The sequence below is a fragment of the Taudactylus pleione genome, unplaced genomic scaffold (genome assembly GCF_031769625.1).
Source record: "Taudactylus pleione unplaced genomic scaffold, aTauple2 ptg000066l, whole genome shotgun sequence".
In the NCBI taxonomy this organism is placed as follows: Eukaryota; Metazoa; Chordata; class Amphibia; order Anura; family Myobatrachidae; genus Taudactylus; species Taudactylus pleione.
In genome coordinates, this window is record NW_028284468.1 from 8,836,823 (window position 1) to 8,908,911 (window position 72,089).

Genomic DNA, 72,089 nt, shown 5'->3' on the forward strand with positions numbered 1-72,089 from the left:
TACAAGTCAAAGGTGCCTTGTTCATTCCAGCATTGCTGAGATTTCCCTCAGGTTGATAGGACTTTGTATTTTGCTCCCTAGAATGTTTTTTTTTTTTTTTCCCTTTTGACATTCATTGTTTTGATTTCACTCTCTCGGTTCCAGCATTTCTCTCTTCTCCCAATTGTTTGAAAAGTGGGTGGAGAGAGAGAGAAGGAATCTGTCATAATGGAAAAGTTATAAATCCTCCCCTTTCACTTAAACCTCTGCAGACACCTGAGAGGAAAGGAGAATGCAGGAAAGACCCTGAAGCTGAACTAGACTCCCAGACATTAGCTGGTAGAGAGCGTACTACTGTATCTCTCAGGCTCTTTCTCCCTAGGCAAGGCTACTGACTGGCACTGGAGGATTTTCAGGCATCTCATCTGTACTCTTCAGTATTACAATGGGAGTGAAACTCGGAGATAACAAGTCACAAACTAGGTCTGTAGCTGGCTGCTACAAGGGAGTCTTCAACAACATTAAGGTAAGATGCTTGACTTGCATCACCTAGCTGTTGTGTTAGCAATACTGTATAAGCTTCAATAACTTTATGCATTAGATACTACAGGTAACTTTAAATCAACTTATGTTTGGAGACAGTTCTGTATTGGACTAAAGAAGAAATAGAAATTAGTATTTATTTCATACAACGCATTTCGTCAACTGATTTTTTTTTTATTTTTGTGCTCAGGATAAAAATATCTCGAGGTTTTCAAACTTCTCACTTTGATTATTAAGATATGCAATTTGTGGAAGTGAATCTATGACATATGCTTTTCTGTAATAGACCGGTAATGAGTTGCAATAGGAGGACTGTATAATGTTTCATTAAATATTGTACCTACTGTTTTATTTTAACTAAAAAATGTGTTTGTTATTACCCAGTCTTGTTTCATTACAGTTTTGTTCCCAATTGTAAAGCGCAACGGAATATCCTGGTGCTGTATTGGTAAATGTTAATAAATATAAGCTGGCACCATGAGATAGACTACTGGTTGATCAGTTTGGTCACTACTGGTTCATTAATTTGTCAGTTTTGACAAAACTTGCTGACTGTTATACCAAGTACGTGCTTCTAAATCATTACATATGATTAAAATTCGGATAGGATGGAAAAATAGTTTGAATGATGATGTCCATCACAACCACTTGTGGTGTCATTGATAAACCAGGCAGAGCAATGCATTCTGGGAGATGTGCCTGGCTCCAAAGCTAAAAAAAAAAAAAAAAACACGAGCAAAACAATTCACGTGATTTGGACAAATTGTTCATTAATCTGGTCATTCACCATTTGTATCAAATCACAGCAAATGTAACCAACACAAGTCTTGTTCCTTTGGCACCCTACCTACATTGTAAATGCTGTCTAATGCAAACATCCTCTGGGTACACTCCTACATAATATCACAGTATTATCTGTTTACTTTAACAAAGCTGATAATACAATGTGCATTAGTGACAGTCACTGGCTCTTAATGACACTTGGCTGTTGGAACTTCCCGACTGCGTTTCTTGGTTCGGTGTTCTACTTGTGACCAAAGTCTTGCTACACACCTGTGTATTTACAAGTAGGTGCTTCTGTGACATCATATCTAGTTAGAGGAATGACAAACTGGCACGCCAGGCAAGCTAAGTGTAACTTCCTTATCTGTTAAGATGTGGATAAAGAAATAAGCTAGAGAAAAATGTCATTAGACTTGCTTTGAACACTATGAATAAGTGACATGTGGAATTAAATCTGACATATTCGGAAACTATTAAGCAAGGCATTGGCTGCCGAACCACACAGGTGCAATGACATAGCACCTTGTGATGTACTGATTTCCAATAGTGCATTGCCACCCTATTCTGCTGATCATTGGGATAATGTAAGAGTCATTTTGGCTGATGGATTCTAGATGGCGCAGAATTTGATTGCTACTAAGATTCCAGAAATACAGGATCCCTTCAGGAATATATATCAGTTAGCATGCATCTAAATGAAAGTGGAAGTATTAGGCTTTACATAACATAAATGCCACTCCTATCACATATACAGTACATGGTGTTGTTTTTTTGTTTTTTTTTAATAATATAGTAGATGACAGGTTATTCTTAATCTGGATTAATGAGGTTCTCTAGTCAAAATTAATATTTAATATTAACCCCTTCCCTGCCAGCCAGTATAACCTTAGCAATAAAATATCTAGGATTCTAGCAGTATAGATGAAAGCCCCCCAATCTCCCCCGAGACCCCATCCTTCCAAGTGAAAGCACCACTGATATAATGCCCTACAGAATATGGAAAACAAAAAGCAATATTCAACAAGGCATTGCACTAACAGCATGCTTACTAGCCTGATAATGTCTGAATGATATAACAGCAAATTACATCTGAATACTGCACTAATATAGATGAACTCTGCCTGCAGATGTTATATTGGTATGTGATCCCTAATAGGTATAAAATGCTAATCACACCTATGTGTTTTGTCTGCATTGCTCTGGTTTGTGCTTCTCCCGGACTGGGTAAATAAGCAATATATTCAACAAAGCCGAAAAAGGATTTTAATATTTTCCATTCTGAGATATGCGTGCCAGCAAATTATCACTGCTTCTATCTAGCTACTGGAAGTTACTGTAAATACGCTTTAGCTGGTCTCCTTCTTATGTGTTTGCAAATCCATTAATACTCCAGTAAATATAGTGTATGAAGGTTTGACAGTGAGCATGGTTAATGTAGAGGGTAGTAGCATGTTCTAAAATGTTAGCTACAAAGAAGTTAGAGGTTTTACTTAAAGTGATAGACAAATTTTCCAGTGGAATACCATAATTTAAACAAATTATAATTTTAAATTGAAAACTAAATTCATAGTATTACAAGCATCCCCGGGCCTGTATTGAGGCGAGATTCATCAAATTTAACACATTAGATTGCACCTTCTCTTTGTACTAATACAGTATAGCTGTATTTGTAGTACATCTGGTCAGTAAGTGTTGCAGTGACATAAATAGAAGTTTGGGTGACCCTGGTAAAGTGAATGACTTGCCCCCTTTCCCTCCCCCCCAGAAAAAAAACACACTTTCTTCTAGCTGTAATTGAGGCAAAGGGCCTGATTGAGAGATGCACGTAATGTGGATAACGCACGCAAGCGACCAATGTTTTCAGTCTGTGCAATGCGTGCACCGAGAGATGCAGAGTGAATTTGGACACAGAGAGAAGCAGCTTCAGTAGGCATTTCTGGGTGGTAACAGTGGGGTGGATGATCAGATGCCTGACCAGACGCGGCTGAAGCGGTTTGCAAATCTTTTTTATTAAGGATTTTTCTAAACATTTGCACTGACACCGGTGGCCAGGTTCATACATTTTGTGCCTCCATAGGACCCGTGCAATCTTCGATGGTTCTTCTTCTTAATACGCACATTAGCAGATTAGTGCCACAGCCAGTGGGCGCCTCAGTACAAAACCCATCGGCTGCCGCATTATCATGAAGACGCAGTCATGCTGTGGCAACAGCCGCAGTCGCGGCTACAATAGCGTGCACCTGATTATGTCCTCCAAATGTATATTCTACACCACCTTTTGCTCTAATTTGAAATGATGGCAGGATCCGCAGTCTGACCTCTCCCCTCCAATCTGTCACCTGGTGCTGTTGCTCTTCACCATTACCTGACTCAACCTGCAATTAAAGAGCTGACACCAGGCGACAGATTGCCCAATCATCCGATCGAATACGGTGATCCGCCAGTCGGAAAAGGCCATCGATGGTCACTGATCCGTCGGAGAATTGGTGAAATTCTACAAATCAAAAGTCACCAATTTGCAAAACACAATCATATTTTGATCGTGATTGGCAAATCAGTGAAATCCAACATGTTGGATTTCACCGATCGTCGCCCACTTGCAAGGGTGCCTCAGGTTGGTGGTCCAGCACCAAATACAATTCTTTATGGTCAATGTAATGTAAATATGTGGACAAACAGAAGCGCAAACCTGTCCAACACCACACAACTTGAACCTATGAATGACAGGTAAGCGCCGTGATTCAAAAAAGTTTGGGAACCACTGTACAAGTCTGTTACTTCCTATGAATCATATTAAGTTATTTAAGTATTTAGGCATTCACTGGAATGATACATAAAAATTGTTCCAATATTCTCCAGCTTTTCACTTGACTTTGGCTTATATATGCAAAGAGCTCTGGCGGTGGGTGTACCCCTCTGTGCATCTTGCACTCACCCACACTTTAAAAAAAAATTAAAAAATGTAAGCTCTTCTACAGATGTACAGTAAAGTAATTAATAACTCTATTTATAGATAACTTATTGACAGCTCATGACTCTGGCCACCTAAGCTCTACTTCTTTATTCCTCAGGCTGCTTTGTGCGTTCCTCTCCTATAGCATGAGACACTTTCCGGCTTCCTATAAGATATCTTGATCTGTTTACGCAAAGCATATGTTCTCATACTGTGAACTCCCTAATCTGTTTAACTTCCTAAAACATTAGCTGCCGGCCATGCCACAGTAAACCAGTTACAGGTTTGATACAGTGTTCCAAATCTCAAACTTTTTTTTTTAAGCTTCTATTATACAAGAGAGCGAATTAGACATTGCACATCCCTCCCTTTCTCATGTGTACTGTAAATATATCTTCCTGCTAATTATATTCTAACATTTCTAGCGGAGTTACACCTCGCCTTTGCTGATTAGTATTTATTAGTCCTTAACATTTATTTATATAACACCAGCATAATCAGTTGCAGCTTACAACCAAAACAAAAAATGTGCAAGTGAGACCTAAACAAAGATCAGCAATAAATAGCATATGCAGTACGTACGCGGTCAATCTGTCCGTACGCGGTCAATCTGTCCGTACGCGGTCAATCTGTCGCATTTAGGTCAAAAGGGCTCGAAATATTGTTGAGTTCCACTGTCTCTAATTGGCAATTCCATTAGCAGTGCACAACACTGTTTATTACAGCATCTAATTTAGCAGATCTTCCTATGCACCTCTATGGCTGTGAAGATGAACCTGAAGTTGTTGCCCCCTAAGGGCTGTATTCAATTAGGAGCGAAAAGTCCGTAATTTTTGCCATTTTCACTTATCCCCATATTCAATTTCAAAGACTTTTCGCAGGGGCGAAAAGTCTTTGTCAAAAACGGGGATAAGTTTTCACCATAGAATGACTGGCGAAAAAAAATGCAGAATTGAGGTTTTGGGGTGCAGACTTTAAAAAAGTACCCTGCAGCCCTTGGAATGTCCCCTAAAAATTATCTGTGTCAATTTTTTTTAAAATAGGACCATAGGACACCCCCAAAAAAGTGCTTTTGTTTTGGGGCGGCAAAAAAAAAGTTGGGGGACAAACTTAAAAACTAGCGAAATAGACTCAGGGGGATCCCCAAGTATGCGGCAGGTGTTTTCTAGAATGCAGTTGTTTGCGGCAGGTGGATTTTTGAAGAATTTGAAAAGTTCACTAGGAACTTCAAAATATGCTTCCACCCATTTTCATGTACCCCAAATTTGATGGGACTAGTTGTTTTTAAAAAAAAAATTGCTAAATGCTATTCTTCACCACCTTTACAAATACGCATAAAAGCACCTGCCGACACCGATTAAAAAGCCCAAATACATTTGGCTAGACAATTCGGGGGTACCCATAGTAATCCCGCATGTCAGACCATTTTTTGGGGGGGGGTGACAGACTGATTTCCCCAAAAGTGACAGGACATTTCGATACTTACCTTTCCGCCAGGTCCCGTTTTCTCCGATTCCTAATTGAATACGGGAATACACGGGCACGCACCCAATACTTTATCCCCAGGAAAAACGGCGATGATGGCGAAAAGTCCGACCTCTGACTTTTTGCCTCTAATTGAATATGGCCCTAAGAATGATAAACAACTGACCACAGTGGCAGAAAAAGCATGGATCTCTCTGGACTAAGGGCCTGATGCCAAGTTGGAAGGATCTCTATGCGTGGGCACAAACAGCAAGTTGTTACACACAGCGCTTGCGCAAATGCAAATTGACACATCTTTGCGTATGTTCATCCTAATCAGTCAGACATAACTTGGCCGGATCTGTCTTTCCATGAAATGTGGCGGTTCGGGTGGCAACTGGGCGACAACAATGCAAAAACACAGAACAGCCCTGACTTCTGGGAGTGTCATGGGTGTGTATGAAAAGTGCAGTGCGATTCTGAGTCCTGCGTACGGGGTATGGAAGCCGGTTTCTGATGGATCTCTTAGCACCTCGCATGGGGCTGGGGTAAGTGCCGATACTAATGATGACGGTTGCGGCAGTAGGCGTAAAATTTAATGGGGCAACACAGTTTCTCATTTGCATGAGCACAAATCCCTGCATTAGACCTATGGATTACATAGACAGGTAGCACATCAAGCTTCCACTATGACAGACACTTTTCATGCAACTCACATTCAGCCCCTAAGTGAACTAATGGCTCAGATAGGTCTCAGTGACACTCGCTCACTTTGAGATTATATTATCCTGGACAGCTACTATAGTATCAGGAAATTAACTATTGACTGATTCAGATGCCTTTGGGCTCCATGTACTTATAGTACTAAAATGACATCATGATATGGTTAGTAAATGACACATACAGCCCACTAATAAAAAACAACCAATAGTTATATGATCATTCTAAATAAAACAATGCGTTTTGCCTTTTCTATCACACTAATCTGTCAGAGGAATGCTGGGTACACACTGACAGATATACTGGCCGATCAGTTGATCGGCCAGTATATCTGCTGCACGTCGGCCAGTGTGTACCCGCGATATGTCTATGAACGGCGTCGTACACAGACATATCGCATTGGCTGCGCTGCACAGCCCATGGACAGATATGTCTGCAGACCGCTCGTACGCACACAGCGGCAGATACCAGGAGGGGGCCGGGACTCGTACCTGACCCGCCCCCCGGCCGCCGGGACACGCTGCAGCATGCAGATGATGGTTGTTCAGTGTGTATGAACGAACATCATCTGCTGATATATCCCTTAGGTGTGTACCCACTTATGTCATGTTGGTGAGGACTGATTATTATCTACATCTGCAGGACTGAAAGCTTGGTGAGTGCACTACTGCTTTACTTCAGTAATAAAACCTAATAAAATAATAAAATAAAAATAAATAGCAAAGTCTGAACATCAACAGGTCTATTTATCAAAGGAAGAAAGGCCCACAGTCTGGGGATAGCATGTGTTTTTGATGGGGATAATAAGGATACGGTCGTAGCAAGCTCCACGCAAAGAACGGTGAGGCCTATTAAACAAAGATTATGTTGATACATTTTCCACTTTTATTATCGTCAATATGGCATTAGATGGAAATATTAGTTGAAAAAAACACACAAACTTTATTTTTATTTTATATTTTTTTAATATCACTTTTTACCAAGTGGAACTGGAAACCCAGAAGTAGCAAGACGTGTCTTACTGCAGCCAGCCCCAGTATCTGATAACTGAATTGTGACAATAGCAGATTTTGTGTTGCTGCAGTATAGTAAATAGGATGGCAAATCACACCATAATCAATGCTCAAGAAACATTGTGACACAGTGCTGAGACAGTAACCAGCCAACTGTTTAGATCTATTTCCAATTTATTTATTTCCAATTTGTAAATAGCATCCTTAGAGTAATGCGTTACATAATTCACAGTATTTATTGGTGCTCAGCAAATCAATAGAGGGTGGAAAAGGAGGAGTAGACTACAACCCAATGAAAGCTTTATATTGTACTGAATTTCTATACTTGTTAGAGGTCATTTTTAAATAAGAAGTGTGGTTTCAGTCACACCATAAATGCCATTATGTGACATCAGCATCTGTATGGATACAAAATATAACACCTTCTGAAGGGAGGAGCTGGGAGGCCTGGGACCTTCATTACTCAACTACGACTCGGTGGAGTTCTATGGATGGTATTGAGCCCACATGCAAAAACCAATTACATTGTAGCGGGATGGGATATTTAAATTAGATTTGAGCAGTGGGGAGAGTGGGAGAGAGTGGGGTCTTCCCTAGTTAGAGAGTACCACAGAGCCTTCCAGCCTGGAAAAGGACCATTACATATTCTTGGAAGTGGCTTATTTTTTCAATGAGATCATTTACGATTTTCCTACTCAGAAAATGTGCATTTATAAACACAATGCTGCCAATAAAATGTAAAGAAAACTTATACTGTACTTTAGACCAGTGTTTCCCAAACGCATTCTTCAGGGAGCACTAACAGTGCATGGTTTCCATTTTTACTAGTTGGTGCACAGGTGGTGCTAATTATTTCACCTGTGATTCTTTGAGGAGACCTGGAAAACATGCACTGTTAATGGTCCCTGGGGAATGAGTTTGGGGAACAATACTTTAGACACTTGCAATAAAACAGTCCCAATGTCCCATCACTCTCATGATTCTTTTAAAACAGAGTAGTATTTTAGGAGAAAAGAGGAAAAACTGAAATGAATGAACGGTTGTCCTGACGTTATAGTACGCGGAACTCTGTAGTGACATTTTTACTCTTTCAAACATCTGCAGCTGGGCTGTTCCTGAGAGCAGAGTGTGGTCATTTACCTATGTATGTGCTAGGTAGACAAACAGACGCATTTGTGTTGCATTATTTTCTGGTTCCTAAATGACTCTCGTTGTGTTACATTAACTTACAGATAGCAAATTAATGTAAACATGTGACTGACCATGCACACTTGTCATCCACGTGATAGCACAACCAGCAGTACTGGTATAGAAAAGCATCATGCGTGAGGCTCCAGCCTACACCTGTACAAGAAATACTCTGTAAAACATGCTCATAAAGGCATTTTGTCATAAAAATAAATGCAGTATGCAGGAAAACCTGTTTATATGTATTTTGCACTGTATTCCACTTTATTGCTGTTTTAAAAGCTCAAGTAAAAATGTGATTTGCCCTGAAACCTCCTTTAAATGAAATGATGAAGAATACTTGACAGCTGCTGAATACTGTGAATAACATGTGCAAATAATTCCCCACAAGGGAATCGTTCCTGGAAAATCTGCTAACCAAATATCGAGCAATTGATGCCAGGGACAATTCCTTGAATTGGAAAGAACTGATTGCAAAACTCTTCATACCGGCTTTGCTGGAAATCTTTTGATAGTGCTATTTGACCTTAACTTCCCCTCTCTGTTAAAGGAAGTAAAAATCTTATTGCAACTATGGTGATCTTTTGTTATATCCCGGCTGCAGAAGACAGCCACAGATGTAGTGATGATCTTACCTGACATTTTATACTTATTTAGATCCATTCCTACATCCCCCAAGTGTGGCCTATGGTCTAAGGGCCTGATTCACTGCCGATCGCAACTGCGATTATGCACGCAAGTGCAAACTGGCCACTGCGATTGGGACTGCGATTGCAGAGACTACGCAGCCCCATCACAGAGTGATTGACAGGAAGTGCCGTTCATGGGAGTGTACTCATAGTGTGCAATGAAGGTGGCAATACCTGAGTAAGGTCAGAGCTTATGCAAGTGTACGTGAGGCTACGATGGTAGTCGATGTTACCGATGGTTTCGCAGTCCTTACGGATGTGTGTAAGGTATAGTGGATTAGTAATTTATTGCAGTTGAACTGCGTGCGTAATCACTATTGTAATCGCAGCTGTGATCCGTAGTGAATCAGGCCCTAAATGTGTAGGACAAAACAATCTCCCAGATATATATTTAGAGCTAATAAAGGTCATGTAATCAATCATTACAGATCTACCACTGGATAGGGGCGCACACATATTAACATCCTCAATTAAACCCCCCCTACAAATAACTCCACTCCCCTGCGCTTATAGACATTACTCTCCAACATGCCATGCAGTGGCACATACTCAGAATGATATACTGATCTGAGTAATCCATCTGAATACATTAAACTTCCATGTCTGAATTGAGAATCACACTGAGATTTGGTAATCACTATTTAACACTCAGGGGGTCATTCAGACCTGGTCACAAGCGCTGAGTGCTCGCAACCGGGTCGATGTTCCTCCACTGGGCATGCGCATGTCGGAGCTGGCTCCGACGTGCGCATGCGCGAGACCTGGCTAGCGATGGGTGCTCCGTCGCTAAGGGTCTCGCACCAAAGGGGGCGAGCTGTCGGTGGTGAGTGACAGCTCGCCCCATTTAGGAGGCGGGCAGGAGGCGTGGCCGGCCAAACGGAGGCGTTCCCGAATGAACGTTTGCCGTTTGGGGGCAGCCCTACTGACATCAGCAGTGATGTCAGTGGGGAGCTTCCTGCTCGATCAGAGCAGGAAGCTCCCTGGGGCTTGCGAGTGCCGAGAGCCAACCTTAGGGTCTCGTCGCAAGCCCCGATGGTCGCGATGGTCTTGACCATCGCGACCATCACCCTGGCCGGTTGCTAGAGCTGTGGGTGGTAACGCACAACTTAGCGATCGACCAAGAGGCGGCACTACAAGATGCAAGCGGCCGCCCTCATTCAGAGCGACCGCTTGCATCTAACGACCGCCTCTGAATGAGGTCCTCAATCCCTTTTTGGCTTCTCTAATCATTTGGAAGCTGAAAACAAATACTTATTTGTGGCAGTGGCCACGGAAAAGGGTTGCCGCTGATCCTGACTCCCTGTAAATTAGGATCTACATATAATTGGGATTATGACTAAAGTGATGGGTAATAATTTACCCTGGGGCACCCACAGGGATGTAGTCGATATCCTCATGGTCAGGAAGCCGGTGGTCAGAATTCCGACAGCAGTCTGAATCCCGGCTCCCGACTGCTGACATCCCGGTGGTGAGTGTTAGAGTTAGGCACTAGGGGGAGGGTTGTGGTTAAATTGCGGTAGGGTTAGGCCCTGGTGGTGGGAAGGGTAAGGGTGAGGCTGGCGGAAAGGTGGGTTAGGGGGAGGCTTAGGGTAAGGGTTTGTATACTTACAAAAATCTGTCGGGATTCTGACTGTCGGGATACCGCTGTCAGTATTATGACCGCTGGCATCCTCACAGCTGGGATCCCGTACCAAACCCCTCCCACACAGCATAATTGTAACCTGGCAGTACACACTAGAAGTGAAGTGGGCATATCCAGCATGCATCAACATCTATAACAAGTACAGTATCTTTGTGTGGGACAGGTAAGTGCATACTGGGAAATGGGAATTGTAGTTCCACTACAGCTACACAGCTTCAATCTGCAGACTTTCTCTGTACTACAACTGTCTCTAAGCTGAAACTGACAAGTAACCATAAACACAGCTGAACTTGAATGCCCATTAGTTAAACATTTTCATGCTTAGAGTTCATTCAACTAAAAAGCTTGGGGAATGGGGTGGGGGTAAATAGTAGTGTCCTGACTGAACATTTTGTTCAATGGACACTGTTTTCCTTAGATTTGTTTGCTCAGTGAGTCTATGACTTGGACAAGCTGTACACTAGGGAAGTCTCTCGCCAGCTTTGCAGGACGGATTGTCTGCCAGCTGCTGTGTAGCGGGAGCATGACTGGGGGACCGGGTCTGATTGGCTACATGTGATCTGATTGTTCTGCCAGATTAGTTCTGTGTTGCAGGGATTGTGTAGGAAAACAATGTTCTCCTGTGGTTTGCCATTTTACCCTACGATTCTATATCTTTTTATAGATTTCAGTCTATTTTGGAACATGCTTTTGTGAAATTCAAAGACACATTTGTATTTCTAGAGTTGCTCTATTATTATTGCTCTGGAGTTGGGAGTGAGTAAGACTTATATGACATATCATTATTACCTCACTCACTACAGCTTGCTGATGCAAAGTGCTTCATCACACCACGATGGGTGTTATATGAAGTTAGGAATGACCATCTGTGTGGCCTTCATCGATGGTTGTCAACTGCTGGCTGACAACCTAGCAACTCTGTGCAGCAGCAGCAGCATTCTCTAAACGGCAAATCACATCGGGCCCAAGGCTACCATTGATGGCGGAAAATCATCTGGTGCTCCACCATTGATGGTAAAAGTATTCAACATTGGCCATGAATCATCGATGGGCGATGGTCATCCCCAATATGATGGCGAAATTCAAGTAATCACACTGGGTTCCGCACTGCTTCTCTGTCTCTCTTGGGAGTTGGAGAGATCAACACGATGTTTCTGCACTGCACACAGCTGTATCTATACCAGGCTTGCCTACCCTCCCGATTTGGCCGGGAGCCTCCCGATTATCGGGTGCCGCTCCCGGCCCCCTCAAAGCAGCCAGCAACCCTTCCGACCTCCCCCCAGAATAAACTAGATACCCCCGCAGCGGGGGGGGGTGACATGATTAGCGCTGAATTGCATCATCGTGGCGCCGCCCCTGCTTCACAATGCCGAAAATACGGCATTGTCAAGAGGGGGGCGGGGCCACGATGACGCGATCGTGCGGCCTCGCCCCCAATGTGACATCAATGACCGGGCACGCCCCCCGCTGCTAGCAGACAATCAGCTCCCTCCCGGAGGAGGGAGCTGATTGTCTGCAAGTATGATCTATACTACACACTACAGTGTGAAAAAGGAATTGTATTATTGTATCTCACATGACACTCTCAGAATAAGACTAATGCTGGGCATACACTATACAATTATCTGTCAGATATCTGTCCAATCTGGCTGGTTGGAATGGGAGCAAATGACATTCAACCATTTGCTCCCAAACACTGGAAAACAGACCAAAATGGTTGTTCAGACAATTGGTTAAACTTAAAACACACGAATTTAACCAATTTGAACAATAATTTTTGTCTGTTTTCCAGTGTTTGGACCAAATGGTTGAATGTCATTTGCTCCCATACATTACCAGGTTTTTAGTCCAACCAGCCATATTGGAGAGTAGTCTGACAGATAATTGTATAGTGTATGCCCAGCATAAGACAGCATTGCAGTCATCAGGATATTTGTGTCTGTGTGTGTGTGTATATACACACACATCTATTGGTAGTACTGATGCATATATGGTCTGTAGACCAGGTAGGTATGTGAACAGCCATAGTTGGGTTGATGTGCATAGTTTTACCAGCTGAATTACTGTTGCTGTATCAATGCCTATATATATATATATATATATATATATATAAATAACTCATTTACCTTCATATAGATATTACAAGAGAATAATAAGGTACCTACCCCTCTGGGATCACACTGAGAGGTGCCAATCAGCCCATTTGAATTTCCCAAAGATACGCTAATGCCGCCGATGCCTCCTTATACACAGCTGTGATGCGCAAATATACAAATGTCGACACAGCCATCGGGCAATGTATTGAGATGCCCACCTGCGGCTTTGCAAATTGCAAAGTGTCTACATAAAATTTTGCAGCATCTGTGTAGAAAGACGCAGCACTGATCGCAGATAATTTGATTGTTGCAATCCTGAGTGAGTCTATGGTCCCGCAGAATGGCCGAGGGAACTGAGATGCCGGAATCATATTCTTTGCATACAGGATAACAGTCGCAGACCCCTGAAACAGCTGAGACTCGCCTACATTCCTTGTGCCTGTCAATCACACTGCGTATAAATAGTCGCTGCAAGCGACTGACTGGTTTTATTTAAGGGGAGAGGTGGGTGTAGCGTGGTGGAAGGCTGGACTTTCCTATGACATTTACACTTTTGTACAATGTGAACTGTTACATTTCTTGCATAACTCAGTGCACTTCTAGAATGTACACTCTCTGTAGTGACTGAGCAGACAATCTATATACAGTGGTACACACAGGTGACAATCCATCACCAGGCAGCTCCAACTACCTCCCATTGTCCCTAGCAATCCAAACACAACCCTGGCTCATCACACAGACCTTCCATCCGCTCCTGTACAGCCACTTATAACTCCACTGCCTACATTACTTCAAAGGACAAAGAATCAATCTACACCATACCCACCATCTCTTCCATTCTGCTATCCATCCACATTTCTGTCTCTCCTATTACTGAGGTCTTTGCACTACTCTCTTGCTCAACCTGTCCCTCTGACTCCATTCCCTTCCAGCTCCTTTGTGCTCACAAAGCTTACATCTAACGCACTTCTTCCAGATCACTTTCCTCTCTGTCTCTCAGCTCCTCTCTGATTATCAGCTCTGACTCCCGCTTACCACGGCCTTCTCTTACCTCTTTCACACATTTATTTATTATAAGTTACTTATATAGTGCCGCTATATTCCGTTGCGCTTTAAAATTGGGAACAAACAGTAATAAAAGAAGACTGGGTAATAACAGACAGACATAGAGGGAAGAGGGCCCTGCTTGCAAGCTTACAAGCTATAGCACAGCTACAACTTTTTGTCAGACCTTGCAGTTGCTTATTCTGTTTTATGTAAAATTCGTTTTCTGAGTTGCTGCTGAGTTTTTGATTCCTTATAAATAAATGATATATATAAGACTGCAGTGTAAAAACAGATTACATTCTCTGTTCTTCAGTTTGTACTCTCAGGCTGGATATTAATGTATCTCTACACTCACTTCTCACGTAACACAATTACTTCTATATAGAGAGAGCTGGACAAGACCTGGAGCCAAGTAGCCACACCATTCAAAAATATAACACTAATGCCTCTTTTGGCAGTCACTCCTATAGCTCTCAATGGGTGAATCTTTACCTTGGCTTCTTAGTGTGAATCCTATATTAAAGTGGTTCCGGAATTCTATTATTCATTTGCCAGTCCCTGTCTATACAACACACACCAAGCAGGTTCTTTTATATCCTATATACACATTTTGTTCTCTGGACAATCATCTATTAGTATAATAATTATAATCGCCTGCACACCAACAATGCAATTAGTTCCCAGAAGTGAGAACATAACTGAATGTGCATGTTATGGCAACTGTGTGTACCCAGTATAATGACACTAGGCTCCAGAGACAGGCATCAATAAGTGAGGCCCTTTCATAACTTCCTCTGTGCCAAGACATTACCAGTGTTTATTGTAATATTTTTGCTTCTTGCCAATTTGAACAAGTTCTCAAACATAATATTAGTGTATAACCAAATGTATATGTGAATTATGCATATTTATTTCCTTTTTGATTTATATCCATATTTTTAATTATTAATATAACTGGTCAGGTTGGGGTCAGATGAATACTGTGGTTTTCTTGAAATATGTGGCTTTCCAAAGGTGGATCACTTTGATTATAGCTCTGTGAACAATTTTAAAATACAATTAACCTTGGTCTGAGTAGAGGAGTCTTCTTCACTTCCTGTACGTCCATGTGTTCCCTGCTCTGAAGTGGGTGGAGATAGAACAACCTGTAGCCAATCAGAAAGTGAGAATGCTCTCAGCTATGGGTTTAATACTCCATCTCCAGACCACATTGCAGTAATGTGGGGGGAGCCTGTGATGCCAGTCCATCTGCTCGAGGATTCCACTTTGCTTAGCTATTTTGAGTAGGTGCTGGTGCATACATAGCATAGTCCAGTATGGGCTTTCAGACCCGTGGATAAGAGCTGAAATGGATCTTCAAAGTGCATGTTGAGGAAAGCATAGGCTCTCTTCAGGAGCAGATGTTTTGCAATCATTAAATGAGTAAATTAACTGGTCACATATGTAATTCAAAATACCTGAGTAATGCACTGGGTACTGACCTAAGTATAATGTCCCACACTCCTAGTGAAAACAATCACTGTCACAGCAAATCATAAATGGACACTGACTGGGTCAATGGCTGTTATCTTGAGACACAGACTCTTTCTATCTGAAACTGCATTTCCTATATTTTTCCTGATGCTACTCCGCTCCTGCCTTATTGTAATTTGCTTGTGATTTCACTCCTGCTCCCTGAGATCTCCTACAGACCCCAGAATAGATAAAACATCCGTGTCCGGAGCTGTATAAGTGACATCAAACACCCCCTGATGTGACAGGGAAACAGGTCTCCGCAGCTCGCTGCCTTCCTGACTTACTTCCTTATACACCAGGATGGCTGGAGAATTTATAGTCCTCCCCGCGCACTGCTTTCAGTACACCACTCTAATAAACATAACTGCTCACCAAACACACTTTGTAACCTCTGCAGTTTCAGTAAATGTCCTTCATCCTTCAATATGACTTTAGTTTTTTATGAAACTATATGAAGATCAGTTTCAGAAGATACAAAGTTCTGGGATCTATTATCTGCAACATTTGATTTTAGGGACAAGGATTTTTCTTACTGTACTTTGGAGCAGCATGTCTAAAATATGCTAAATTACATTTAAACGTCTAGTAATAGGCAAACGGTGATCATATCTGTGTGTGTGTGATATCCTCAACAGGCAGCAATGAATTACTTTTTTGTCTTTCTGATTGATTATCTGCCCTAGCATTAGCAAAACATGATGACCTTGAAAAGCTCACAGCATTCTCAGGACTTCTGCTGGATCTAGCATTGTCGCCTATCGCTAAAGCCATCCACACACAGTATGATCTTTGATGCTCGGGCTAAACACCAAGTGACAAGCTCAGAATTAAGATGTGCCCACATTGGATGAAATCTCTTGCAGGATAACTGAGGCCTGCTATGTGCAGTTTGAATTCGATACTTACAAAACAACAGGAGAAATATGTGGTCTCACAGACACATTTACTAAAATCCATTAGTGATCTGGTTGATTTTGGTGGATTTATTATCTGACATGAGGGGATGTAGCCAGGATCCTGACGGTCGGGATGCCAACAGCAGCATCCCGGGTGAGGGTTAGGCTGCGGGAGAGGTGGGTTAGGGTTAGATTGTGGGAGTAGTGGGTTAGACGTGCTCCCCAAAGAGAAAAAAGCACCAGCTATCACAGTCAGGCATGCTATGGGATGAACAGCACAATGGTCCGTACACACGGGACGATCAGACAACAATCAGATATCGTTGTCTGATCGTCCTGCATGTTCTGGATGTTCAATATCGAACATCCAGCACATGCACCAACCTCCAAACTACTATAACGACCCTATAGTAAACAGGCTAACCTGGTCGATATCAACCAGGTTGGCCTGCATGCACGGGTGATGGTCGATATCGACCATCCGTGCCCGTGCATCGATGGTCTTTTTAGGGGACTAAAAAGGACTATATATATGATCAAACGATATCGTTATAGCTTATATCGTCCTTTTTATCTGACCATGTGTTTGCACCATAAGGCCCTCTGCAAAAGCCGCATCTAGAACAGGTTATGAAAGGTTGGGTAGTATGTATGGTTAGTGTGTGGCAGCTATTAACTTGCTTGCGTCTGTAGAACTACAAGTGCCAACATACCCATTTTCCCGTACTGACCATGGGATCTGGCAACAAGTGGGAAATATCCTGACCACAGAGAAATGACGCCTCACACTCTTCTCATCCTCAGGTCTTTGTACTGTGCCATGCGCTCCTGCAGCTCTCCCAGCTTCTGTACAGTGCTTACTTCAAGAGCAGTCTGACCAGCATTGAGAAACGGTTCGGCCTGTCCAGCTCCTCCTCTGGTCTCCTCTCCAGCATTCATGAGGTAGGTAGAAGCTTTAATTAATGTAGAAATGTACAATAAGAGCCACAACTTCATACAGACTGATGTATAACTTTTCTCTGCTCAGACCAGCACAGATTCTGCCTGTGCTGGTCTGAGCATCACATATTACTCAGACAGTTGTTGACCTTTTTCTTGTCTTTGTATTTTAGATCAGCAATGCCGTGCTCATAATTTTTATCAGCTATTTCGGATGTCGGGTACACAGACCTCGTATCATTGGTATTGGTGGCCTGTTGCTAGCCCTTGGGACATTCCTACTGACAGTACCACACTTCCTTTCTGAGAAATATGAGTACACGGCTATTGAAAATGGTATGTTTGCCTTTATAAGACTGTTAAACTGAACATACTAAACCTTTTAATTTTAGAAACTCTTTATTTACTATTATTATTCTTACTATTGCAAACTAGTTTACGTAGTGTTTTATAGGACTGTTTAGACCCCGTAGATAATATTGAAAACACCAATAGAGGATTCTGTTACCACCAGTATATGATACTATTAATATTAGTAACACCAGTATATAATACTCATATCACCAGAGGATATTCATTTTCAAATTAGGTTATTCAACGAGTCTCTCACTATCATTCAATCAGTGTAGACACTTTTATCAGATTAAAGAAAATGGAGATTAGCTCCATCCCAGTATCTTTACCTAAGATACACTAATGAAGTTGCAGGGGCAGTTTTGGCCTCACTGTAAAGAATACCCTGGCATGATAAATGGTTTACATTGGCTTGCTAGGGGGGGCATGTAAATATATTTCCAAGCACTCTACACAGTGACGTAAGAAAAAAGCCACAAGTCTATCCAGTTCAACGTTTTCTAAAATCTAGCTTTGCTAATCCTAATTTAACCTCGCTAATGAAGCGCCATTAGTCTTATTGTGCGATCCTTTTGACATTGGAAGAGACGTATCAAACTTTCTGAAGAGGACAAGTGAAGAAGTTTCTCCATCACATCCAATCTGCTTCAGGCTATCATTTATCTAGTACATTCTATAAAATGATAGCTAGAAGCTGACTGATTAGATGCAGTGGGCAACTTCTTCACCTGTCCTGGTGGTGTAGAGATAATTGTCAGCTTAGTAAATCCCCAGCCTAAGCGTGACACTTGCTGATGATTACAGTAATGCAACAACATTTTTGTTTTAATTTGCATTATGATTTTATCTGGGCAGGAAATAAATCTCATAATGAGTTGTGCACAGCAGAAAACAGGACGTCACATTGCACAAGGTCACATGGTCAGCACACGCCTCAGACAACAAACACGGAAGCCACCAGCATGTGGGCAATAATGGTTGTGGGACAGCTGTTGGCTGGCATTGGTACTGTCCCCATACAGCCTTTTGGCATCTCCTACATAGACGATTTTGCAGAGCCAAACAATTCACCTTTGTACATTGGTAGGTAATTAAAAATACATAAAGAAGTATGATCTTACTCAATTATACTCGACCTAAGTCCTTTTACCTTGTCTGTCTACAGCCATTTTGTTTGCTGTGTCTGTGTTTGGCCCAGCATTTGGTTATCTCCTGGGTTCAGTGGTCTTGGGAATGTTCGTTGACATCGGAAGAATAAACCCTGGTGAGTTAAGATTTAAAAACATAATCAAGTACTGGAATTAGGCACATTTGTGTTTCCATGGGTAATTAAAAGAGCATACAGTATATTAGTAGATAATTGTGAAAAGTGGGCCAAGGCTATAAAATTGTGCTGTTTTATAAAGTTTTTTTTTATACAATAGATTTATTGGGAATTAATGTTTTTGTTTTTTTTCCTCATTTTAGAGGAAGTGGAAATTGGCCAACGGGACCCCCGATGGATAGGAGCCTGGTGGCTAGGCCTCCTCATTGCGTCTGGTTGTCTGGTGGTTACCTCCATCCCTTATTTTTTCTTTCCAAGGAACATGACAACAAATGAGGTAAGAATGACGTGACTTACTATGCCATTCCACCAAACAGCTTTATTTTCAAGATCATTTACAAAAATTATAACTTTTATTATTATAATCTGTTGTGTATGTAATGTGTATGTGATGTGTAGTGAATAATGATGGTGATATATTGCAGCAAGTAAAATGAAGTGAACATACACAACACTCCTAAATAACTCCTGGTAGCATTGGAGACACCAAGGTGCTAGCACTTCAGCTATCGTTTACTATTGATTCTAATTCTGTAAATACAAGAACATAGTGATAGGGAATTGTACAGAAATAAGCAGGGACAATGGGGATTACTGTCCATGCTGCACAATACAAACTGTCCAGCAACTCCGAGAGAGCACAACTAATATATTGTTATAAAATTTGCATGTTTTAAATGTTTTTATTTAAAAAAAATGTATTTACCCATCTGTTGTACTGCAGACAAAATGATTCTTAAAACACCAAAAAGCATGTATTAGAGCATGCTTAGCAACCTGTAGAACCTGCTGAAAGAACTCATATTTTTCATTCAGTACTGTCCATAACATAAAAAAAGATTGACCATGTAGACAAGCACTAAGAAACCCCAACTGGCAGTCAACTATTGGGACCCCACCAAACGCCAGCTCTGTATTACACGGAGGCCTATCTACGAACTACCGGTAATCAAAAACAAATCCCAATCGGCCAACCATCTGCCAATCATCAATTTTATTAGTAAATAAGCTTGGCTTATTTATCTCGGCTTATACTATTATGCGTACAAGCGGTTCAGCTTATATCATAGGTTCTTCTTATTACATTTCAGAAGACAATTGTCCAAAAAGTAAACTAATCTATTTTGAAACAGCTTTTGCAATACTTCCAGCACAAGCAAAACATTGTTAATTATTTGTGTGTTGTGTTCCCTCTGTGTTTCCCTCTCTCTCTTTTTGTCTGTTTGCGGCTCTCCCTTGTACTCATTTTTCTGTGCCAGAATTCGGCAACAGAGGAGAACATCCTGAGAAAGAAGCCGGATGCCACCAGTGAGGAAAGTTCTCTGTCCGGCTTTATTAAAAGTAAGGAGACAGCACCACAGGGACACCACGGCCAGCCATATCACAGGAAGGGCTGAGCACAATTCATTCCTCTAGTGCAGAAAAATAATCCTGTCATTTGCATATACTGTACATTTTATTCCTGAAGTACACTTTATTCCCTACCTTATTATAACAGACGGCCCCTGACAGTCAATGTGACTATAATCACAAAGCCACGTGTCGGGTGATGCCCGAGTTTACAGATTGTGCTATAACTCTTTAAAAGTAGTATGTGATTTGGGGATGTGTTTTCACACCCTTTTCACAATATTTTAGTATCACCTAAAGTTACTGAAGGGCAATTGGAGTAGAATTCATAAAATTCTACTCCAAGCCCTAATTATCACTTATTTTTAGTAAGCAGATCGCATTTCCCATAATTGTAATGGGAAATGTGATCCGACCAGAGTTACTAAAAATGAATTGTGAAAAAATACAGGAGAAAGCCCTGTGATAATTATCCAGGGTCCTCCCCGGTTACTGGACTCCTGCTCTGTTCTAACAGGCAGAGCAGAGCCCGCAGCCGGCCCCAGTGATCAGCTGTGTGGTCTAAACAGGCCACATGCTGATCGCTGCCAAAAAAAAGAAAAAAAAATTAGTAAAAAAAAAAAACTTACCTCCAGGGAGGGTAGTCCAGGGACCGATGATCGGGGCTCCGGTGATGTCCTGCCTTGTTCGCCCATCTTGCACTGGGGCCCGGTCATCACCTGACCGGGTCCCAGTGCAGGATGGGATGTCAGCTGACTGGAGCCACGGAGGACATCACCAGAGCACTGATCACTGATATGTGTGCGGAGGGGATTCATAGGGACAGAGCTCTATTGCAAGCTATGTCCCTGCAGGGGAGTTTTATTAAATCCCTGTGATATTGGCTGAATTTGCAATGTGAATTCAGTCGGTAATATCGTACTACAATCTGCATTCCCTAGTAAATAGAGCCCAAAAAGAGATCCAATTGGATATGCAGCCATGAACAGCAGGGGCTTTTCAACAGAGCTCCTCAAACAGACGATAGAAAGAAAAAGGGGTTGGTTCTGACGCTTCCTTAGGATCTATGGATATCTTGGTATTCCCCTTATGGGATAAAGAGAGAAAAAATATATATAGTGTAAATCTGTAAATATTAGCAAATAAGAAATAGCGATGTAAGAATCGCACTCACCCTTTTCAGTGAGTTTGTAGCGTTGGACCTAATAATCACCGTGGTCCTATGGTGGTTGCCAATTGCAACAATGATGTCACAGATGGTTTCACTGGATATCTTCAAATGGTCAGAGGGAGAAAAACATAGAGAGCACTTCCATGGTGCAGATCAACGTGTTTCAGGAAACCAGATTATAGCCAGTGCAGTATTGTGCTCATTTATTTTGAACATTTATTTCTTGTAAAAAAAACCTTGATGTCCGTCGGTGTGTACCAAATGAGGGTTTTAATACAGTACAAAAGCTCAAAGTAATATTGGAGAAATAGATACGTAATGTTCCATAAAATTTTTTTAAATTAATTGTATTTCCTCAACAAAAAGGTTTTCCAGAAAGAGTATTTAAGATGTGTGCATATATATAAGAAATGGTATTTGCAGGTCATACATAATCATTTAAACACATCAAAATAGAATAAGAACATATATGACATTAAAATACTAGAGAAACATATTTTTTTAAGAATAAACATATTTAGTATTAAAATTATCTCTTAAAAAATGAAACAATAAAAAATGTGTGATAAAAAATGGAGAGTACTGAATATCAAGCTTAAATGGTTATGTATGACCTGCAAATACCATGTTATATATATATATATAATATATATATATATATATATATATATATATACACACACACATCTTAAATACTTTCTGGGAAATATTTTTGTTGAGGAAATACATTTATTTAAACATTTATTTAAAACATTACGTATCTATTTATTTATGAAAACCCTGCTTGATAAATAGGCCCCTCAATCTGCAATGCAATAACCAAGTGAGGTTTTCAATTCTATTGGTAACTGTCTGAAAAGTGCAGTTGTTCTGATAATTGTATAGTTTAATGCACGGACATTGTTTGGACTTGATTTAAGTATATTTTACATCTGTTTTGAAAAAGGTATTTAAAGTTTCAAGGGAAAGAAAAAAATGTGGATAATTACATTTAAATGTTGTCATCTGCTGCTGCGGTTTGGTGCTTCTAAATGAGGCTACATCTGAAGTGCAAAACTAAGCTAGTTTCTCTATTTATTGGCAACTATATGAAAACTGAAAAGTACATTTGTTCTGAGGTGCATAGTATAGCATACTTTGGGATCAATTCCATAAGGGGCAATGCAAGATTGCAAATTCCGGTGCAATGTACGGGAAATGTGCAGAGCACACTAGTCCCATACATATGATAGACTAACATTGTTTCCTGTGCAGCACTATGGGGCTGCGAGGTAAAATGCACAATGTAGGGAGGGGTACAACTGCTGCCGTAAATAGTGTCACAGTGGCACATCGCCGGCATCGCCTGTACATGGCTTATAATTGAATATAATTTTACATTTGTGTAAAAGGCTTATGTGTTCACTTAACTTCTGTGTTCAGACCTCGGAACAGCTACTGGGGATGTGCAATCTGATTAGCGGACATTACTAGTGAAGGATTCATCCAATCCCTCCTCTGAAAATGTTTTGTATAATGTAAGATGACGATGGCTATCAGGGCCAAACTCCAGAAAGCGTAGCTTGGTACATTTTACAGTTTAGTGAAATGTACCAATATGGGATTTGTATTTGTCAATGAAAATGGAGGGACCCCCATTCTTACATCCTGGAGATATTTAATTTTTGCACGTATCCCCCTCGAAAATTTTCTGATTTGCTCTTTTTTGGGATTTCCCTTAAAATTATTTTGATAAATAACTGCTCCACAGGGGATGCAGTCAGGATACCAGCGGGCGCTATCCTGTCCACCGATATCCTGTCACTGACAGCCCGACAGGAGACTAAGATAGGCGTTGAAATCCTGACGCCTATCATTAGCCCCACTACAAAATACCGACAACCGGCATATTGAACAAAGGTAAGCCGGGTGTCTTAGCGTCTAGCCGCGAGGGGGAGAGGTTAGGTTTAGGCACCTCCCGGGAGGGTTAGGGGGCAAGGGGGGGTTAGGGATAGGCACCACTTGGGGGGGGCAAGGGTTAGGCACCCCCCAGGAGGGTTAGGTTTAGGGGAGGGGGGGATAGGTTTAGGCACTAACATGGGGAGGTTAGGGTTAGGTACTAGGGATGAGGTTAGGGTTAGGCACTGGGGGGGGTTAGGGTTAGGCACTGGGGGGTTTAGGCTTAGGCACCACCAAGGGAGGGTTAGGGGGGGAAGAGGGGAGGTTAGGTTACTTACCAACTCCAGTCAGGAATTAGTCCCGTCGGGGTTTCCGCCGTCGGTATTTGATAAATACCGATTTCCTCGACAGAGTTTAATCTAATAAACCAGAGCTACCAATAATGGAAATTTAGTGAAGATGCGGCAAAGTATATGTGGAAATGTCCACAAGATGCCAGGATCTACTCCACTGCCAGATGATTGGATTGAGAAGTGTTAAAAATCCCAAATTTCCATCTGCTTTAGGATTAATGATGATCAACGTGTGAACCTACAGTATCCGAATAAGAACCTGCAAAATAAATGCTAAAGGAGCTACAGAAAGTGTAGGAAACAGTGAATCACTGAAATAAATTGAATTTCCAAAAATGTCACACTAAGCTGATTAAGGGCCTGCATATGCAGGAGTGTAGAGTGTGCATATGGACCTTACAAATGCTGGAGCACCTATGTGGTTCTGAAGAAGAAATAAGATTTCCATGTAGAACTGTTGCTACCTAGTTATCTCCCTGACAGCTCTGAAATACTTGTGACTGCACTTGTTGCTTGACCATATAAAATCAACACAAGCAAGAGTAGAATCAGCATCAGACAAGATTGGGAAAAGGGCTATAGTCAACAACATTAAACAATTCAATGTTTTATATCAAGCCTGGTAACAAAATGCTGCACTACTGGGTTTGGCTAGCTACAACAGATTTTGGGCCTGATTCCCTACGGATCGCAATTCTGCTTATACGCACGCATCACAGTTGCTAATATCAGCGGGAATATGTAAATTTTTGCATTCGCATTGTGATCGCAGCCTAACATAAGTATGCCCACTTCCCCTTACTCACATCCGTATACTTTGACAACATAGCGAAATAATCAGTAACTTCAAGAACCATCGGACCCATACACACAATAGTGGCTGGCCAGACCTCACTCTAAAATTGCTAAACTTCCTGTGTGTATCTAGACCTCAAGCTGCATCTTCCATCGCAGTGGCTTAATTATGTACGTCCTTGTAACGGCGTTTGAACGCACTGGCACGCCAGCGCTTCACTGACCACTCCCCCCCCGTCACCCCCCCGAATGATCACTTCCTGTGTATAATGGCGCTGCGTGCTCACTGCGTTCGCAAGCCAATCACAGTGAAGTGTTCGCGCACGCTAACTGCAACGCGGACGCATGTGCAGTACGCAATCGGCGGATTGTGTGCGTATAAGCAACTGCGTTTCTTGCTGAATCAGGCCCTTGGTCAGCTGAAGAAGCAAAGTAATCAATAGAAAGGAATGAGTTACATCAGGACCATTAATATCATAATGTGGTATTAATGGTGGCTATTCATGAAGACTGAGGCACGAATACTGTATCACCTTCCATAGGTGAGTGCAGTAGCACTATCTTTACAAGTGTATCATTTGATATAAGGTGTGCACTGAAGTTGGAGATTAAACAAGTTTATTTATCCCCCTGCACGGAAGTCTATCTATTTTAAATTTGCCATAGATAGAAGTTTGTGGCTGCAACCCAATCAAATTACATATTGGTGTGTCGCAATCATGACAGCATGTGATCTCCCAAATGGTTCACTCAGTAAAGCCGCATACACACGAGACGATTTTTATGAACGATATGGATGATAATGATATAGTTCACCGATATATCGGACAGTTTGTATGCAGTGAACGACCATCGATGCGCGCACCCGCGAGTTGTTAACAATGTCATTTTGTCGTCCGTACATGCAGGCCAATCTGACGATACTGTCAAGAATTGCTTGTTCATAGATGTGGCAGGATGACTTCACTGAAAGATATCTTTCAGTGTGTACACCCAATATCGTTTGTGTCTAGTGTGTGTTAGCCTTAAGGCTAGACAGAAAACTGAACACAAACGGTAGAACAGAGTGATGCCTGAGTTGCAGCATATTGCAATATTTGGAAGCAAGGGCTATGCACATGTGCCAAAAGAAAAGAGTTGGTTTGCCATCATCTCTATCTACAAGGTTTAACTAGAAATAACTATTAGTAGCAACACAACCCAAACAAGAGTAATGGAAGGAAATGCAAAGACTACCTATGTGCAAAAAAGTATATTAAAGCTATTGATGAGATGAAATGCCACAAGATGGCGTATGGTCCCGCAGTCAAGTTCCGAAAATATTGAAGAGATGAAATAACACATCCATCTACATACCTGAGAACCAAGATGAGACTCACATGATAAGTAATTCCAGAGTTTGTGGTGCTGGAATAATTCTTTTTAAATACTGACAGTTGGTGAGATATGTACAGCTGCAGTAAGAAGCAGCTCGTAATATTTACTCTGTAAAATTAACATCTTCTGTAACTTCAACACATCTGGACAGTATCCTGACTTATCTGCTACTAACAGTAATCTGTTGCTATGACCACGAATGCCAAACAGTTTGCAGTCACCCAAGTGTTCTAGTTTGTTATATAGCGGATTTTAAGGATAGATTGCTGAGAAGTGCAGATGAGGGCTGGCTGTACCTTAGTGGGAGGGTGCAGCTATACAGGGGGAGAGGAGCATTGGACAGCTGTGTCCTGGATGGAGGGTGAAGATAACAGTTTCAGTAGACAGTGAGCAGGGCCTCATCACGGGAGGTTTGGTGGGTTTAGAAGAGGACATACGGAGGTGTTTAAACGGTGCATAAACTTGAAGTTGCCAGTAAGAATATAAAATGAATGGGAAATAATGCTAAACATTTTTAAACTAAAATAAGTGAACTAGAATTGATGATGTTGGAAGAGAAGTATTATATAGTGGATATACATTAACTGAGGCTTGGATGGAAGAAAGTCATGACTGGGTAGTGAATTTAGCATGTTTTGTAAGGATTTAAATGATAGTAAAGAGGAAAAAAGGTTTGATACCTTCCCATGGGATGGTATCTATGAAGGTTATGTGCAGATATACATGGAGAAAAGATGTGTGTAAGGTGCTGATAGGGGTTTATTATAGGCACTGTAGCATGAACGATGGTACCGAAATTCAGTCATTACAAATTAAAAAGGCAGCATAGAAAAGTTTGGTTCTCCTCACTGTTAATATCCAGATGTAAATTGGGACAATAAAACTAGTGATTCCGGCACAAGAAGACCATTTCTTTTAAATCTAATATAAAAAAAAAAGAAACAGCTACCAAGTGACTAGTAACAGTAGATGAACCAACTTGAGGAGAGGCTAAAGGGAGATTGATCCCTGGATTAGTCTCAGTTAGTGGTACAGCACAACAAACCCAGAATGCATTGGAATAAATGTCAGACTAGATTACCCTTTATGTAAGGTGCTGCAAAAACTTTTAGAAAGGGAATATTTTATTAGATCAGAGAAGTTTTTCGTACAAATGACATTGGTGTGAAGCAATCAAGGCAGCATGCTATCTACCAAATGGTTTACTCAGTAAGGCTACAGAGAAAATTAAACACAAACGGTGGAACAGAGTGATGCCTGAGCTGCATCATATTGCAATATTTGGAAGCAAGGGCTATGTACATGTGCCAAAAGAAAAAGGCTAGTGTATGGGGACAGAGGGCCATTCTGGAAGAGAAAGGTAAGTAGGAGATATCTGTGATACTAGTGTATGGGGACAGCGTGCCATTCTGGGAGAGAAAGGTAAGCAGGAGATATCTGTGATACTAGTGTATGGGGACAGCGGGCCATTCTGGGAGAGAAAGGTAAGCAGGAGATATCTGTGATACTAGTGTATGGGGACAGCGTGCCATTCTGGGAGAGAAAGTTAAGCAGGAGATATCTGTGATACTAGTGTATGGGGACAGCGGGCCATTCCACCAGAGAAAGGTAAGCAGGAGATATCTGTGATACTAGTGTATGGGGACAGCGGGCCATTCTGGGAGAGAAAGGTAAGCAGGAGATATCTGTGATACTAGTGTATGGGGACAGCGAGCTATTCTGGGAGAGAAAGGTAAGCAGGAGATATCTGTGATACTAGTGTATGGGGACAGCGAGCTATTCTGGGAGAGAAAGGTAAGCAGGAGATATCTGTGATACTAGTGTATGGGAACAGCGGGCCATTCCGCCAGAGAAAGGTAAGCAGGAGATATCTGTGATATCTCTTGCATTACCTTTTTGATGAGTGGCCTGAAAACTTAATTTCTATAAAAGCAGGTGAAAATGTGAATTTTCACCTGCTTTTGTAGAAATTAAGTGATGATAAATAGACCTCGTATCTCATAACTGTAAGCATGCTGTGACACAACTGTGGGCAATGCAGTTGTATGCAATCCAAACGCGGCTTCACTTGCGACTGAATCAGTGTATTGGGATGTTCTCACGGGATGCGGTCAGAATCCTGACTGCGGGGATGCCGGTGGTCAGACTGCCGATTCCAGAATCCCAACACTTCAGAATTCCGGCGCCGGAATCCTGAAGCTAAGTACTGGGGCTAGGGGAAGGGTTTTGGTTAGGCAAAGGGGTTAGGGTTAGACTGCGGGAGGGTCAGGTTTAGGCACTAGGGGGGAGGTTAGGTTCAGGCACCGGGGAGGGTGGGTTAGGGGTAGGGAGAGGGTTTAGGTTAGGATTACTTACCTTGTGGCATTGTAACCTGGTCAGGATTTTGACCATCGTGATCCCGAGCGCAGGCATCCTGTACCCAACCTGTTCTCACATAGGCGACGTTCAGACAGGGTTCATCAACGGAAATTGTGAGCTTTGCAAAATTGTGCAAGTGTTTTCAGAAGGCAATTTTGTAACATGCTTAGGGTGGTGCAAGAGCTATTAAACTAAGCCTAGGTTAGAAGTGGCCTGGCTGCAGAGATGTGCACAACTCAGTATATGGGTGAATATACACATTTATTTCCACGCATGCAATATGGGAGCAACTATGGTCGACCTGCATCGAAGTCTGCATCAGCTGCAAGGTTGTGTCAATACTCAGACTGGACTACGGCTACTAGCAATGGGCGCTCTCCTTGTCAATCTTGTAGGTGACCTAGGGCGGGATGTATTATGCATCACATATTGCATGTGCTACATCCGGACACTTATAGCATGTACAGCAGATTTTATTAACGACGTATACATAAATAAGTGCTGATAAAAACGCAAAGGACAGCTCTTCCGATAAGACCTGTCCTTTGTGTTGTGTGGAGATTGCGGGTTCGCATTCCAGAACTTGGTAACTCCGGCAGCATCGCATAGCCTATAGAAACCTATGAGAGTTGTGATGATGGTGGAAATGAAGGGACAGCAGCAGATATTGGAGATATCTGCAGCGATCCCTCCATTATACCATTAGGGTGATATTTAAAATTTCTGGGTATACCCCAATAAACACTGTATTTTGGGAATACACTGCAAATATTAAATGATAAATGGGCCCCTAAAACACACACACACTAATGTACCCTGAGGTGAACTTTCATGCATATAAAGCATGCCTGGTACTTTCCCACTACTGAGAGCCAATACCAGCAGTTGACAAACACTGACAAGAAAGGTGTTTCGCAATGAGACTCTTTAATATGTGTAGCCAGTAGCTGGCATAGGTACGTGTTGAGAGGGCACGTGCTTAGTTTAAAATAAACAAATTATTGTCTAACATCAATGCAACAAGTCATAGGGGTTGTTACTTCCTCTTATATACACCAGGTTACTTAATAGTTTACTCCCTTTTTCTCCAGTAGTTTAGTGGTTATAACAGATCTACTAACGAAATGTTAAAATTGGATTTCAGGGTAGATTTACTAAGATCAGTTTGGGCTTTTTGGTGTATTTATAGGTGATTTTCTGTGTTATTTGCAAATTGGGGTCTTACTAAAAGCAAAATTGACTATAAAATCGTCTATAAAACCAAATCCTGGCCAAAATCGACCATCGGCCAAACATCGACAACAACTACAGGATTCTCTCATTACTAATAGTCTAATTGAAAATCAACTTAAAATCAACTACAAAATCGAAATAAAAATCCCCAAATAAACAGATGATTAAAAAATAGGTGTTTTTAGCTTCTAATCGCCATTCTATTGGTAGGAACTTAATTATGATGCCTATAAAAGGAGACACAAGCAGGAGACACAAGCATGTGGTGCACTGTGGCATGCATGTTCCAGTAGGATGCAATTAGGAAGCCGGCTGACATTATACCAACAGCCGGCTTCCCGACTGTCATATCCCGGCGAGGGTGAAATGCCCGGCGTCTAGATGTAGACGCCGCTCATTTCACTGACGCCGGGAGACCGGTGCCTGGCATCCCTTCGATCGGGATGCTGGGTGCCGGTCTCCCCGCGTCGGTGAAATAAGTCCCGGGGGGGACTTAGCGTTAGGCACCCCCTGGTAGGTTAGGGTTAGGCTAGGGGGAGGGAGGGTTAGGCACCCCTGGGGGGAGGTTTGGGTTAGGCACCCCCCTCCGGGGGACAGGTTTAGGCAACGGGGAAGGCGGGGGTTAGGTTTAGGCACTTAGAGGGGGGATTAGGGTTAGGCACTTGGGGGGGAAGTTAGGGTTAGGCACCCCTAAAGGAGGGTTAGGATTAGGGGGGTAGGTTAGTTAATACTTACCTAGGGACGATTGGGATTTCCAGCACTGTCGGGCTGCTGCTACCGGGATCTGTTCCAGTGTCGGGCTGCCGCTGCCGGGAATCGCACCGGTGGTATTTCATACCGATTCCGTTCCAGTTCCTGCAGCGTAATTCCCTCATACTCATTATAATCCACCTCTACAGAGGACCCTACTCCAGTGCTGCGTGTAGAGCACCCTTCCAGGGCCATCTTGGATTTAACACTGTGTCGGATGTCTGAAACAGGTTTCACACACTGCTGCTTGTCGCTTTTAAATGCTCAATAGAATTCACCGCATCAACTGCTGCCTGCCACATGGCTCGCTTTCTTCTTGCAGATGTGCGTTGAGCCCGGCAACCAAATAATTCCTCAAAGTTAGACAACAAGGAGTTTACCAACGCACAATACTCCTCAAAGTTAAACCTGACATTGTGGCCAGATTTAGGGTCTCATTCAGACCCGCTCACAAGCGGGTCGATGTTGAGGCCCTGCGCAACTCTCGCTCCGGGGCTCACTACAAAAGGGGCAGCTTTCGATGTTGATCGACAGCTCGCCCCGTTTTGTAGGCGGGGTGGCTGGCCAAACAGAGGCATTCCCAAAGGAATGCCTGCCATTTGGGGCGGCCCTACTGACATCATTCGTGATGTCAGTGGTGAGCTTCCGGCTCTATTAGAGCGGAAAGCTCACTGGGGCTTGCGGCAGACGAGACCCTACCACAAGGTTCTCGTTGCAAGCCCCGATGGTCGCAATGGTCTTGACCATCGCGACCTTCAACCTGGCCGCTCGCTAAAGCTGTGGGTGGTCACCCACAGCTTAGCGAACGGCCAGGAGGCTGGCTTTTTACAGAGAAGCGGCCGCCCTCATTCAGAGCGAACGCTCGGATTTTGCGAGCAGCTCTGAATGAGGTCCTTAGTTTTGCCAGGTTGAGGCTACCCCCGAATCAGAGTCCTGGCCCTCTGCCTCCTCTCACTATCCACACCAACTGGATCCCTATCCTCTATTGCCCTACTCCTGGCAGACTCCATCACGAATAGAAAAATAAATACACAAACTACACTTACTAACACAAAACTTAACCACACACTCACCAGGCACACACACATAGAAACACTGACAAAGACTAAATACAACAATTAGCTAAGACAAACTTTAAAATGGCAATAATAATACAGAAATTAATAGGACAAAACTCTGAGAAATTAGCACCTGTATGAAATCCCCACTCTCCTGCTGAACACTTTTTATAATGAGTTTCAGGGAATTACAGTGTATGTGGTATGTTTTGCCCAATATAATACATAAGGAAGTGTTTGTCGATTTGGTAGTTGATTTTATAGGTGAAGTGCCCATCCAAATCGATTATTTTTTAACTCTTGAAAATCGACCCACATCACATTCGATTTTAAAATCAAAACCAAATGTTAGCAATTGAGACATTGGCCAGTGATTTATAAACTTGATTTTGAGCTGATTTCAGTTGATTAAAATAGCCATAGAAATGGAATCAACTTTCTAGTAAATATACCTCGACATGCCTTCCTGAACAACAAAAGATATCCATAGCTATAATTAATAATATATAATATATGGGCAATTAACCCAGGCACTATATCTGATTGGGTTGGAACTAGTAACTTCACTGAGGAATGAGGCACTTCATGGCTCTTGTGACAGTGATGTCAATAGTTCCCAAAGAAATAATAGGAAAATATATGTTGAGCCCACACAATTACTGCCTTTTTTGATTGCCTATTAATGTTTTCTACTTTTGTTTTATTGAAAACTATTTGCAAGCATGCAAGCTCTCCCTCTCGCCTCCTCTTTCTTATCTCCACGTTTTTCACTCTTCGGGGTATATTTACTAAAGTGAGAGTTTTCAGAAAATGAGATGTTGTCCATAGCAACCAATCAGATTCTGCTTAACATTTAACTAGCACCTTCTAGAAGATAATAGCTAGAATCTGATTGGTTGCTATGGGCAACATCTCCACTTCTAAAAACTCTCACTTTTGTAAATAAACCTCTTCCTCTCTTTTTATGTATGGGACTGGATTTCATGTATACAGGTTTAATGTAAAGTATACTGTATATCCGATAAGCAGACAGGTCTATGATTGTATGCAGGGGGATACCCTTGGTCAAAGGTCGTGCCAGACATCGGACAGTTGCTGGGGGAACTGCATCACTAACCACCATTTGTCTCTGTGTATTGAGTGTGGGGGCCACACCATGTGACACAGAGGAGGGCAGGAATTGGCTGGCACCTGGCAGCACTGTAATTCACCCTCAGTATCCTACTGTGGTGGGTGTGTGCCACCTGTCTGTGCATCACTGCACATGCCAACATTTTGTGTGGAATAATAAGTCATTTGCCTCCAGAAAGGCTAACAATAAACATAGAAATAGGGGGACCCATAGCCAGAGTTGAATCTAACTGATATTTCCTTAAGCATTGTGAGTAAATGTGCCCTAATAAATAAACCAAAATGTTTATCTTCACTTTTAGAGTTCCCGCGATACTTTATACGTCTGATCACGAATCCCCTCTTCCTGATCCTGGTCCTTGCACAGTGCAGCTTCTCCTCGGTCATTGCCGCTCTGTCCACCTTCCTCAACAAGTTCTTAGAAAGGCAGTATGGATCCACCGCTTCATACGCCAACCTCCTCATTGGTCAGTCATAGTAACGGAGCTACACTCTTTCCTTCTACCTGTGTGCAGACCATGCCGTAAGGGATTTCTGGCAATGCATAATGTCACTTCGGGGAATATTGTGACACACACTGAGGGGTCTATTTACTAAGCAGTGTTAGGAGACGGAGTGAAAAGTGATAAGGTGCCAGCCAATCAGCTCCTAACTACCATCTCACAGGCTGTATTTGAAAAATGACAGTTGGGAGCTGATTGGCTGGCACCTTATCACTTTCCACTCTATCTCCTAACACTGCTTAGTAAATAGACCCCTGAGCCTCCTGTTAATAGTTACAGATCTTTTTGTATGTCTGGCTACCTGGCTGTCCTGGATAGTCTACCTGCAATTTCCAGTATGATAAAGATCTTTGTGATGCTCTAATTCTACTAGACACACAGAGAAGTGTGCAGTAAGTCTGCTCTAAAGTGTTACAGTACCATAAATTAGAATGTACAGAACTCTATGATAAGGAATGATAAGTTTGAGTACTGCCAGCCATACGCTTCCATAGCATGCCTGGACGCGTAGTTCCACAACAGTTTGGGAGCCCAGCTAAGCGCTGTGTTTAGCTGCCAAAACATACATATTTACACCATGGTGCTTACTAACTTTAGGATATGAGATACAAAACTGCCCTCTCATGGTGTTATATTGTTTTGTTGCTCTGAGTGACAGACACAACTAAGTATTGTCTTCCCTGTCCAAGCTCATTTTTTAGTCCTTCTTGTGTGTTACCCTCTTTGCCTCTTAAGGGTGCGTACACACTGTGCGATCAGGAAAGACAGTACGATTACGACATTGTAATCGTACCGTCGTTCCTGATCCCCTGCAGTGCCTACACTGAACGATCAGTCGTTCAGTGGAGGAACCCTCCATCATTTCTGAACATGGCCAATCTGTCGTTATCGGCAGATTGGCCTGCATGTTCAGGCGATCGACAATGTCGGAAACGACCAGCGGGCGCGCGCATCGCTTGTTATTTCCTACATTTTAGTGCACGATTACTAAGCGATTGCACGATTACGATGTCGTAATTGTGCAATCACTCAGTAATATCGCCCAGTGTGTACGCACCTTATCTCTGTGAGTGTGAAAGTATGATTCACACATTGGTGGCTATAGGCATGCTGCAGGCGACTGATTATAGTGTCACACAAGAGGAGACAAATACTGCAATGCATCATAGTACATGTAGTTTTCTGCCTCAATTGTTGCCTCTCCATCAAAACAGCATGTTAAATATATACTAATACACAACAACAAGGAATTGAGGGCCTGATTCAGAGCTGGACGCTCTGACCAGAGCGCTCGCTCTGAATCAGGGCCCTCCTACATGAAAATGGAGCGGCCTTATGGACGCTCGCATAGCTGTGGGTTACCACCCACAGCTTATGCAAGCGTCCATGATGATGGTCGCGATGGTCAAGTCCATCGTGACCATCGGGCTTGTGACGGAGACCCTGCGGTAAGGTCTCGCTGACGCAAGCCCTGGAGTGATTTTGGCTCTATCAGAGCCAAGATCACTCCCACTGACATCACTAGTGATGTCAGTGGGGCCGGCTTCAGACGGTAGGCGTTCCCATGGGAACGCCTCCATCTGGCAGCCATGCCCACCAAAGGGGGCGTGCTGTCAATCAACATCGACAGCACGCCCCCTTTGGTGCGAGACCCGGAGCGACGGAGAGCCCGTCGCTATCCGGGTCTCGCGCATGCGCATGACGGAGCTCCCTCCATCGTGCGCATGCGGAGTGGGGCATCATCGACCCGCATGCGAGCGTCCTGCGCTTGCGAGCGGGTCTGAATGACCCCCAGTATCCGCACTAGAAATAATATATTGTTCTATACAGATGAGCCTATAATTGGCACATAAATATTTGTTACACAAAAACCAACTCAAAGTATTCTATATACAGAAAACCTGTATTAAATTAAGTGTTGGTGGTGCTCCCTCTGAGTCAGAATACACAAAATTCGTACAAAGAGGAGAGAAAGCAGACTCTTTTTTTATGGGGCACTCTTATTGATTTGTATGATTCAACTAAAATATAACCTTTATTAATGTATTAGTTCAAATGAATGAGTCAAAAAATTTATTAGACAAACTATGTTAATAATTATGCTCAGGGTATAGACAGCAAAATTTTTTGTTCAAAAAACATCAGATCCGCAAATATCACTTGACATGAGTTTAGTTTCTCTCATAAATAATGTGGCTACCCAATTCTGCCACTCCTACTAATCATCAAATATATACAGTAGGTAGGACATGCAAGCAACAGCGAATTTTGAGTTCCACATAAATGCACCCACATGTAATAAATTGCGTATTAATTGCAAAATAAAAAAACTCAAAAGAAAAAACCTTTAGTGCAAAACCCTTCAGTTCAGCACTAAATCATATAGGCCGACAGAGCAGGTCTGATTTATATCATATCACAAAACCATGTAATGCACACATAGTTCCAACCCGGAACTATCCATTTGAGTTTTTTTATTTTGCAATTAATACGCAATTTATTACATGTGGGTGCATTTATGTGGAACTCAAAATTCGCTGTTGCTTGCATGTCCTACCTACTGTATATATTTGATGATTAGTAGGAGTGGCAGAATTGGGTAGCCACATTATTTATGAGAGAAACTAAACTCATGTCAAGTGATATTTGCGGATCTGATGTTTTTTGAACAAAAAATGTTGCTGTGTATACCCCGAGCATAATTATTAACATAGTTTGTCTAATTAATTTTTTGACTCATTCATTTGAACTAATACATTAATAAAGGTTATATTTTAGTTGAATCATACAAATCAATAAGAGTGCCCCATAAAAAATGTTTGCTTTCTCATGTTTGCTTTCTCTCCTCTTTGTACGTATATACTGATACAGTAAGTTAGAAAACTTATTATGGTGCCCCAAAGCTACTACAAGAGGTATTTCTGCGTTAACAGTAATTTAACCAAAACAGAGACCTTTTAGGGCTGATTCTGATTTGGGAGCACAGGAAACAAAGCAAGTAACGTTGCACTTGGAACAAATCAATGCAAGGGGAGCAAATACTTTTTTTTTGCATGCATGGTAAATAGTACTGGCTGCTTCTGCATGTAGTGCACAAATGCTGGACAGCTTAATTTTCACCCTGCAATTTAGATATGCGTTCGGACCATACTTGCTGACTTTATGGCTGCCTCTTCAGGGAGGGCCGCCCTCTTTACTTGGGAAGTGGGAGGCAGATGCGGGTCAGCCTCTGGGAGACACAATTGCTCTTCCAGGCGATCAGGAGCAGCTCCTGAGATTTGGGGGCCTCCCGACTGATCCGCGAAATTAGGCAAGTATGGTTTGGACACGTCCCTATCATATCTAACGCTCTCTGCACATTTTACATCTGCCCCCTGCAGAGCAATCATGATTTTACCAAGGTGCAAAGTTACTTGCTTTTTGGCTTTGCTCCCAACCAGAACCAGCCCCTTAGTGGGCAATATTACCCTACAGATGGATTTATCCTTTAAAGTTATCCCACACTGACCCACCGAGAGTACAGTATATTGATCTTCTTCACACCTTGTACAGATATGATTGCTGCACCAGTATTACAGTGAGAATAATACACTTTAGATTTAATTGTAAGACCCTAAAATAACAGGATTGTACTATCTTGTAAATACTACCAACTCCAACATAACCTCTCTCTTGTGCGTAGGTGCTGTCAACTTGCCATTTGCTGCTCTGGGAATGCTGATTGGAGGAATCATTATGAAGAGATACTGCTTCTCGGTGAAGGTCATTCCTCGCTTTGCTATAGTGGTCCTGCTATTCTCTGTCCTGCTCTGTGTACCTCTGTTCTTCATGGGCTGCTCCACACAGAAGCTGGGGATCCCCAGTGACAGGTACAAGAAAATTGACTGCGGTTTCTCTTCTACCCTTTCTGTTAAGACCTATGTAATTTCTTCCAACCCATTGCTTATTAGGGAGTAGCTTATTTCAAATGAAGACACTTTTCTTTAGATCTAGTCGTATAAATTTTTTTTTATATGCTATGAATTACATGCGCAAAAATGCAATTTTAGGTCTAACTGGCCACAAATCTCTGCTCAAAATGTCCTGAATGAGATGTGGTGGTGGATGGTAAATGGCGTTCCATGGTGACCAAATCTGACCCTGTATTTGGTCATCATCCAACCACGCTAAACCCTACATGTCAGATCTGTGTCTTTCACATGGGACCATATACATGTGTAGGCCCAAATCTGACAGAGACCCCAATGGGTGGCTGAATCGCCCTGGGTATAAGCATCTTAAGAGACTGTTCTGTCTGATCTAGTAGCTGATAAATGGTATTTGTGTGCTAGCTGAAATCTTATTCTTAATATTTCTCCAAATTCCAAACACACCTTAAAATGTTTGGCAGTGCTACAATGAGACATACAAATCCTTAAATATCACGGGGCTGCGTTCCAGTCCAACTCAATGTAAAGAAAAGAAACCCAGTGATTAGAATTAGCAGTAAACTTATTGGGCACAGGTAAAGGGGCCTATCCATTAGCAGATCTTTCTGAAAGACAAAAGATTTATCTTTTGAAAACTCCTGGGGCTGCTGTGACAGATATCTGTCATGTACATTACAGATTTTTGCAAACGAGGAACGATATTGCATGACATCATTCTGGGAGTGGATTTTTTTTAATGTTTCTATTCATTTTCATTAAAAAAAAATCGTTCATCGTTCGTCGTTTACCGCGACAGATATTTCTAATATCTGTCAGCGATAAACGATAATTGACCAACATATTGGAGAGACAAAAGACCAAATTTGTCGGCCGCGGGAGTGCGCATTTTTATCGTTCAGAACCTATCCATTAGCATATAAATTGAACGACTGAACGATAAATCGTTCATCGTTCAAATGTATCTGCTAATGGATAGGCCCCTTAAGTCGATGACTGATCTTCAGGTTGATTCATATTTGCTCAAGTTCACAGTTCTAACAGTCTTTAATGACAGAAGCAATACATCTTTGGTATAACTGGAGGCCTGTGATGCTTTGCAGTGTGAATATGACATGCAACCAGGGATGCTCGTGTCCACAGAATGCTTTCCACCCTGTGTGTGGGTCTGACGGAGTGGAATACCTGTCTCCGTGCCATGCCGGCTGCAGCGAATACAACACCTCTTCATCCGTGAGTGCATCACTTCACATACTTTTCATTCCTGGGAGCTCTTTATCAGATGTTATCATTAGACAGTGCTGATGCTTATCAGATGGTTCAGCTTTTCATTGAGTAACCCCCTTTGGTTTCTTGTCTTTTTATTCTAGATATATGTCAAATGCTCATGTGTTAGTAAAGGTTCCCCAGGGGGAACGGCAAAGTCAGCATCCTGCACTGTCAGTTGTGACTACCTCCTGCTTCCTGTCATGTTCCTCATCTCCTTTGCTGGGCTCATCGCCTGCCTGTCTCATAATCCTATGTACATGATGGTCTTACGGTATGTAGGTTCAGAAGGCATCATTATTGCTAATGACGGAAAGTGAAACAAATCTGACTGATCCGGTGTTCTCGCTGTTTTAGGGTGGTGCCACAGGATGATAAATCATTTGCAATTGGAGTACAGTTTCTTCTTATGAGGCTTTTAGGTGAGTGCTTTCATCACACACTGGGGGATGCATTGCCATGTTCCTAGTCACCTGCCATTTCTACAAGGGCCACGAGTTGTATATCTAGCTAAACTAAATTCATATAAGAAACAACACTGTTATTTCCCCATCCACTTCGAGAGAATATATTTATTAAAGGGTGAAAAGTTAAACCCAATCTCCATCAGGTGTTTTGACGGCAATAGGGTTCCACCCTATACAATCAGGGAGTCGCCACCAACAATAGAAGTACAAATCACTGTGTCTCTTTGCACAGGGAAGTCTACTTAGGAAGAATTGCTAAATAGACTCAGTAATCCTCTTACCGCCATCGCAGATTTGTGAATTCAGAATCCCTTAATAAAGGGTTTATTTAAATTAAGCATTTTTTTCATGGACACATTTTTTTACATTTTTGTTACATAATTATATTGTTTTTATAGCAACTGTTTTATTATTATTTCATTTTTTTCAGCTAAGTGGAACTAAAATTCAAAGTCTGAGCTTTCAATTCTGTTGCGCATGCGTGATGTGATTTGCAGGTCAGGCATGCGCATAGCTCTTCAAGCTGGCCCAGTTTAGCTGCAAATTAATCTTACCGCTTCGGGCCAGTACTGCCAAGACAGCTGAGTATCGGTTGGCTAAATGAGTGAGATTTTAATAGTACATTCTGGTGATAGGTGATTTTCTATAGCTATGATTAGTAGAAGGTCAAAGATTACTGTTGCGTTTTAATAAACAGACCCCTCTGCCTCAATTCAGTAATGTGTATGTTTGTCTCTCAGCTTGGCTGCCCGCACCGGCTCTCTTTGGATTTGTCATTGATTCTGCCTGCATTCATTGGGCGATATATTGCAACCAGAAAACAGGAGCGTGTCGATATTACAACAATGATCTTCTGCGGAACAGGTATTCTGATACATAAAAGATGTTCTCCAACACAGAGCTCAGTCTTTAATTTTTCATCTGAAGCAACAATGTTTTCTTTTATTTTTATTGATGAATAACTTATATACTGTATATTAACACTGGAAGGTATAAGGACCTCATTCAGAGCCGGTCGCACAGAGCGTGCGGTCGGTCTGAATGAGGGGAGGACGTCTTGAATTTTCAAGACGTCCTCCTTTGCAGTGGTAAGGCTGTGGGTTAACACCCACAGCCTTACGACCGCCTAAGGTGATGGTCAGAGACCATCGGGGCTTACGACGAGACCCTAGGGTAGGGTCTCCCTTGTCATAAGCCCCGGAGAGCTCTGTCTGAGCCGGAAGCTCTCCACTGACATCACTAGTGATGTCAGTGGGGCCGCCCCCAAACGGTAGGCGTTCCCATGGGAATGCCCCCGTTTGGGCTGCCACCCCCCCGGCCCGCCTTCCAAATGGGGCGAGCTGTCAATCAACATCGACAGCTCGCCCCCCGGGGTTGTCGGTCGTAGCGGGTCTCACGCATGCGCATGACGGCGCCGTCGTGCGCATGCTCTGTGGGGGGCCATCAACCCGGTCCGAGCGCATCGGCGCTAACGACCGGGTCTGAATGACCCCCTAAGTCTCCAGCTCGCTTGTGTTATATAATTTGCTTAAACTGGTATCTTATTTGGTTTGAAAGCCACACGTAGTATTTTATGTCAGATAAATATGGAGAAGAAAAACAGAATAGTCACTATTGATGATGCAATACAATAAAAAAATGTGTCAGCCTGAACAACTGATAAACAGAATACTAATATTTTTCTATACAATATTTGCAAATTCAACTCAAAGATTGCAAGAATATTAAGGTTAAAATATAAGCAACATTTTTAGCTACTGTAGGCAGTTAAGGCCCCCATACACTTTGCGATAAAGCAGCCGATCCGACGGATTGGTACGATATCACTGCTATATATCGTACCATGTGTGAGCATGACATTGGATCGTACATGGCACCCCCAGATCTTACTGCATGTTCACTTGATCTGGGGTCGCGATGTGCGATCCCATGCAGCGCTGTGCGGGTGGGGAAAGGGGGTGCTGGCATATCGGGTGGTTGGCCACTCGATCGCACCGTGTGTGGGGACCGCACAATATGTCGGACGTTGGATCCCCCGTCGCCTCGCACGGTGCACCGTGTATGGTTGACTTTAGTGTTGCATTTACATTTTGACATATGTTATTGCTTAGTAAAGTGCAGATTATGTGTGCGCTACATCCTGTAAATCACTGTTAATAAATAAAGCCAAGCTGCCACTTTCATGATAACTTGGCTATTGATGGTTGAAGGGCATTACATGTTACAATGGCACAGCAACCATTATGGAAGCTCCTGCTTCTAATAAAGGGGTTGTCCACTGTTCTAGATCCCCTATCTCCCCCGTATTCGGGGGATACCCGCAAAATATTATTCCCCAGATGTATTGTGGAGGGACAGCAGCAGATGTCGGAGATATCAGCTGCAGCCCCTCCCTTTCCGACAGCAGTCGCAACCCCCATAGGTTTCTATGGGGATGCGATGCTCAGGGCCGTAACTAGGGTAGTGCGGCCGGTGCCATCGCACAGGGCACCACAAATCAGGGGGCGCTGTTTGGGCCTGTCAAATTTCTGTTTATCATTCTTGCTTGTAGCTTCCTCTTACTTCATCCCCAGCATCTCCTGACCTCCCCTATCTCTTCCTTGGCCCTTCCCCATGAGGCCATGGCCCTTTTTTGGGTGCATTATGTCCCTTTGAAAAATGAGGGGGGCGCCAATGCTTTTTCTGGCACAGGGCACCAAAAAGTCTAGTTACGGCTCTGGCGATGCTGTCATATTTACCAAGAGTTTGGGCCCCACAGCTGACACCATCTGAAGATAGCACTGTGCTGCTGTAGCCTATGGGCTACACTTCGCAAAGATTACCAGGAGAGGGTTCCCGCAGGAACCCTCTCCAGCAATGGAGGCAGCGCATGCCTGGTCTGTAGACCACACATGCACAGGAGTCCTGAGAGGGGAGTGAAGAGACCGCTAATGCATGCACTTCACTATGAGCACATCACAGGGTCAGGCTCCTTTCAGAGACCCCGTCCCTGCAGGTGCTATTTAAACATCCAGGTGCTTTCATTGCATACTGCAATGTGATCATGGGCGCTAATATCATGCCCAGATCACATTGAGTATGCAATTATTATTGATAAATGGGCCCCTAAGTGAGTAGTTACACTTTCTCAGCAGCCTAGGTGTGCAGTCTATGATGGACCGATTGGACAATATACTCAGATGTCGCACTGTAGAAATAATTCACCATTGCTGCATGAATACAAAGGGGCGGACAGATCTTGCGGCCTAATAGGGTTATCTGATCGATGTGGATAAGGATAGGGCTGGTGTAACGGCATGCTGGCAATGATGACAGCTATGTAATCAAGCATTCAGATAGGGGCACATAGACGCACATACAAGGCACAAGGGCTAATGTCCTCTTTTAGTTCCATGTACGCAGTGCAAGTGTATTGGCCTAAGGTTCAGTCTGTTTCACCAAAGTGTTATATATTATTAACAAACAGGGCTGCCTAACTGGGGGATGTCCAAAGTGGGAAAGGAAATCTAAAATAAACCGTATATGGTGTATAGCTCTTTGGTTTCTTTCTACAGGTACCTTGGTCTCCAGATGGGATACAAGGCCCTGGGAATCTTGCTGCTGAGTTTCATTGCCTGGAAGGTAAAAAAGAGCAGAGAGTACAATTTACAAGAAAAGCAGTCGGCTACAGCGTAGCTTCTCACCGTCACACTCAGAGACTGCTGGGCTGCAGCCCTTCTCCCCTCCCTGACACTGTATTCCTCAGGGGCCAATACTGCCGGAGCCCCTGCTATCAATGCAGATGACAAGACTATGATCCGCGGGAAAGATCTCAAACTCCTTTTAAAAGTGTCCAGCTCCAAGGATGGTAAAATGCAAAGGTCGTGCGGAGGACGCAAATGTGCAAATGCCAGCCACAGTATTCTGTTAGCTAACACGACAAGAACGCACAAAAGTAAACTACATTTGAACTCAAATCCACTAATATTATATATACTGTATATATCTTTATTCCTGCTGCTGTAGTTAACAGAAACTAGCCGAACCCTTGGCTTAGTGCCGAGGGGAGCATTTATCCATCCGCCGCGGTGCTAGAACCTCATACTGAAAACATGGACACATATTAGTGTTTTCTAAAAACATCTGAGGCTCTTCTATACAGCGCTAACCACATTTATTTCTTGAACTGAATTTAATCTGCAATAACCAAAGGACTCTTTTTTTTTTATATATATATATACATATATATTTGTTCTACAACATGTTCTGAGCTTGAGGAGATTTCGTGATTGAAATATAGATGCATCATTCTTATGGTGGACTTGACGATAAGCAATGTATTATAAACTATAATATAGCTAGTACAATATTTTATTCAATCCAGAATAAGCTGCATAGCCGAACTGGAGCAGATACCAGTCTACCACCACGAGTGAAGGATTCAGCTCAGGGCATTGTGGGAAACAGATGTGTACTTTGCTTGTGGTTCACTATTTACCAGCACAGTGGAAACCTTCCATGTGATCACCATCTTTTCCCAGGAAGGCATCTTATCTTGCTGTTGTACATAAAGTATTTTTTTTGTATATAAAGTTTTTTTTTTTTTTAAGAATGTGAATGTGAAAAAAGAAATCTCAAAGTTGGGCAAAGTCACTAACTGGGGGTCTACAAATGGATTATGTGATGTCCACACATGTTCTCCTATGTGTCAACACTATGGGGTACATTTACTAAAATGCTGGTTTTTAGAAGCGGATTTGTTGCCCATAGCTATTATCTTCTAGCAAGTGCTAGTTAAATGATAAGTAGAATCTGATAAAACTCTCACTTTAATTAATTTACCCTTAGTAATGAGACAAACCCCAAATGAGTGAGTTGGGAAAAAATAAATAATTATACTTAAGATATAATTAAAAGATCAGCGCTGTTTTCTGGCTCCACTGGGATCCCCAATGCACGCCGCTCATTTCTCAGTGATGTGCCTCATGCCTCAGTGATGTGCCTCATGCCTGATTGATGTGCCTCTTGCCTGATTGATGTAACGTGTGCTTAATGCCTTAGTGATCTTCTAGTGAACATACAGCTGGCATGCTTCTGAATGATAATTGCGCCAACAAAATGGCTATCTCCACAGTGTTTTCGTTTACCTGGTCCATGGATATACATGGTATTAGAAACAGCAATATTGTCTAATTACTTTATTGGGCAGATATACTTTGCTAATGAACAACTATACTGTAAAACAGTGAAATTTCATTCTGAACGTATGACATAGGATTTTAATCCCAGGAGATATACTGCAGAAACACATAAAGGGCTTAGGCCTGGGAGCAGCACTCATTCAGGACATTGTTATCACCTGGGCAGCATCAATTTTATACTGAAATGATCTACCTGTAGCAACTGAACGATGTAAATGAAAAATATAGTCGAAATGGAATAGTTTAAAATAATGTAAAGAAAAAAAGGTGTCAAAAATGTACCAATATGTAGAGAAGTAGTTTATTTTTTTTAACAAAAATAACATTGTAAAAACAAGATGTACGTACAGCAACAGAATTTGCTACAATTTGCAAGATAATAAGATCACTCGGGGAACCAAATTGGTTAATGTTATAGGCCTCAAAGAAAAATAACACTATTATGAATAATTTTATCAAAACAATTACAGACATCACCCTGGTGGATACAAAATGGCTGCCAGGTGGGGTTTAGGGTCTAGTAGAAGCATTGCGTGTACTGCACGCATCACAGCATCATTTCAAAATTGAGGTCAATAGACACCACACAGATTCACTGTCACTGCCCACATATATTCAGGTGACGTCTTCCTCTATGCTAACAGGTTTTTCTTTATATATACTTAGTGTTCATTCTAGCACCCTGCACCTGTCACAACCCGTGCAGTTCCTCTTTCCTGCCTGGGGTGTTGCTCTTTGTTCTGGTGTTTCTAGCACACTAAGCTAATGCAACAAACTGCTGAGATACAGACCATGGTGTGCTAGAAGCACCAGAGAAGAGAGCGACACCCCATGCAGGAAAGATTAACTGCAATGGTTATGACAGGTGCAGGGTGCTAGAATGAACACTATGTGCTGTACCACAATGTACATTTAAACATATGTAGAAAAAAATTAATTATTAGTTAAATGTCAAAAGCAGCTTGTCTACAGCTGGTATTTAATGCAAAAGAGCACTACTAAACAAATTGTCCTCCGTACTAACTCCTAATAATAATTATGTATTAATGCTTGGTCCCTCTATGAAGAATTAACGTACATGATACAATATTACTGAACATGAGCATAGTTGTAGCTATAGAGTCTTCCAGAGGAACCATCAGTATTGCAGCAGATATTCCATGCAGTTGTGCATTTTATTCTCACTATATGGAATACTATCCCACACTGTATTGTAATTGTAAATTTGCACTTGGAGGAATTTATAATCTATAAATATAGCTGGGAGGATGTCCGTCAATTCTTTCTGCTGTGTAGAGTGGTTGTGGGAGAACTGGGAACATTTAAGGACAAATTCTGCCAGTTAAATGTGCAATATTTTGCTAAAATATGTGTAACGAATGTGTATGTTGCAGAACGGATTCAAAAAGTTTGCTTGTCTGTAGTTCTGCTGCTGCCCCCTGGTGGTGTTTCACGTTAAGCACATGTGTACTTTTGCTGAGTTGGAAGTAATTGGGCATATAGGGCCATTTTCAATTAGAGGCGAAAAGCCTTTTTCGCCTGTTTTTTTGGCGAAAATATCGCCTAAAAACTTTTCGCCTAATTTAATTCCATGATGATTTCACCTAAGCGGACACTCGCTGGATTGAATTTGGCAAAAAAAATTCTCCAATGTATTGCAGGTGAAAAGCAGTGCAAAATCTTTATTTTGGGGTGCAAATGTGGGGAAATGACTCTGAACCCTTGGGACAGCCCCCCAAAAGACAAATCTGTAAAAAAAAAAAAACCATAAGAACACCCCAAAAAAGATATGTAATTTTTGGGGTGAAAATGTAAAAAGTGGGGGGACAAGCATAAAAACTAGCTAAATAGGCTTCTTGGGGTGCTGCAAGGATGGGTCAGGTGTTTTTGGGATTGCAGGTGCATGCAGCAGGTGGATTTTTCACATTTTTAAAAAGTTCACTTTAGAGACATAAAAATAAGCTAGCACCCATTTTCATGTACCCCAAATTTGTCCGGACTACTTAGTTTCACCAAAAAATACAGCTTTATGCCATTCTTCACCACTTTTACAAAGACGCCAATAGCAAGCAATTTACAACTTAAGTACCCAAAGTAGCTTTATTAGTGCTATCAGTACACATTTATATTGATTCCCTATGTTATATCTTTTTCTGGGGTACAGACTGATTTCCCCAATTCTTTCAGTACTTTTCGCCTGTTCCGCATTCGCCTATTTCCGTTTTCGCCTGTTTTGCATCTGAACTAGGCGAAAAGCGGGGACGAGCATGGAATGAATTTGCCTCTGAAACAGGCGAATGAGGCGGAAAGTCGGACAAGCAAAAACTTTCCGATTTCTTGCCTCTAATTGAATACGAGTCTTATTGTTCAAAAGAATTGTACATGGAATAAATGCATATATTTGCCCATTTGCATACATCTCGTCCCGTCCTGGAATGCAGCCATTTTCTGAGGATGCGCAGTACGAAATCTCGCAAGATATACTTCACAAACAGTTATTGAATTCTGCATTAGCCCCTTTACATGTGACTTAGGGCCATTGTATTAGATCAGTATCCCTTCTGACAACCAGACCTGACCCAGTTTAAAGCCTAAAGCACCAAACCAGTGACACATTATGAGCAAATCAGGACAGCTAGTCCCATGTTTATCATAGAAGAAAATAGCAATGAGATTTATCTTTACCCAGTCTGATGGACATGAGGGAGGTGACAGGAACAAGCAGCTTGCCATGGGCTATTTTCTATTCAATACAAAAAGCTATATGCAGCGTTTGACAAAGATGAATGAGAAAGCAGTGAGAATGAAGAGCTGGCTGTTCTGCGGATTGTACCCTGAAGGTTTGTATTGACAATCTAATATTCCGTGGAAACCTGAAAACTAGTTTGTTCCCAAGAGCTGTTCATGATTCCTGATCGCTCATCACTTGGAAGTAACCCTACAAATTAAATTCAACGCACTCCCGAAGCTATTCAATAGGCCGCGCTAATTTGCCGCGCTAAGAATTTCTTCTCGCACCCCCCTGGGGATGCTAAGAGAAATCCGACCAAAGTGCTGGCTGTTTTTCTGAATAACTCGGAGCTAACAGCCGCGCGCCTGGCACTTTGGTCAGAGAATGCCGGTTACTGGGTGTGAAGACGCGAGGACCGCGATAACTGGCATTCTCCGACCGCACTGAATTGAATAGCTCCGGGAGCTCGCTCCCGGCGCTATTCAATTTGCGTTGAATTGAATCACTGTACCCCTCCTGTGAACTCATACAAGACACACAACTACCTTGGGAGGTGTAATGCTGCATAGGATTAGGTTACACCCTGTACACCAAGCCATATCTCCTCTACTGTAGCGACTCTATTTTAGGCAGCAGAACTTCCCCTCTAGGTCATCTTGCATTCTGTCTGCATTCCTTCTGTTCCCACCCCGCTCCCATAACTTTCATAAATATAACAAAACTTCTCCCAAAACACCAGCTAAAATATGTGTTATTTCACCCTGTGAGGGAACTGCCTAATACTTCACATGTACAGTGTGGGATGTTGGGTGGCTTCCAGGGGCTGGATACATGACCCATCACATAAGGGATGTGATGCATCCTGCCACTCTTCGCATGCATGCCGACGTTTAGCTACGCCGCTCTGCATGAACAAATCACAAAGGACAGCTCTCTCGATAAGAGCTGTCCTTTGCTAATGAGGGACGTCTGGGTCATGTGCAGAATGACACATGCACCACAGGGTGTACTGGGAGGGACCCGATTGGATCCCTCTCCCAGCACTCTCTGAATAGAAGTCCATAGACTTCTATATGGTAACGCCATCAGAAGATGGCATTACCACCATATCCAAGCCACGCTTGGTGCATATGATGAATGCAGTCAAACTCGCATTTTCGGGGGTTAGACCGCATTTCTCACGTTGCCGCCACTGTTCTGTCTGATTGATATAGGGATTGTGGTGCCATGAATCTTTGCCACCGTCCTTTGCTATGTAATGCTGCAATTAGAGGCATTAAGCGAGGCTACAATTGTGCAATGTTGTATCATCAAGCTGGGGAAGTCACGGGATCTGGGAGGCAGGTCTACGCTCTCAGGAGAACTTTCCAACATTTGGGGGCCATCAGAACTATCCTGGAGGTGTAGGGAAAAATGCATGTGTATAAAACTAGGATGTGCACTGTCACAACAGTGTCTCTTGTCCTGCATGGCACTCATATAATGCCAATGATGTTGGGTGCAGTGACAGTGGGAAGGAGGTAGTGCTGCAGCACAAGCTATAACTTCATAGTGCTACGTCCCTTCTGCAACACTCTTTACTGGTCCATAGCACCAGGAAACCCTGCATAGGCAGAGCATGTCCCAATTTTGCAATGGATCTACTGGTTGCACTAATTCTGGCAGTTTCTCCTGTGCGCATTGATCAATCACCTCTTTTGAAACTGAATAAAAGTCTCTGTTTGCTGGGAACCGATCTTCATTACCTGCTGCTTTGTAAGAAATTATGTTTAAATGTAAAGGTAGTTATTTACTAAGAATTTCACAGACAGCAATAGTGATACCGGCATAATATTTGACTTTACTCAAACACATAATTTATTAACAGACACGCATGATGAGTACATAGGATCATATCTAAATTCTATCATTTAAGTTATAATGTTGTGGTGTTATACAGTTATATTGGTGTTTTATATGTCTCACTTTGGGGTAGATTTACTAAAGCTTCTCAAACAGACAAGTGGTGATGTTGCCCATAGCAACCAATCAGATTCTAGCGATCATTTCTCTATTGCATTGTAGAATCTGATTAGTTGCTATGGGCACTGTCACCATTTGTCTGTTTTAGAAGTTTTAGTAAATATACCCCAAATATCACTGTATCTGGAGAGTGCATGCAGCGTTATGTCAGAAAGTGCTGCTTCCTGCTGAGAAACACTGTTACCCACTGACTATATTATGTCAATAAGCAGACTCCACCGTGCTGGAACTGCAAGTCCAAACTTGTCCTGTCTGCCACTGAGCATGCTGATACTTATAGTTCCACCACAGTTAGCAAGCCATAAGCTGCCCACCTTTGGTTTTATGGCTAAAATAAACGTACGGGCATCTGAAGCAATGGAAGGAATGAGATGGATTTATCAATGATGCAAAAATGTGTTAACATTATAAATTGTTGTTTATCCACAGCATATGTATGACCCGGGAGTTATTAAGCCCTGTTCTTGTTTTTAAGATCTCTTTATTCCTTAATTGGGAGCTAGTTGGGCATTCTTTTTCTATTAAACAATATTTTCACTGTTAGTGTAACACTGGTAAACTGTTAATATGTTTGTTACATAAATTATATATAAACATTTATATCTATATACAATGTGTCTGACTACTTCGTTGTATCCTGCAAATACATCCACATACAGTAAAAGTAACATTATCACGTGTCATATAACCACTAGGTAGCAGCATTCCCCCAAGACTGCTGAGTGTGGCAGTTTCTTTATAGCCTACCTGACTGCTTCAGTAAACATTTAGAAACATGAAAACATAATGAATGATGGATTTATCTGTGAGCCTCTAGTAATGCAAGTTTTTTTTATTTCAGAAAAAAAGTCAATAATTACAATAAGTGACGTCTTTATAAAGACAGTATATTAGATATACAAAAGTATGGATGCATTATTTATTTATATAACACAAGTTGTGCAGAGAATATTTAATCATTCACTTTAATCCCAACTCCATTGGAGCCTACAATCTAAATTCCATACCGAAGACAAGGGTGCACTCAAAAGTAACCTACACAAATACAGAAAGAGCATAAAAACTCCACACAGATAGAGCCCTGGTCAAAATTGAACTCATGATCTCAGCACTGTACAGTATGTGCCTCAAAACTCCAAGAATGTTATGGCAAACAGAAAAAGTACTTTTATGTCAAACCCACATAATGCAATCATATTTTATATATTTAATTATTACTACCTATGTTGGTCACAAAAGATCTTTATTGACGGATCTTAACTGAAAAGCTCACCTAGAAATATGATGTTACACTCTGGGGAAGTCTGGAACAGATGAAACGCACCATGTCTCACCCTGGGAGACTGCTACTGTATTACTGAATCTTTGTGAATACAATATTATGACCTGTAGATATTTTAAATCGAAGTGCATGAGCGTTTTAGTAGAATTGATAGAAGTGTTCTGTGCAGGAACAATGGTTGGGCTATTTGGATGAGTTTTACATTTATGTGAAGTATGCAATCTTGTAATACCATTATTTCAGTGGAAACTATATTTTATTAAAACTAGAATCATTGAGACATCAGATGAACATTTATTTTATTATATGTTTGATACCCAGATATATATTTGTATTGTTAATTTGATTATTTACCTTATCGTTTTAGATGCACTATGGATCCCCGTTTACCTGTATGATTTTTTGGAAATGTGATCATTTATGTTTTAAAGTCTGTAGGAACTCCCACCTCCCTCTTGACTGTTGACTAACATTTCCTGCATCCAAATCATATTGCTACATCTACTTTCCGCCCACCTTCCTGGCTGACACCTTCTCCATCCGAGTCTTGTGTACAATTTTTCTCAGCTCATCTCTTGGTAAGATAGATTAAACAGTCTCCCCTTCAGCAATACCAATAAACATTCTATCACGGCCTGGCCAACCTGTGGCTCTCCAGCTGTTGTGAAACTACAAGTCCCAGCATCTAGCAAGTCCCAGCATCTAGCATTCCTGCTAGGCTGTTTTAGCAGGGCGCTGCGCCCTGCATGATTTCAAAAGAGTTCAATGCGCCCTGCTCTTTTGGCGGTGCCCCGCTTAAACAATATGCCGGGTGCCGTCCCCACCCACAGGCCGCGGTGTCTCCCGGGTGGGTAAAATAGCGGTGCATCGATCATGCCGGTGAATTCTATTCACAGAGAGGGGAGAGCTTGGGGGTAGCCCGGCATATCCGTAAGTGCCAGGCACACCCCCAAGAGTGATGAGGAGGCGCATCTTTATGCCCCCTTCTTTTTGTGGCCGCGCCAGACCTAGACTGAAGACTATGATCGGTGGTTGGCTATGCTGGGACTTGTAGTTTCACTTAAATTTTAAGAACAAAGAAAGACTCTTTGTTGCGGTACTCTTCTTTAAATAATACGGTCATGAGAAAAAATTATCACAATTATAAAATATATATTTTAATAACCACCACTTAAAATAATGTCCAATGTAACAAATGAAGGTCAACTGTCCTATTCAGCCCCTTGATCCTTAATTGCATAAATAATGCGTGATAAATATGGATCTATTCTATCCACATATGTGATCGGGCGATAGGATTATCATACATAGTTAACCATAAGCATAAAAAAAGTGAGACAATAACCGAAACCGGTGAAAAATATTAAAATTGTGATATGGATATCACCATTCTCCCGAATTACATATATCATCCCTGGTAACTTTTTTCTAAATCTGTATTTACAAGAGTTAATCTCTAGACTTTATTTTAGTTTTAATATGTATTCATAATTATCAGATTTACTTTGTTTTGGTCATCATAGTAAATACCATCAACATCAATTAAACATAGATATCTTTCTTTAAAAAAAACCATTTGCTATTGTAACTATATACTCAATTGAGTTTTATTGCCTTCTAAAAAGATTAGTCTGGGCTATGTGAGACACTGGGCCTGATTCAGAGCCGGACGCTATTTGCGCTCGCTCGTTCAGAAAAAGGGGCTGGCTATTTAAATGAACCGTTCGCTCTTTGCGGTCTGTTCACGCCTCTATGTCTGAACGAGCGAACAAAACATGCGAACGTAATTTTGAAAAAAACGCCCCCTGGCCACTCGCATCATACGTCATGTCCGCTATCTATTAGATTAATCGAGTACATCGAAAGGCGTCTGAACTGCTCGCTATTCTTGTGGTTGGTTTTTCCTACCACAATCATGCGAGCAGTTCTGACTATAAAACAACCAAGTGACGTGGTCAATGACGCTGCTGTGTTAATTATGCAGACCCTTAAAACACCCGTTTTGACCTTTAGGCACGCCTGCGTTCGGATCTCCACTCCCCGTTTTCAAGCACCTTCCCCTGTTACCACCCACAAACGCCTCATTCTGTCACTCAAAATATCAGGCATTCGCTATTTAGCGAACACACGATTTTCGGCCGCACTGACTGATTCGCGCATGTGTATTAAAATCCGTACGCATGCGCAGTTGTGCGAACATCGGTAGGAACGAACGAGCGGCCGCTTACGAGCGGCTCTGAATCAGGCCCACTGTTCCACTTCTGCTGCTCATGTGTGTGCCTTAAGGTGGCCATACATCAGCGACTGTTTGTCGCGATGCAATGGGAAATGCCGGCGTTTCCGGGTGGAATCACCGACCTCCCACCACATTTGCCATGTTAAATGTCCCCGATTTGACGATTGTGATCATTATTTGATCGCGATCGTCAAATCGCCGAAATCCAACATGTTGGATTTATGCGATCCTGCGAAGTAATCCCTAATAAATTTATAGCCGACCCCTTCGTACAGTCAATTAAAGATTATGAAAGCATTTTGTTTGTTCTGCAAATTATGGCTGTATCAGCAAATATCCAGCAGCTGGAGAGCCACAGGTTGGACAGGCCATTTCTATCATGACACGCACGATCATTAGTCTCAGCTTTTCAGAGCTGGCACTTTGTCTTTAGATGGCATTAGCCTATAGGCTATCTTTTTGCTCCCTTTTCGTATCTTTTTTTTTGACAAAGTGGAATGATCACGACTACTTTCACCACTAGATGGATCATATTTGCTTTCTCTTCCGGTACGGCCAGGAGGCTCTCAGAAATCAGGAGGCTCTTCTGGTTTCCCAGAAGAGTAGGCAATTTTCCCGGCCACCTCCATGCCCCCCCCAGCAACCGCCCACTTATACAAAAGAATCGCATCATCGTGGCCCCACGCCCTGCTGCACAATGGCGGTAATTTAGGCATTGTTTAGTTTGGGGCGGGGTCGCGTTCACGCTGTCACGCCTTCTGCTCCACCCCCAAATGTGCGTCACGCCCCTTGTCAAGCCTCCCGCTGTGCGGACCTGGCTGCCTCCTCCCAGGATCATAGGGAATCACGTCATCATAGCCCGCCGCCTGGTTTACAATGTTTTGTATAGCAGAAGCGGGGCAAAAATGATGCACGCCGCCATGCACCCGAACCGCACACCAGGTCCCCTCCTGTGCCGACCTGGCTGCCCCCTCCAGGAGGAGGGTCTCCGAGTCTATGGATGGAAGGTATATCGCATTCATATATGTATTTATATCAGTTGGGGAAGGATGGTGCGTATTTGGTACTCAGGTCTCCAGCTAAATTATACAACTGGGAATAAAAGCAAAAACATTCGGCACATCTAGAGAATTTGACACCATAGTCCCAACTTTGTTAAAAACAACATGAATTCTCTCCGTAGGCGGCTTCCCCCACAATTTTTGCACCTGCATTTTACCTGCCCTATTGCAGAGACATAAATCTTCTGATTTAACTAAAGCTAGCCATACATGGTGTGATATGCACCGTGTGATGCGATGGGGGATCCGACGTCCGACATATCGGGCGGTCCCCACGCACGGTGTGATTGGGTGGCCGACCGCCCGATATGCCGGCTCCCCCCTCCCCCACCCGCATAGTGCTGCATGAGATCACACATCGCATCCCCAGATCGACTGAACCTGCAGTAAGATCTGGGGGTGCAATGTACGACCCCACGGGTGCACGCTCTGGGCCTGATTCAGACCCGGTCGCAAGCACTGAGCGCTCGCAACTGGGTCGATGGTGTTCCACAGCGCATGCGCACGACGGACCCGCCTCCATCGTGCGCATGCACGAGACCCGGCTAGCGACAGGTAAAATCCGTCGCTCCGGGTCTCACTCCAAAGGGGCGAGCTGTCGATGTTGAGTGACAGCTCGCCCCCTTTGGTGGGCAGGCCGGGGGGGTGGCTGCCCAAACGGAGGCATTCCCATGAGAACGCCTGCCGTTTGGGGGCGGCCCCACTGACATCACAAGTGATGTCAGTGGAGAGCTTCCGGCTCGGTTAGAACCGAAAGCTCTCTGACCATCGGGCTTGCGACGAGTCCCTTGTGGTAGGGTCTCGTTCATCGCAAGCCCGATGGTCGCGATGGTCTTGACCAACGCGACCATCATCATGGCTGCTCGCTATAGCTGTGGGTGGTCACCCACAGCTATGCGAGAGGCCAAGAGACCACTCCAAAAAAAAAAAAGCCCAGCCCTGATTCAGAGCGAGCGGCTCTGAATCAGGCCCTCTGTCCGATATCAATGCCATACACGGTACGATAGAGCAGCCAAATCGTACCAATCCGTCGGATTGGCTGCTGTATCGCACCGTGTATGGGCACCTTTAGACAGATTATTATGAACCTCACTCAAAGCGAACACAGTGCCTGGTTCAGAGATGTGCGCTTACACGATGATTAGAGTACATCTCCGATGCGCGATCTCGCTCGCAGTCCCCTGGAGGAAAGAGGGTCTGCGTCAGGGGACGCGAGGGAAGAGGACAGGGTCTGTGTTGGTAAGCTTTAGCTACCTCAGCCTGGCCAATGGAAAAACCATTGCAATCATAGGTCACGATGGTGATCCCAGGCTCTGACCTCGGTCACAGTGCTGGGATCGCAGATGCAGCAAGGAGGTGTCTGTTCCTACAGACACCTCCTGCTGCACTTGCGTTGGATAGAATTGCACAGCCGCTTGTGTGCGGCTCTGCAATTCCGTCCATCGCTGAATCAGGACGACATTCCTGTCTTCCCTATTACTCATTACCACCCCATTACAACATTTTGGGAGAACTGCACAAAACTTCCTACAAAATGCACCTTAATGCCATCATCAGGGGAAGAAATAGTAACCGTGTATCCATTATGGGAAACAATCAATTTATTCGGAAAGCCCCATCTATACAGGATGTTCACTTTCTGCAAAGCCTCTGTGACCCTCTGAAACGATCTGTGCTCGGCAAGTGCAACAGCAGAAACATCTCCAAACACCTGCAGATCACTCAAGGCCAGCATCGAAGCATCCAAGGGTGGAGCAGCTTGAAGGATTACATCTTTGACATGGAAGTAATGCATTTGCATGAGGGTATCTCTAGGAGCATCGTCTGGGGCACTCTTAGCCCTGGGAACTCGGTGTATGCATTCAATGAGAAAGTCAGAGGTGTGGGTGGTCAGATGGAGCTTTTGGAAGGGGTGTAGTAGGTATTACCGCCGGCCACACGGCAGCCCGACAAGGGTGGAGATCCCGATCGTCCAAAAGGTGAGTATAAACTAACCTAATTTAACCCCTTAACCCTCCTTTAGGGTGCCTGTCCCTAACCTTCCCCCGTGCCTAACCCTAATCCCCCTCTAAGTGCCCAACCCTAACCCCCCCTTCCCCGGCTTACCTTCGTTCGGTATGCCGGGCGTCAGTCTTCCGGTGACTGGTTAATGACAGGCGCCAAATTTTCGAACGCCTATAATTAGTACCACGCCGGGATTAGAAAGTCTGGAAGCCGGCGGTCGGCATTTAGAACGTCGGCTTCCAAACTACATCCCTTTGGAAGATGTCAGTCCAGGAAATGGGACAGACTCCGGAATTGTCCCGTATTTAATGTTGTTACGACATAACCTTCCAAACCACTGAACTTGTCTTTTAAGGCCATGACTTTAATGCTCATAAAGGATTATTAAATCATTATGCGACCTCACCACTTCCCCAATCTTGATCTTGAGATGATTTGTATGGTCTCCCAGGGCATCAATACTTTGTTGGCAAGACTGCACGGTAGCCAGGAAATCTGCCCTGAAAGGATATCAAAAGTAGATTCATGGTCTCGACCGTGAGTAGATCGTCATCACACATAGGGCCCCCCAGAGACAGGAGAGGAGGCAGCTGGAAATGAGTCAGTAACTGAAGCAGGACCCTTCACACAGTCATTTGGAGGGACCCAGCATCTGAGGTAATGGTTTAAAGAAACTCACGGGGAAAACACAGCTTCGGATACCTGAAAGTACAGTAGCACACTCAGATGTAATTCACAAAACACAGTTGCAGGCTGATTGCAATAACACTGGAGCCATGGTCAGCACAATATGTCAGGCCAGATATGAGTGATAAGAGAAAGTCATGACAAGTCAGAGAATAGCCACAGGTAGGGTCCAAGTAGATAGTTATAACCATTTTACACCAACCGAATAACCCGGGTTATTGCCGGGTCGACGCTCTGTGTGAACGACTTCCAGAAAAATTTCCCGGGTTGATTTACCCGGGAATCTTACTCAGGTTGAGAGCATGGTTGAACACGGGTTGTTCCCATGTCATGCGGCAGTGTGAATGGGTGCTACCCGGATTATTTTACCCGGCTACTTTCTGCTATTAGCTGATTGGAGCTTCTGGGGCGCTGGCAGATGATGTCATTTGTCAGGGCCCTGCAGAGAGATACACACGCAGCCATTACTTGCCTGCCTAACCTCCTGCACCACAGCCTGACCAACTCCCACAAAACGCAGGCTGATACACAGGCTGCCACAGTCAGAACTGCAGCCTGCACCACAGCCTAACCAGCAGCTCCAAACGCAGGCTGATACACAGCCATAACAGCAGCCTGAGCCACACCCTGTTACTACAGCAGCATGTGTACTGCATCAAACTGGACCGATGCCGATATACAAGAGCTACTGCTCATCAGGACGGAGGAAGAAGTTAAACGCCAGATGACCGGCACAGTTAAAGATGCAGTAGTGTACCACAATATAGCCCAGATACTGGAGTCCCGAGGGATAAAACGCACGCAGCAGCAAGTGGTCAATAAATTGAAGGCCTTGCGTAAGCAGTTCACTAAAGTGCACAAACATAACCGCAACAAAAGTGGTGTAGGCCGCAAGGAATGGGTGCATTACCAATTGTGCTACAGAGCTTTTGGAAATACAGCGCTTTCAAACCCCATAGCACTGTCCTCAATTGCGCCATTCTGCTCCAGCCAGCAGGAAGATAGTCAAGAGGTACCGGCTACACAGGTTACCCTGCCGTCCTCGCAAAGCAGACCAACATCACAGCTCCTACTGACCGATGAACCTGGAGAAAATAGTGGGATGGATTCATCTGTGAATGCTGACAGGATGGATTCATCTGTGAATGCTGACAGTATCGCTTCCACCATAGATGAGGTAGTTGAGACAAGCTCAGAGACTGCGCCCCCTAAAAAGACCCCACCGCTACGCGCTAATAGTAAGTATTTTAAAAAATAAAAACACCCACATTACACACACACACTACATTCACTTAAATCCAAAGGGTTGCAGAGTGCTGCTAGCGTGCAGGTAGATAGAAGGCCACAAGCACATGGACGCAAACACCAATGCTAGCTTTATGTCGGCTCAGTGCAGATTATTATTTTTTTTTGTTTGTTTCTGCCCTTTGCAGTCTACAATGTGCTACCCAAAAAGAAGAAGCTCAACAGGTCGGAGCAAGCGGCTAGAGCGATGACTTCTGCGATCGTGGAGCATCTCCGCGAATTGGATGCCGATATTCAGAGGCAGGAGGATGCTAGATTGGATCGGTTTCTAGAGTCCGAAAGGCAAATGCAGCAGTCATTTATGAGGCAATTAATGGATATGCAAGAGAGACAGATGTTGTTTTTTGAGCGCACATTTGGTCGTGGCTATCCAAACCAAACACAGGCATTACCACAGGCCCCAGTGTACCCAGAACACAGATTTGGTCAGTGCAATATGGGGCCCAATTATTACAACCCCATACTTTCCGACATTCAGCTCCCTCCTTCCGGGAGGGAGCTGAATGCCTGCATAGAGGGGGAGGCGTGGCCGGCTATGACGGCGTTTTGGGGGCGGGTGCGTGACCGCACGAACGCGTCATCGTGGCCCCGCCCACTCTTCACAATGCCAAAAATAAAGGCATCGGGCATCCCCACTGCGGGGGTTTCTAGTAGTTGTGCGGGGGGCAGGCTGCAGCCGGGAGGCTTGCCTGCCTTTCCGGGGGGTCGGGAGCGGCACCCGATATTCGGGAGGCTCCCGACCAAATCGGGAGGGTAGGCAAGCCTGCAACCCTAGCACTAACCCTAACACAACACAAACAAACCAAGAGTCACCACAGTATACAGTGTATAGACAATTGCCGTAAACATGGTTATTTTAAATATTTTATCGTTGTACCAACCGGTACATGTTCTATTTTAGTTTTGTTTTTTTATATTGTGTGGCTAAAATTATCATATTTATTGTGTGATGGCTCTTTTCATTTTTTTATTACTTTTATAGTATATGGTTTTGCCCGCAGGGATCTATAAGGCACTTTTCTTTTATACTGGGCATACGATGTTTGACATATGTTTTATACTGTTTTTGTACTTTTTCTACAATCTGAGAATGTGTTAAAACTGTTCTATTAAAAAACACAATATATGCACATGGTTAAAGTAAAAAAAAAAATGTAAAACCAAATAAACCAAAAACATGTTTGGAATATCAAATTTTGCCTTTTTATTTTAAATCAATATGGGAAGGTTTGTGGAAATGGTGGCCCGGATGAGCTCGGCGCTGTCCTCATGCTCCCCCACGTAGCTTACTGCATCACTTGTAATGCCCCCCACCTCAGTGTCCTGCACATTCCACTCCTTTTGAATATCGCAAATGTTATGCAGTATGCAGCAGGCTGCTACTACATGGGGCATGATTTTTAGGTCCACATCATTCCTCTTCATGAGACAGCGCCAACGTCCTTTTAAACATCCAAAAGCATTTTCCACAGCCATCCGGGCAGAGCTAAGGCTGTGAGTGTAGGTGACCTTTTCCGGGGACAACTGTACATGTTGAGTATAACCCTTCATTAGCCAATGCTTCAAAGCATATGCCGCATCGCCAGTGATGTGGACCGGGACCTCTACGCCATCTACAGTCACCGATTTCTGTTAAACAAAAAATATGGTCACTATAATGAGAAGTGGCATAAGGTGTATTCATATGGTGGTCAAGTAGGTTTCAAAAATTTCATGTATTTTATAGCACAATATATATGTTGGCAAATACTTTGGAATATTACGCATTCCGCACCATTTCACACTTCATATTTTGCTAAAGCACATAAGAATAGTGGACATAAAGAGAAAAAGGACCATATATTCTTACCTCTCTAGGGAAAAGCCATCCACCCCGCTTTTCCTCTGCTATGCTGTACAAGTCAGAGTTGGCTAGTACTCTGGCGTCATGTGCCCGTCCAGGCCAGCCTATGAAAACATCTGTAAAACTAAAAAAATAAATAAAAAAAAATTAGTATTCTACCAACAAAAAACATAAAATAAAAGTAGATATGAAAGAATAATTTGTACAAATTTACTTACCAGTATCGGTGGTCCACAACAGCTTGAAGAATAATGGAAAGCCACCCTTTACGATTATAATAATCCACAGGGTTTTCATGGGGGGCGATGATGGGAATGTAGGTCCCGTCTATGGCACCAACACACTGCGGATACCCATGCCTGAGGAAGCCTTGGATGGTTTCATCTGGGCGCTGTCCTTCTGGCAAGGAGATAAAGCGCTGGTACAGGGTATCCACTAATGTCCGCGTCACCTGGTAAATGATCTTGCAGACTGTGCCAATCCCAACACAAAATAGACAGGAGAGTGTGCGGTACTCTCCGGGGGTAGCATACCACCAGAGTGCAATGGCTAATCTCCTGATTGGGGTGATGGGCTTTCGGTAGTTGGTGGTCTGCATCATCAGTGCTGGTGCCAGTAATTCCAATATATAATAAAAGGTGGCACGCGACATCCAAAAGTGTTCCAGCCACTGCTCCACTTGGAAAGCTTCTACAGTCAGCATGAAAGCTTCTCCATGGTGGCGGTCTCTGGCCCACATTCTTCGATTTCTCATCGTGGTCAATCTCATCATGGTGGTGATGTTGGCTGAAATCAGTGCTCTCCTCCTGCGCAAATATTGGCGTCGAAATCTGGCCCTCTCAGCCAAGAATTGCGTTCTCCTCCTCGAACCCTGCACAAGGTGCCACATCATAAAAAGCTGCATCCAATTCTCTGTTGCTGAAATCAACAGAAAGCTGAAAACAGTGAGGACATCGGGAATACCCACATGTGCTCCGTCTGCCATCATTGCTGCAATGCTGTAAGCAGTCCCCATCCCTCTCTTTTGTTGCCTTTTGTGACCTGATCTTTGTCAGCCCTTAAAAAGTCAATTTTTAATGACATCTATAGGGAAAAGCAGGGATTACCCGGGTTCAGTGTGAACGGGGCAAACCCGGGAATAACCCGGGTCGAGTTGCAGTGTAAATTGGGTCTAAAGCCGAGTTCGACCCGGGATTGACCAATGTTCAAATTCCAGGCTCGGACCCGGGATTTTGGTGTAAAAGGGGTATAAGATACCCCTCAGATCAGCCCACTGCAAACAGAACACAGCCAAAGATTAGGCGTCCAATGAAAGGTAGCAGGGATCCAGAGCCCAGTGTTCAGGCCACGGAATAGACAAATAGATACAGAAGTACCAGAGCACTGCAGACTGCAAGCAGGGCAACAAATCCACACAGTCCAGCTTTAAAGAACACCAGCCAAAAAAGAAAGGGTCCACAGGTACTCACTTAGGACCACTGGGGCCTCCTAACAGGCAGGTGCTCAGGGATCAGTAATCCACGCTGGGTCCTTCCAAAGTCACGGTGACCACCTCCCGCAATCAAGCACGCGTCTTCCGATGTTGTGGGAGGCTGCGACCGCACAACAGCTCTTCACTTCCAACACCCTCTGAAGGTCAGGCAGGGTCAATGATGGGCCAGACCCCGGTCGCCCCGGCAGCTTTAATAACGGCAGACTGAAAACGGGAGCACAGCTAAGACGCATCCTCCCTATTTGCCAGTTAGGCCATGCCCCCCCCAGCAGGTCATGTTTCGAGGATTTTGGTCTCCCAAATCTAACTCTCTCTGCACATAGTACATCTGCCCCACCTACAGCCCAGCATGGGTTTACTAAAATGCAGTTACTTGCTCTCTCTTGCTTTATTCCCAACTCATAATCAGGCCTATAGGGTCTGATCCTGGATTGGTAGTAAAACAAAAATTGGCAAGTTTTTTTTTTTCTCTTTGCATATTTTACATATTCCCTTCTAAGACACTAGTAAAGACAAATGAAATGCAGCTGCGCACATTGGCCCTGATTCAGCAAGAAGCAACTGCAGCAGGAGGTGTATGATACCCCCTGCTGCATTTGTGATCCCAGCACTGTGACGTAGGTCACAGTGCTGGGATCACCATCGCGACCATCGGTGGTCGATGGTCGTGATGGTGGACGGCATCGGGTGGCCAGACAGCTGAGTAAGCCTCAGGTTAGTGCGTAGATCAACGTAGATCTTGGTCTTGCCACTCCTGGAAAATGGTGCGGATACGCCCCCATTTCCAGGAACGGCAGCCGCCCGCACCCCCTGCACCACCCCTTAAAAGCATCTGCCTGTCGATCAGGCAGAGGCATTCAAGGGCTAGCATGCGTGTTAGCAGGACCTATTCTGCACACTCGCAGAATGGGTCCTGCGTAGATTCCCGTTAATCGGGAATTTGCGTTGAGCAAGGCAATTGCGTGAATTGCTGAATTAGCCCCATTGCCGGTACTTATGATAACTCAACAAGGCTCATTTTTCTTAGCATCTCCCATAGGTGCTTAATTCTAAAACTTAACATTTGGACCCTATTCCCCACCTAGAAAGTCTGTGTTTGCCCTTGGGCAGTAGTGGAGCCTGGACAGAATTCTGTATTAGTAATCAGTGCTTCTGGACTACAGTCTCGCCACCATCCAGAAGCAAGAGTTATTATTTTTATTTTTTAAAAATCAAGTTAGTGAGGGGCTGGGAAGTGGGTATTAAAGAAGTTGTGGGCTAAAGCGGAGAAGTGCGACAGTGGAAAGAGATGCACATACAAAATTAGAGACAGACACACAGAGAAGGTAAGAAGGGAAAGACACAGGGATAACAGAGGCACACACACAAAGGGTATGAGGTGTCATGCAAAGCACAGATGGGGTAGAGAGGTGTAATTAGAAAGTTGCATCAGACAGGCAACTTGAAAGGGTGAGCCACAGACAGGGGGTGATAGAGGCAGTTAGACACATGGAAAGAAGGAATCAGACCTGGATTAGGTTCCCATGAGGCCCTAGTGAAAATACCAGTTTGGGGCTCCCCTCCTCCAATTTAAATATACCACTGCAAGCGCACTTTTCCAAGCTGCCTGGAAACCTCTTGGTACTACTAATACCCTTATTTACGCCTAAATACAGGAAAGTTAAAGTTTAACATTTATTTTAACATTTTGGATTTTAACTTTCCTGGTATGTGGATATAGATAAGTGCTGAAGATACATCATTGTTTAGCCATACGGTCATAGGCACTGACGGCAAAATGTAGTTCCCTCTCTCATAAGGTTCACCAGAAACACGGCCACCTCCCTGACAAAGTAGATACCGTTAAATACTGTTTCTTTCTGCTTATCTGTCTATTGCCTTCACTTTCTTTTATTTGCACTGACACAGAGTGTTACATGTGCTGCTTTGTGCAAAATAATATTTATTGGAAATAGATTAAAACTATGTGCTTCTTCTTACATCCACTTTGAAGCCCTTCAAGATTGGTAAATAAATACACATGTATATCACAATATAACCACTGTTTGGCCTAGATCTTACTGATATGCTGCAGTATAGTGTATTCTAAAATAAAATAAAGAAACACTTTTAATACCAAACTAATTTTTAACATACCTCTCTCTGGCACCTGTGTAAACTTCATGTGCTGCTAACTAAATTAAGTAAGTAAGTACTAGTAGCAGTGTGCTTTCATTTGCTCCTTTCTGCTAAACTGTCACTCCCATGAGGCTGAGCACTGGGGATGTCAGAGGAGGATGTGATGAGCTCCTCCAATCAGGGCTCAGCACACGCTACTCTGAGCCCTAGTGCAATGAGTCTCATGGAACTGAAGCTCAGTCACTAGAGTGATAGATGGAGAATCGCACTGACAGAAAAGGTGGGAAAGGGGACAAATAAATCTGCTCAGGAATCGTGCTCCCAGCCTTCCTGGAACAAGGAGCAGACGAAGGAGGGGCTGATGTGCACAGCATACTGAATGGAGATCTATGGGGAATGCACAAATTACACATGGTTCTAATTCTGAGTTAGTAGCAAAGCAAAAGAATGTCAAGTAACTTTGTCAAAAGCCCAAATCTAAATATCAGTCAATGTCAGACTGGGGTATAAAGGGCCCACCAGGGAAACCAATGGCTGGGACCACCTAGTAACGTGTAGCGATACAATGCGACATTGGAGGAATGGTCAAGTGAAAAATCTACAAATATTATATACAGGGCCGGCTCCAGGGCTAATAGCGCCCTGTGCCGGCCGAGTGCTCTGCGCTCCTTATCACCCGCCACGCACCCGCACGCGACCGAAATTGGGGGCGTGACATAATTACCATAGGCCACGCCTACTTACGTGATGTTATCTGAGGGGCGTGCCCACATGCCCACGCCTCCAAATAACATCAGGCTGGGGGAGCCTCACTGGCTGGACTTCCCCCAGCCTTCTCACGGCACTGAATGGATGCCGCGCGCATGCGCACAGCATCCTTTCAGACTCCGTGGTCCCGGCACCGCCACACAGCTGCGGCAGTGGGGGTCCCCAACCCCACCGATTTGACCACCCGCGGGCCACTTCGGCCAGGGGTGGAACAGCGGGACAGTACTGTCCCGCTGAAATTGGGATGCTGGGGAAGGGTGCGCCCTCTATGGGTGGCGCCCCTGTTCGACCGCTCAGATCGAACACCCCTAGATCTGGCCATAATTATATATTGTTTACTTACAGTGATATATGCAACTATGTTAAAAAGAGGACAAATGTATTATTAATACTCTGTAACTGGCGAGAATCCAGATTGGGATTTTTGCTATTTATCAAAGTATACTGCTGTGGAAGCTAGCTATTGCCTATGTAAGAAAATTAATATACAGTCAGGTCTATAAATATTGGGACATTGACAGAAGTTTCAGATTTTGGTCTCTATTCACCACCACAATGGCTTTGAAATGAAACAAACAAGATGTGCTTTAACTGCAGACTTTCAGATTTAATTTGAGGGTAATTACATCCAAATCAGGTGAACGGTGTAGGAATTACAACGGTTTCTATATGTGCCTCCCACTTTTTAAGGGGCCAAAAGTAATGGGACAAACTAAACAATCCTAAATCTAACTTTCACTTTTTAATACTTTGTTGAAAATCCTTTGCAGGCAATTACAGCCTGAAGTCTGGAACGCATAGACATCACCAGACGCTGGGTTTCATCCTTGGTGATGCTCTGCCAGGCCTCTACTGAAATATCTTCAGTTCCTGCTTATTCTTGGGGCATTTTCCCTTCAGTTTTATCTTCATCAAGTGAAATGCATGCTCAATCGGATTCAGGTCAGGGGATTGACTTGGCCATTGCATAACATTCCACTTTTTAGCCTTAAAAAACTCCTTGGTTGCTTATGCAGTATGCTTTGGGTCATTGTCCATCTGCACTGTGAAGCGCCGTCCAATGAGTTCTGAAGTATTTGACTGAATATGAGCATATAATATTGCCCGAAACACTTCAGAATTCATTCTGCTGCTTTTGTCAGCAGTCACATCATCAATAAATACAAGGGAACCAGTTCCATTGGCAGCCATACATGCCCACGCCATGACACTACCACCACCATGCCTCACTGATGAGGTGGTATGTTTTGGATCATGAGCAGTTCCTTTCCTTCTCTTCTCTTCCCATCACTCTGGTAAGGGGTTTTTCTTCACCAGGGAAATAATTATTTTGTCATCCACCACAGTTGTTTTCCGTCGTCTTCCGGGTCTTTTGGTGTTGCTGAGCTCTCCGGTGCATTCTTTCTTTTTAAGACTGTTCCAAACAGTTGATTTGCCCACACTTAATGTTTTTGCTATCTCTCTGATGGGTTTGTTTTGATTTTTCTGCCTAATGATGGCTTGCTTCACTGATAGTGACAGTTCTTTGGCTCTCATATTGAGAGTTGAAAGCAACTGATTCCAAATGCAAATATCACACTTAGAATCAACTCCAGACCGTTTACCTGCTTAATTGATAATGAAATAACGAGGGAATAGCCCACACTTGTCAATGAAATAGCTTTTGAGTTGATAGTCCCATTACTTTTGGTCCCTTAAAAAGTGGGAGGCACATATTGAAACTGTTGTAATTCCTACACCGTTCACCCGATTTGGATGTAATTACCCTCAAATTAAATCTGAAAGTCTGCAGTTAAAGCACATCTTGTTTGCTTCATTTCAAAGCCATTGTGGTGGTGAATAGAGGCCAAAATCTGAAAATTCTGTCAATGTCCCAATATTTATGGACCTGACTGTATATAGGAATCACTATCGCAAGAACATATTTGCATGAAAATAATTTGATATATAACATAAAATTAAGCACAAGTAAATGTAAAATAAAAATTGGACTGTAAAACAACCATCTATCTATATAGGGCCTGATTCAGAGATGTATGCAATGGCGATTTGTATGCAGATTGATCATTTTTTTTGCTATTGTGCATGTTTCAAAGTCACACTGCGCACGAGCAGCGATGGTCTTGGGATTCATTGAAAACCTATTCGCAAAGTGAGTGACAGGTAGTCAGCATTTGGGGGTTGTAATAAAAACGCAGATGCAGGCGTGTCTAACCATTTATACGCCGTTACATGGATGTGCATAAATCAGCCATCACATACGCAACATGTGTGTCAGGAGAGATGCAGTGTTTGAGACTGGTCAGACCTGCCGCAAGACCGACATTGCTCCTCTATGTTAGCAATTTTTATGCAGATGAGAAGGCAGCAGTGGGCGTCCCTATGCGCAGGTAAGCTTAGGAACTATTAGCATATTTTCGCAGCTGCGATCGCATTATCATCCATCTCTGGATCAGGCCCTTAGTGTACAGTCAATAATACTCCAAACAAAAGGTCAAAAGCATAAAATTAATACTAAATCACACTATAAAGGCAACACAGGTTCCAAAAGTTAATATAAACCAAACAAATATGGAAACATGAGCTGAAGTAGGACAGTATGCTGTGCAATTCATTTTCAGCTGTTCCAGGAGCATTGTATAGAAAGACTGCATAGACCTATATGACCGGGATCTCAACATTGGAATCTTGACAAGGGATTTAGGATTGGCTTTGAAATACCAACGCCTATCTTAATCCCGACACCGGAACGCCGAAGGACGCCAGCCCGAACGAGGTAAGTCCAGGGTGCGCCCTTAGCATTAGCCGCTGGGGGGAAGGCTAGGTTTAGGGAGCGTAGCAGGGTTAGGTTTTGGGGGAGCGGGTTAGGGTTAGACAATAAGGGAGGAGGGTTAGGTTTAGGCACGTAGGGAGGAGACTTAGGCACTAACGGGGAGGGTTAGGGTTCAGAGTGTGGGAGGGCTAGGGGGAGAAGAGGGGAGGGTGAGTATACTTACCCGACCCCTGTCGGAATACCAACCATCGGGATGCCACTGTCGGTATTCTGACAGGAGGCATCCCGACAGCCTGCATTACATGCCCATTCCATGTGATCCTACAGCCATGAGCCTCTTTCGTCTCCTCCTCCATTATGGAACTGAGAGTTGTAGGCAAGTCTGCAAGATATATTACACACTGCAGTTACTACAAGAGATTTATTATTTGAATATACAAGACCCCCACAACTGCAGAAGAAGCCTTGGAAGGAGAAGCGATACAGTGGAAAACTATTTTTTGATCCTATTTGCCCACCTTGCCATCCAGTGAACGTGTCTAAAGACAAGTGTCACTGTCACAACCACTGTTCTATACGGGCTTCTCCTCTCCCCCACCCAAAACTTCCAGCTCCACCCACTCCCACAAGTGGGCGGGGCCAAGCGCATATAACTTTCTGCAGGCTTCTCCCCCACCCCCAGCCTTCTAGCTGCCCACTCCCATGGGTGGGCGGGGCCAAGCACACAGCACTTCATCAACCTGCTGGCAGGAAGCATCTGCAATTACATTACTATAATGGTGCAAGCTGCTGCTATCCGGTGAATGATTCTACAGTGTCACTGTCACCACCACTACTATGTGGGCTTGGCCTCGTCCACTCGCAGGGGTAGGTGGAGCTACAACTCCGGGGGTTCCAGCCCGCAGAACAGTGGTGGTGACAGTGACAATTTAGAAACATTTACCGGCTGGCAGAAGCTTGCACCATTATAGTAATGTAGGTGAAGCTGCTTCCCAGCCGGCAGGGTTGTGGATGAAGTGCTGCGGGCTGGCCCCGCCCACTTGCTGAAGTGGGCAGAGCTACAAGTCCGGGGGGCCCACCGGGGATTTCCCTGGTGGCCCAGTCCGAGCCTGATTGCAGTGTAAAAATAAAACTGCCCAGCATGTGTAGACTACATGCAAAAACAGCCAGTATTTACCCTACATGCAATAAATAATGAAATGTAATTACACTGCTTGCATTGCAACATAGTTTGTCCAAGTGCAAAGTTACTTGTATTTTTTTTTTATTTGCTTTGTTCCCAACTCAGAATCAGCCGCTATATCTGCAATAACCCTGTTGTAAATGTATAAAAATAATGGGAACTGCAGAACCGTATCCCTCCCTGCTCAGCCCTCCCCTGTTGCCATATTTGTCTGCATTCATCCCCATGCTGTATGTCTCAAGCTGGGTACACACTTAATGATTGTGTACCCAGCAAAGTGACCCACGATCCCTGCGCCGGCAGGCCGACATATCGTGTGGTCCGTACACACTAGGCCATCCGGTCCCTGATCGCCCGATATGCCGGCCCCTGCCGCATAGCGCTGCATGGTATCATCAGCCACATCGCCTGATCTTCCTGCATACATGAAAACAAAATAGTAGCGCTATAATCAATGCATAAATATGTGAAAAAGTACAGTGAGTTACTGAATAATTAAAATATATTAATCTCTTTAATAATGAAAATGAAAATTTTCCATAAAATATATAACATGGAAAACATGAGCAGAGTGCCTCACCCCAATAATTGTCCACAGTATACAGAGCCTGTTCCTATATAAACTTCTGGATTAAATCAAGAAATTGCAGCAATATATCAATCTCATGTATGAGAAAATAGGTCTGTCCTTTAGGTATAAATACCAAGCTTTTCCACCGATAGAGGAATAATCCTTTTGGCATGTGAGTCCCATACACAGGGTTAGGAGTCCTCAGATATTCACGGTGTGTATAGTAATCAGTCCAAGAATGGAGATAATTCCAAAATCCAAAATGGTTGCGATGCTTTATGATGTATCCGGCAAGTTGGTCCAAGCTTCTTTAAAGTAACTTGTGGGTGTAAGAGGCAAATCAACTAACGTGTTTGGCAGTACAGAAGTGGCAGCTTCACAGGGGAGGGCTGACAGACTGACAATCCACAGCCTCATCCTGGTGTCAGCTGTGCAGCAGCAATATTAGTAAAAGTAAAGAAAATATATATATTCTAAACGACAGTAGGGGCACGTGCCCCGGTGTCCCCCTCAATCTGCCTATGCTGTGTGGCATAATGTGTTATAAGAGGCATTACTTAGTGTGACATAATGTGTAAGAGGTATTACTGTGTCACGAAACCTCAAACACTGTTGGGAGCACGCATTCAGGGGGTGGGGTGTGTGTGTGCCAAATGACTGCCTTGCCCCGGGTGACAAAAACGGCCCTGAGTTAGAGAATAACAAATCTAAAAGAATATTCTCTATACCCATGCTATTAGTGATTTTACATTCAAACTATCTCCAACTGGAGAGTGTTCAGGAATTTATTAGTAAAGGTGTGTCAATTGATTTCTACATATTGGATAGTTTTATGGTTTGTTTGCATTTGCAAACAAATAATTGTTGGCATCATACCTTCCTGTATGACTATTCATAGTGTAATTGCAGTCTGCTTTTAATTTTCAAATGTATTCCTTACTGTAATAATCTTAATTAAAATGAGGGTACTCTGGTTTCCTTCAACAATCCAAAAACATACTGGTAGTGTAGGCGGGATGCAGTCAGGATGTCAGCGGACGGAACGTCTGAATCCCAACGCCCGTCAGAATACTGACGCCAGCATCCTGAAGGGATCAAGATACTGACATCGGCATCCCTAGCATAAGTATGCGGGTTAGGGTTAGGCCGGGGATGGGGCTTAGGGACCTGTCAGGGTGAGCTAGGGTTAGGCACCAGCAGGGGAGGGTTAGGCTGCGGAGAGGGGGATTAGGGGTAGACACCACTAGGAGGAGGTTAGGGTTAGGCACCGCCTGGGGAGGGTTAGGTTTAGGGTGCGGGAATGGGGGGTTAGGTTTAGGCACCACCAGGGGGAGGTTGGGCACCACTGGGGGGGAGGTTGGGGTTAGGCACCACAGGGGAAGGGTTAGGGGAAGAGGGGGAGGGTTAGCCTACTTACCGGCCCTTATCGGGATCTTCAACATTGGGATGCCCCGGACGGTCTTCTGACCGGCGTCATCCCGTCCGCCGGTAAATCATACTGATTCTGTGTAGGCTATATGGCTTCTGACAAATTTGAATCACCTGGTCCCAAGCAAAATGGTTAGCATTACCACCTGTTGGGGTCTTTAATTTCTATACTGACCAGGATGCTATTTACCTAATGCATGTATGTTATGTTTGTTCTCTCTGTATTTATAAGCTTTGTTGGCTTCTGACTATAGATTGTCCTGGCAGTAGATGTGTGTTGTAGAGAAATGCTTTGTGTTTCCCACTGATTATAAAGTAACTTTATTTACAAAATAAAGTAAACTCTAACATAAAATGTCTTATTAGAGCATTGGACCATCACATTACTCCTCGGTGAAGTTCCCAATGTTCTGTACTTGCTGGCACGCTCTGCACACACCTTATTTTAATATTTGCCTATCTGCTTATTTTGGCTTGCATGTTGTATTAGTGCAGGGACATCACTGTCAAGGTCTATGGGCCTGATTCAGCAAGGATCACAGATATGCGATTGCAATAGAGATTACGTACTCAGTCTCACTGCTATAGTATGCTAATCCACTGCGATCGCTATGCCGCCGCAGCACAACATAAGGACGCCCATTTTACCTTACACACATCCGTAATACATAGCAAGACTGCAGAACCATCGGTAACATCGAGTACCATGGCAGCCTCACGCACACTTGCACAAGGTCTGACCTTCCGGTACGCAGTGAGAGCTCAGGCTGCGTATGCCATCGCAGTGGCTAATTTATGCATGCCCCTGCATAAATTAGCGACCACCCCCAAACGGTACTTCCTGTCAATCACTCTGCGATCGGTCTGCATATCCACTGCGATCACAGTCCCGATCGCAGTGGAGTGTTCACACAAGCACACTGCAATGCATACACATGCGCAGTCCGCAACAATCGGCCGATTGCGTGCGTAATCGCAGCTGCGATCTTTGTTGTATCAGGCCCAGAGTAAGAAAGAGCGAGTAACTGTGCATCTTAGTAACACCATGTTGCACTGCAGGTGGGACAGGTTTAAAATGTGCAGAGAGAGTTAAGCTGGGTACACACTAGATGATTTTTTAAACGATTTGCCGTTTTCTGACGGATCGGAATGACGAAACGTTGAAATCATCCAGTGTGTACGCACTATGCGAGCTCCTGCGGAGTCGTATCTTCAGATCTGCCTTACATGCTGCCCAAACAGAAGATATCGCCAACAATTTTCCGCAATTCGTGCAGTGTGTACGTTCTACCAGACAACCAGGCGAAATGTTTACATTATATCTTAACGATCTAATGACCGAACGATGCACAATATATTGTTTGGTCGTAGTGTGTATGCATTATGTCGTTTGTCTGAGTGTTCAAGGGAAATTGGGACAACCATTGCGTTGTTTGCACATCATCTAATGTGTACCCAGTTTTAGATTTGGGAGGGGTGTGTCCAAACTGAAACCTAATTTGCAGTGTAAAAAAAGCTGTCCAGCACGTGTGGGCTGCATGCAAAAGCAGCCAGTATTTACCCTGCATGCTCAAAAAAGGTATGTATTTGCAGGAATCGGTATGATTTACCGCCGGATCCCTGCCCCGCGGTTGGAATCCCGACACCAGGAGGCCGGCAGAGGAGGAAATCCCGATTGTCGAAAGTATTAGCTAACCTATTTCTAACCCCCTAACACTCCTTTAGGGGTGCCTAACCCTAACCTTCCCCCCAAAGTGCCTAACCCTAATCCCCCTCTAAGTGCCTAACCTTAACCCCCCCTTCCCCGCCGCCTAAACCTAAGTCCCCCGGGGGGGTGCCTAACCCTAAGTCCCCCTCAGGGGTGCCTAACCCTCCCTCTCCCTAGCCTAACCCTAACCTCCTGGGGGGTGCCTAACCCTAAGTTGCCCCCGAGAGCCCTAAACCTAACCCCCCTCCCCCCCGCGGCTGTCACTGCTATATAGTGCAGACAGCCAGGTCTGTCAAGAGCTGTGCCGGGCCTGGGTGGAGGGGGTGTGGCCTAATCGTGAGATTCTTGGCCATGCCCCTTAAAAAAAAAACATAGTTGCAGCTGGGGACGGGGGCCTCTCAGTGACCGCATTAGAGTGCAGAGAGCGTTAGTGACCATCAAATAGCACAGAAAGCAACTCAGTGGCCACCATAAATTAAAGATAATTCCGCTGACCATCATACAGTACAGAGATCAGCCCAGTGACTGATATACAGCACAGTGAGCATTCCAGTGACTGCCATATAGTACAGACGGATGGAGTGTCTGCCAATTGAGGCTTTCAACAACCCTTTCCCTGACACCTATTACATGGGAAAGGAGAGGATTATGCTGAGCCGCTTGGGTGGGAGGAGAAGGGCAGGGCTGTTCCTGGCTGCTCATGCAGTAATTTGGCTGGTCACACCAAAATCTCAGCACAATGCTAATAAATAAATAGACCAGCCTGTGGAAGGCGTGTTTGTCTGAAGCACTACATAGATCAGTATGATCTGTGCAGGCTTTGGTGTTAAATTGTGTAATTAAAGGGTTAATTGAAAAATAAAATGTGTGCTTAAACCATAACCAGCCCTGGATATCTGAGCTTGGTCTGGTACTGGAAAATCAAGGGAAAAAACA

General features: G+C 43.5%; 1 protein-coding gene across 1 annotated transcript; it reads left to right on the forward strand.

Moving 5' to 3' along the window:
* Positions 1-265: 265 nt before the first annotated feature.
* SLCO2A1 (solute carrier organic anion transporter family member 2A1) lies at positions 266-48,674 on the forward strand. The gene is made up of 14 exons (XM_088466655.1): positions 266-505; positions 17,333-17,470; positions 17,641-17,803; positions 18,677-18,904; positions 18,987-19,085; positions 19,289-19,422; positions 20,405-20,486; positions 32,902-33,066; positions 36,785-36,971; positions 38,132-38,261; positions 38,399-38,568; positions 38,652-38,716; positions 39,502-39,625; positions 42,316-48,674. The coding sequence occupies exons 1-14, from the start codon at positions 425-427 to the stop codon at positions 42,434-42,436; spliced, it is 1,887 nt and encodes a 628-aa protein (XP_088322781.1). The 5' UTR covers positions 266-424; the 3' UTR covers positions 42,437-48,674.
* The last annotated feature ends 23,415 nt before the right edge of the window (positions 48,675-72,089 follow it).

Bases quoted from the DNA above. Each gene is read 5' to 3' on its own strand.
- SLCO2A1 (XM_088466655.1), top strand. From the start codon at position 425: ATGGGAGTGAAACTCGGAGATAACAAGTCACAAACTAGGTCTGTAGCT. The intron at 19,086-19,288 runs GTGAGTTAAGAT...TCCTCATTTTAG, and splicing joins CATCGGAAGAATAAACCCTG to AGGAAGTGGAAATTGGCCAA. The intron at 39,626-42,315 runs GTATTCTGATAC...TTCTTTCTACAG, and splicing joins AATGATCTTCTGCGGAACAG to GTACCTTGGTCTCCAGATGG.